Below are 72,089 nucleotides of genomic sequence, written 5' to 3'. Positions count from 1 at the left end.
ACAAAATATGTAAGCTCCAGTGATCCATCTATGAACTGGTGCAAGCATCTCGGAGTTGGAATATACGCTTTGATAAGTTGATCAAAGCATATAGTTTTATACAGACTTGCGGTGAAGCCTGTATTTACAAGAAAGTGAGTAGGAGCACCACAACATTTCTGATAAGTATATGTAAATGACATATTGTTGATCGGAAATAATGTAGAATTATTCTGCAAAGCATAAAGGAGTATTTGAAAGGAGTTTTTTTCGAAGAAGGACCTCGGTGAAGCTGCTTACATATTGAGCATCAAAATCTATAGAGATATATCAAGACGCTTGATAAGTTTTTTTTTCAATGAGTACATACCTTGACAAGATTTTGAAGTAGTTCAAAATAGAATAGTTAAAGAAAGAGTTCTTGCCTGTGTTACAAGGTGTGAAATTGAGTAAGACTCAAAGTCCGACCACGGCAGAAGATAAAAAGAGAATGAAAGTCATTCCCTATGCCTCAGCCATAGATTCTATAAAGTATGCCATGCTGTGTACCAGATCTATTGTATACCCTACACTGTGTTAAGCGAGGGAGTACAATAGTGATCTAGGAAGTAGATCACTGGACAGTGGTCAAAATTATCCTTTGTGAAATAAGGATATGTTTCTCGATTATGGACGTGACAAAAAGGTTCGTCGTAAAGAGTTACGTCGATGCAAGCTTTGACACCGATCTGGATGACTCTAAGTCTCGATCCAGATACATATTGAAAAGTGGGAGCAATTAGCTAGAGTAGCTCCTTGCAGAGCATTGTTGACATAGAATTTTGCAAAATACTTACGGATCTGAATGTGATAGACCCGTTGACTAAAATTATCTCACAAGCAAAACAAGATCACACCTTAGTACTCTTTGGGTGTTAATCACATAGCGATGTGAACTAGATTACTTACTCTAGTAAACCCTTTGGGTGTTGATCACATATCGATGTGAACTATGGGTGTTAATCACATGGTGATGTGAACTATTGCTGTTAAATCACAGGGCGATCTGAACTAGATTATTGACTCAGGTGCAAGTGGGAGACTGAAGGAAATATGCCCTAGAGGCAATAATAAAGTTATTATTTATTTCCTTATATCATGATAAATGTTTATTATTCATGCTAGAATAGTATTATCCGGAAACATAATACATGTGTGAATACATAGACAAACAGAGTGTCACTAGTATGCCTCTACTTTGACTAGCTCGTTAATCAAAGATGGTTATGTTTCCTAAACCATGGACAAAGAGTTGTTATTTGATTAACGGGATCACATCATTAGGTGTATGATCTGATTGACATGACCCATTCCATTAGCTTAGCACCCGATCGTTTAGTATGTTGCTATTGCTTTCTTCATGACTTATACATGTTCCTATGACTATGAGATTATGCAACTCCCGTTTGCCGAAGGAACACTTTGTGTGCTACCAAACGTCACAACGTAACTGGGTGATTATAAAGGTGCTCTACAGGTGTCTCCAAAGGTACATGTTGGGTTGGCATATTACGAGATTAGGATTTGTCACTCCGATTGTCGGAGAGGTATCTCTGGGCCCTCTCGGTAATGCACATCACATAAGCCTTGCAAGCATTGCAACTAATGAGTTAGTTGTGGGATGATGTATTACGGAACGAGTAAAGAGACTTGCCGGTAACGAGATTGAACTAGGTATTGAGATACCGACGATCGAATCTCAGGAAAGTAACATACCGATGACAAAGGGAACAACGTATGTTGTTATGCGGTCTGACCGATAAAGATCTTCGTAGAATCTGTAGGAACCAATATGAGCATCCAGGTTCCGCTATTGGTTATTGACCGGAGACGTGTCTCGGTCATGTCTACATTGTTCTCGAACCGTAGGGTCCGCACGCTTAACGTTACGATGACAGTTTCATTATGAGTTTTATGTATTTTGATGTACCGAAGGTTGTTCGGAGTCCCGGATGTGATCATGGACATGACGAGGAGTCTCGAAATGGTCGAGACATAAAGATCGATATATTGGAAGCCTATATTTGGATATCGGAATCGTTCCGGATGAAATCGGGATTTTACCGGAGTACCGAGGGTTTACTGGAACCCCCCCTCCCCCGGGGGTTATTGGGCCTACATGGGCCCTAAGGGAGAAGAGGAAAGGAGGCAAGAGGTGGCGCCGCGCCCCTCCCCTCCCTAGTCCGAATAGGACAAGGAGAGGGGGGCGGCGCCCCCCCCCCCTTCCTTTCCCTCTTCCTCCTCTTTCCCCCTTCTCCTTCTCCAACTAGGAAAGAAGGGAATCCTACTCCCGGTGGGAGTAGGACTCCCCCTTGGCGCGCCCTCCTTGGCCGGCCGCCCCCTCCCCTTGGCTCCTTTATATACGGGGGCAGGGGGCACCCTAAAACACACAAGTTGATCTTCGTGATCGTCCTTAGCCGTGTGCGGTGCCCCCCTCCACCATATTCCACCTCAGTCATATTGTAGCGGTGCTTAGGCGAAGCCCTGCGACGGTTGAACATCAAGATCGTCACCACGCTGTCGTGCTGACGGAACTCCTCCCCGAAGTTTTGCTGGATCGGAGCCCGGGGAGCGTCATCGAGCTGAACGTGTGCAAAGAACTCGGAGGTGCCGGAGTAACGGTGCTTGGATCGGTTGGACCGGGAAGACGTACGACTACTTTCTCTACGTTGCGTCAACGCTTCCGCTTCGGTCTACGAGGGTACGTAGACAACACTCTCCCTTCTCGTTGCTATGCATCACCATGATCTTGTGTGTGCGTAGGAAATTTTTTGAAATTACTACGTTCCCCAACACTTTAGTGTTCTTTCCCCATGTTGGTGTGGTGTTTATGTAATTCTTATGGTCTGGGGAAAAAACTCCTTGCGGTGTCTCGTTTAGCTTAGTTTTTGTCAAAAATTCTGCTTCTGTATCCAAGATTGACAAATTCTTTGTATAATAGTTGTACTAAATTTCATTGTTGCCTGCCTATTGTCACATGCAGAACTGTATAATATAGTGCTAGTGCATAGCTGCAGCGCAGTTTTTTTCCTCTCAAGATAGATATATAACAATGAAATTTAGCTGTAGGCTGTAGCTGTAGCTGTAGCTATGTGTCATGTGTCTAATTACTTCAATTTTGCCACCATAGGCAGTAAATACTTCATACTGAACACATGAGCATGGTGACAATCCTTATAAAAAAACCGCTTTCGTCATGAATTTCAATCTTTATTTTTACTAATATATTATCATCAGAAGTACTCGTCAAAATTACATATTTTTTGGACTGCACAATGTAAAAAAAAGGTGTATATTTGGACCGAGAAAGCATTACGCGTTTGGTTCGCGACTTCTACACTGTCTCCTGATTACACCGGCTGACGATTGTGTTACAGGCGTTTGTTTGGATTCGGTTAATTTCAGATACCATGTAATCGCAAATCATTCTTCACTAAACTGAAAACACCCGGTACAGCCCGGTATGGAATAATACCACCACTCTTCCAAATCGTTTTCTTCACCGCGGGGAACAGGCAGTAGCGCCGGCCGCCGGTGATCTCCCTCCACCATGAACAGCACCGCCGGCGACCCCCCTGCGCCATGAGCAGCAGCGCCGCCGTATCAATTCGCCGCCTCCTTGAGCAGCAACGCTGCCGATGTCCCTTCATCGCCACCGCCATGAGCAGCGCCGCTGATGTCCCTTTGCCGCCACCGTCGTGAGCTGCGCCGCCGATCTCCCTTCCCCGCCGTGAGCAGTAGCGCCGCTGTGAGCAGCCGGTGATCTCGTTTCGCATCGCAAGCCATCCCCGCAGCCGTCCCTCGAGCATCTTCTACCGGACCGGCCGGTGGCGGCGGTGCCACTGTTTCCTCTTCCCTTGTGAGAACCAAACGCATCACGTATTCGCTTATCTTTGATTAAATACAATGTATTCTCATTACAATACTGAATACGTTACCGCTGCTCGAACCAAACGCGTCGTAAGTAATATGATGGTTTATGATCCCTTGCTTGAGGCTTCTATGCCATGAATTTTATTGATTCAATTATTTGGTGACTAGCTAGCTCGGGCATTGTAAAAATTAAACCCCTACGAGGTGGAAACACATGAGTAAAATGATTATTCTGCTCTTGTCCTCCATGAGCCCTCATACGTCCGTCGTAATAAAGAATGTTTCAAATGATTGAGTAAGTTAGGTTGTTCAGCATTTGCTTGTGTAGGGGCCTAGGAGGTGTCTAAAGTTCTGAACCGTTGGTCTGTTGGTCTCTATTGAGAGAAGATGGAGAAAATACTGGAGAATGTGCTAATAGTACTTCCTCCGTTCCTAAATATAAGACCTTTTAAAGATTTCAATATGGACTACATATGGAGCAAAATGAGTGAATCTACACTCTAATATGTCTATATATATCCGTATGTAGTGTGTATTAAGATCTCTAAAGGGACTTATATTTAGAAACGGAGGGAGTAGAAGTTAAAAGTGTGCCACTACACCATGAATTACCTACTAATAACATATGTTTCTATTGCTGTTTTCTTCGCAGTAATGCCGAGATGATTCAACTTGGTGTTTTTATTCAATTTCCTTATGACGAAGCTAATGTTTAGCTTCAATGTCTTTCCTATGGGTGAATAGTACAAAATGGTTTGACTAATGACATTGATTGATCCACAGGTACCTAGAATGGTCTTCTGGTTGCTGAGATGCGGAAACTAGCTTCTGCGATGTGGGTTTTTCATTTTGTATCCTTCACGCGGGGATCAACCCTCTACGCTGCATGCACTAGTCAACTGGGAAGTGGAAAAACGTAGGATTAATCGTCCAGTGCCAACTTCCCTCTGTTATCTAACGTCTAGACACAATTAGCCGAGTGGCATGATGAAGGCACAGACTTCCTTTGGTTAATTGGTATTTGTGGTACATTTGTCTTATGCTTTCCGAGCAAGCTTGCCTGCCTGCCTGATGATCATTGCGTGTTGTATTTGGCCGGGAGATTTGACATTGTATTTTTGCTTATGTCCATTTTTGTGTGTCTATTGAATTTTATCTGATTTTGGCTAATGAATGTTGATTTACACCTGCCTGCCTGCCTGCCTGGTGCTATTTGTTACTGCATAACAAGCGTTTCAACCAGCAATGCTTTATCATGCATGTTTGGAATGTTGATGTATTGATACACTGACCGAAAACTATATAAAGGAAAGATAGCACTAGTAGAAAAAGGGTCAAACGTGAAGAACATTAGTGCCGGTTTGTAAAAAAACTGGCACTAATGTGATCAATAGTACCGGTTCGTGGCGGCGATCAATAGTACCGGTTCGTAATGAACCTTTAGTACCGGTTCGTGCCACGAACCGGTACTAGAGGGATGGTGGCAGGCTGGCGTCAGGCCAGGGCCCCACGAGCCCCTTTAGTGACGGTTTGTGACACAAACCGGCACTAAATGTCTAACCTATAGTACCGGTTTGTGTCACCAACCGGCACTAAAGAGTCTTAACCTATAGTGACGGTTTGTGACACAAACCGGCACTATATGGCAATTTTCAAACTCTACCCCCCTCCCCCTGTGTATCGCCATTTCAGTTTTGAAAAAATCAAAAGAAAATGATAAAAACTTCAAAAAATAAAATCCTTCGAGAGGTAGTTATATTACTACATCTACTAGTTAGGAAATTTTGAAAACTTAGATTTGGACATGTTTTGCAAAAAGTGTAGGGAAAATGTAAAACGGCTATAACTTTTGCATACGATGTCGGAAAAGCGTATAATATATCAAAAAATTCAGCACAAAAATCCGCATCCGATGAAGACTGCCTACGGCCTGTTTGCAATTTTTTAGAATCCTCAAATTCCAAAAGGAAAAAAAGGTATGGTCAAATTTCAGTTTTTTTAAAAAAATTGGTTAAATCTGGTCAAACTACTTATTCAAGAAGTATTAATGTTACTACATAATTATTCAGGAATATTAGTGTTACTAAATAATTATTTCAATTTTTTGAATTTTGGTCAAATCTGGTCAAACTATGGTCAAACTGTGGTCAAACTTATTCAAGAAATATTAGTGTTACTAAATAATTACTGTTTTTTAGAATAATAGTTTCAAACTCAAACGGTGAAATGTGTGACCTAATGCTCAAACTAAACTGCTGAGGGTTAATAGGATTGACAGCTTACATTTGTCAGGAAAACAACAAGTGCAGACTTGGAATGTAGGGGGAATAGAACTCCGAAGTTAAGCGTGCTCAGGCTGGGGGAGTGAGAGGATGGGTGACTGGCCGGGAAGTTAGGCGATTTGAAATGAGTTATCCACACTTGAGCAGTTAAGAGAGGTGATTAGAGACTGAATCATCAAATAATTCAGAAAAATTAAAAATCAAAAAAAAATTTCAAAATTTTCAAAAAAAACCTCAGTTAAGAGAGGTGATTAGAGATTAAATCATCAAATAATTCAGAAAAATTAAAAATCGAAAAAAAAAATCAAAAAAATTTCCAAAATTAAAAAAAAAAGTTAAAAAAACCTTTAGTACCGGTTGGTAACACCAACACCAACCCGTACTAAAGGTCCCCCATACCAGGGCGCCAGCTCACGCCACGTGGTGGCACTTTAGCGCCGGTTCGTGCCGAACCGGTACTAAGGGGGAGGCCTTTAGTGCCCACCCTTTAGTGCCGGTTCCATAACCGGCACTAAAGGCCCTTACGAACCGATTTTAAAGCTCTGTTTTCTACTAATGTAGGAAACTTGGACACAATTATGGCGAGTTTTACTCTACTCCATGGGGACCAACTAGCTAGGCCCTCCTCTTCCTTACAGAGTAGTTTTAAGCACTTCGATTTCCTCTCTAGATTACCCAGAGAGTAGTTATAAGCACTTTGATTAATGTTGTCATTATTCATGTCGATAAACTTTTTGTATGTGTTACAGTACAACAAAGATGCAAAGTCACCACTGCTTGGCACACACTGTAGATTGACATTGTTTGTTACTCTAGAACTTTTTCTCTGCCATGTTTATTATTCCCTTTATATTCGATGAGAAGCCAGACGGTACCTTAATACTGAGCAGGCATTCAAAGAAGATTTCCTTCTCTTCTTTGGTAAGAGCGTAGCTTGCATGACCCTGATGTATGCCGTCTTTTCCGTGCATACGTTGCTGGTCCTCCCGTGCCTCCGGTGTATCTTTTGTCTTCCCATACACGCCCAAGAAGCCAAGCAGGGTCACATAAAGATTCTTCGTCACGTGCATCACGTCGATTGCGGAGCCGACCTCGAGGTATTTCCAATAGGGTAGGTCCCAAAATATAGATTTCTTCTTCCACATGGGTGCGTGTCCGTCAGCGTCATTCGGAACAGGTTGTCCACCAGGACCCTTTCCAAAGACCACCTTCAAATCCTTGACCATATCATGTACATCAGCACCAGTACGGTGGCGAGGCTTCGTCCGGTGATCCGCCTCACCTTTGAAATGCTTGCCTTTCTTTCTTACGGGATGCCTGCTCGGAAGAAATCGACGATGTCCCAGGTACACATTCTTATTAGCCAAATATATACTGTCGGTATCATCCAAACAGTGCGTGCATGCGCGGTATCCCTTGTTTGTCTGTCCTGAAAGGTTACTGAGAGCAGGCCAATCATTGATGGTCACGAACAGCAACGCCTTTAGGTCAAATTCTTCCCCCATGTGCTCATCCCACGCACGTACACCTGTTCCATTCCATAGTTGTAAGAGTTCTTCAACTAATGGCCTTAGGTACACATCAATGTCGTTGCCGGGTTGCTTAGGGCCTTGGATGAGCACTGGCATCATAATGAACTTCCGCTTCATGCACAACCAAGGAGGAAGGTTATACAAACATAGAGTCACAGGCCAGGTGCTATGATTGCTGCTCTGCTCCCCAAAAGGATTAATGCCATCTGCGCTTAGACCAAACCATATGCTCCTTGCGTCATCTGCAAACTCCTTCCCGTACTTTCTTTCGATTTTTCTCCACTGCGACCCGTCAGCGGGTACTCTCAACTTTCCGTTTTTCTTACGGTCTTCTCTGTGCCATCGCATCGCCTTGGCATGCTCTTTGTTTTGGAACAAATGTTTCAACCGTGGTATTATAGGAGCATACCACATCACCTTGGCAGGAATCTTCTTCCTGGGGCGCCGCCCTCGACATCACCAGGGTCATCGCGGTAGATCTTATAGCGCAATGCACCACATGCCGGGCAAGCGTTCAAATCCTCGTACTCACCGCGGTAGAGGATGCAATCATTAGGGCATGCATGTATCTTCTGCACCTCTAACCCTAGAGGGCAGACAGCCTTCTTTGCTTCGTACGTACTCTCGGGCAACTCGTTGTCCTTTGGAAGCATATCCTTTATCATTACCAGCAACTTTCCAAATCCCTTGTCAGATACACCATTCTCTGCCTTCCATTGCAGCAATTCCAGTGTGGTGCCCAGCTTTTTCTTGTCACCTACGCAATTCGGGTACAACAATTTTTTGTGATCCTCTAACATGCGCTGCAACTTCTTCTTCTCCAAATCACTTGCGCAGTTTCTCTTTGCATCGGCAATGGCCCGACCTAGATCATCAACGGGCTCATCTGATGCCTCTTCTTCAGCTTCTTCCCGCATTGTCGGCTCAGCTTCTTTCCGCATTACCGGCTCAGCTTCTTCCCCCATTGTTGTATCATCGTATTCAGGGAACCCATGGCCAGGATAGCTGTCGTCGTCCTCTTCTTCTTCATTGTCTTGCATCATAACCCCTCTTTCTCCGTGCTTGGTCCAAACATTATAATGGGGCATGAAACCGGACTTAAACAGGTGGACGTGAATGGTTCTTGACATAGAGTAATTGTGACAATTCTTACAGCGAGCACATGGACAAGGCATAAAACCATCCGCCCGCTTGTTTGCCTCAGCCGCAAGCAGAAAAGTATGCACGCCCTCAACGAACTGGGGAGAGCATCGGTCATCGTACATCCATTGCCGGCTCATCTTCATTACACAACACCGAATAGACCAAATTAATACAAGTTCATACAATTAATACAAGTTCATACATAAAGTTCATACAACACTTAAATGCAACAAACAAATAACTCTCTAGCTAAAGCATTTAAATGCAACAACAAATACGATCAAGATCGCAACTAAGGTAACAATGGATCCAACAGCATAATGATACCAAGCCTCACTATCGATGGCATATTTTCTAATCTTTCTAATCTTCAAGCGCATTTTCTCCATCTTGATCTTGTGATCATCGACGACATCGGCAACATGCAACTCCAATTCCATCTTCTCCCCCTCAATTCTTTTCAATTTTTCTTTCAAGTACTCGTTTTCTCTTTCAACTAAATTTAACCTCTCGGCAATAGGGTCGGTTGGAATTTCCGGTTCACATACCTCCTAGAAAAAATTTCTATGTCAACTTGATGGGCATAATTTGTCATAAACACGAAATGCAATTAGTTTTAAAAGAGAATATACATACCACATCCGAATCATAACAAGGACTAGGGCCGACGGGGACGGATATCAAAACCATGGCACTATATGTATAACAAACAACGTACGGGTAAGATAATTATACGAGTAACTATATATCCAAATCACACAAACATCAATTTTTATATAAAATTTCATGAACAAGAGGCTCACCACAAGGTGGTGCCGGCGACGGGACGGTGCGGACGATCGACGGTGGCTACGATGGAGATTTAGAAGGCACTAAGTAAACCACACCTGCATATGCAAACTAAGTGTTATTTTTGACCTCAAATTGCATATAAATCAAATACTAGCACATATATATATATATATATATATATATATATCCTCCCAAATTACTAAACTCACAAATTAATCACTATATAAACCAATGCAAGAGCTAATCTAGCAATGAGAGATGAAAGGACAAAGTTGCTAACCTTTGTGATCATTTGAATGGATGAGGGCCTTCAAATCTTGACAAATTTTGGGCAAATTTTGTGATGAACTCGAGAGGAAGAAGGGAAGAACGGAGGAGAGGGAGAGGGGAAAGGGGAAAGAACAAAGTGCTGGTGGACGAAGGGTTTATATAGGACGACCTTTAGTACCGGTTCGTGGTACCGGTTCGTGGTACGAACCGGTACTAAAGGGGCTGGAGGGGCCCCAGTCTGACAACATTCTGCCACCACTCTCATTAGTACCGGTTCGTGGCACGAACCGGTGCTAAAAGTTCGCCACGAACCGGTACTAATGAAAGCGGCCCGGCTAGCCGTTGGAACCGGCACTAATGTATACATTAGTGCCGGCTCAAATACAAACCGGCACTAATGTGCTTCACGTTTGACCCTTTTTCTACTAGTGTCCAAAGCTGCTAATTACAGGTCTTGTGCAGTAAAGCGTAATACGGTACAAATTAACAACTAGCAGAGTGAGAACTGAAGAGTTACACTACCCTGCAGGTGTCGACCTTAGTTTAGGAATTAGGAGACAAAGATCCTGTCCATCCAAGCAAGATCCTCCATTCTAGTCTAGTAGTACTAAAAACGGAAGTCTTCATTATCTATCAGCAGTACCAAACTACTAAAATTGAGCTCTAAAAATTGAAGCAAAATATTAGAAAGCGAATGAGTGTTTTTTCTTCATGAATGAAAATCTTGCCACGTAAAGCCACACTGCATATGCTAAACACTCCACTCAAAGAAAGGAAAGGAAACCCTAAGATGGCGGAAAATATCACCATTGCAGTTGACGGCACTTGAACTCTGATTTATGGATGAATGATCTGCAACATATCGATGGAATCTTCTATAGTTTCAAGCTGAAAATACATATATATCAGGAAAAAAAATTGAAAGTTTTCCGGAACCACAAAGGTTACAACAAGTTTTTTTTGAGATAAAGGTTAAAACAAGTGGGAACTTAGAATTGAAAAAAAAATTAAAATTAAAAGGTAAAATCGTGTGTGCCCTGAGCGTGCCGGGCCTCTTTGTTGGTCCATAGGGATGTGTGTTCCTGGGCTTTCTTCTTCCAGTGGGCTTAATTAATTTGAGTCCCTCTCGTGTTGGCCGTGTAGAATTAGGTCATCCCCGGTGTCTATGTAAACGTTGTGACGGTTTGAAAAAAAAGCTTCGCGAGATTGCCTAAAAAAAAAAAAGTCATCCCCAGCGTGGCGGCTGCTTCACCATCCCATCTGGTCTGCCGCATGAGCTGTGAGGAGCCCGAGATGTTGCCGGCGGCGGTGGCGGCGGGGCCGCTGGACGACGACAACCTGCTCTCCGAGATCCTCCTCCGCCTCCCCCCGCTCCCGTCCTCCCTCCCCCGCGCCTCCTTCGTCTGCAAGCGATGGCGCAGCCTCGCCTCCGACCCAGCCTTCTCCCGCCGCTTCCGCCTCCACCACCGCCGCAACCCTCCACTCCTCGGCTGCTTCCACAAAGGTGCCGAAGGCATATCATTTGAGCCTGCTCTCGAGGCCCCCGATCGCGTTCCGCCCGGGCGCCTCTCCTTGCAGTCCGACCGCGGCGACCTCTGGTTCCTCGGGTGCCGCCATGGCCTCGTATTAATCTTCGACAAGACATGGCTGCAGTTCATGGTGTGGGATCCCGTCACAGGCCACAAGCACTACGTAGCCGACCCGCCGGGGTTGGATGTGACCAAGTACATGATCAACGGGGCGGTGTTCCGCTCATCTGCAGGGGACGTCCACTTCCAGGTTGTCTTGTTAGCGATACAAGACGGACAAGCGGTCGCCCGCGTTTACTCATCAGAGACCAGGTTGTGGGGCAATCTCATCACAGCACCCGTTACATCCGAATCCGGCGACTTATTTGTCACCTATGTTACTATGGAGCCCGCTGTGCTGGTTGGGCATGCTCTTTATTGGATACTTTCTGGAACTTCGTCGCATATCCTCGAGTTTGATTTGGAGAGGGAGAGCCTGGCCGTGATACGGATGCCAGTGTATTTTTCTAGTGTCATGTGGCCCAAACTCATGCAGGCAAATGATGGTAAGCTGGGTATACTCTATGTGTCAGGCTTCATTGCCCAGTTATGGAAGAGGAACACTGACTTGCATGGTGTTGCGTCATGGGGGATTGGAACAACTATTGAACTGGACAAGCTACTTTCTCTGGATCCAAGGGATGTTGTACTTATACAAGGGTTTGCTGAAGACTCTCATTTGGTGCTCCTGAAGACCACTACCAGCCTCTTCACGCTCAAGCTTGAGCAATTGCAGTTCAAAAAACTTTTCGACACCAAAATACTTCCTTGCTGCTATCCATTTGAAAGTGTCTATGCTGCAGGTAATATCATGCCTTTGCACTGCCGGTATTACAAAACCAAGTTACTTTTTGATAATTGGTTGACGGAATGCCTCTCACTTCCTTTCATGTTAAACTAACAATTTTAAGTAGTGTCATATCAATTATTCTTTTGCTGCTTGATATGATCTCTTCAATACATACCGGTTTTGTTCTGTAGTGTTCTGTCCCAATGGTTGTGTGGCGGTGTTTATGTAATTCTTATGATCTGGAAAAAAATTAGCCTGTGATATCCAGTTTAGCTGATACCACCAGTTTTGTTTCTGTGGCCAAGTTGAAAATTTTCTTTATGTAACAACTGACATATGCAGTACGGAACTGTATAACGCATTGATGCAGTACAGTTTTTCTCAAGGTGAGAGACATGAACAGTTATGTTTCTGTACCCAGGCGACTCTATGGCATCATTCTGCTGTATTGTAAATAAATATGATGCCAAGTTGTTCTTAATATTCACATATTTTTATTAACATTACCATTGGACACTGTGGTTCAAGTGATCAAGTCAGAGCTAGGAAAGTTTTTCACGAGTTTAGTGTAGCGGTGAAGTAATTTTTTAGAAGATGAGATACACAACAGTTGGAGACAACTTCATTAAAAACTAGCTTGAAGTAACTTAAATATCAAATAGATGTATCCTATATATGCATAGTTAGAAGCTTAAAGCGAGCTATTTCTTTTATTCAACATTGTTATCTCTGCTTATTGTGATAATAATCTTAAGTCCATAACAATGAGTTGGTTTAAAAATTATAAGACAATTCTTCATTTTGTCAATTTTTATGATGATCCTGCTGAAATGGCGAGTCCATTTTTTCCGTTAAATAAATAAGTTGAATTTCATTTTGCATCTTTAGGCTATACATTTGTTTATACCTTAATAGCCATGATCACTTGTTTTACTGAGATTAGATGCACTAAAAAACTTGAAGATGTGAATGTGATAACAATAGAAGTTGAAGCCGTGGCACTACAAATTGACTTTCTTCTACTCTTTCTGTTACTTTTCTTTGCTTATATTGCTATGTTTTTCCAATAATGCTGAGATGATTCAACTTTGGAGTTTTTCATAGGTATGATTTCCACAATGGTTAAGCTGATAGTTAATGTTTGAATCATAAAAAATGTCAGATTGTATAACTTCATCTTTTCCATGAACGGACAGTACAGACTAGTTTGATTCATGGTATTGATTGCTACACAGGTACCTAGAATTGTATCCTGGTTTGCTGAGATGCGGGAATGGCCCTTTTGCTGAAGGTTCTTTGGCTTCACCTGAAGATCAGCCATCTACACAGCGTGTGCACTGGTCATCTGGGAAGTAGACCTGTAAGAGGAGTTAATCATTTGGTTTGCCAACTCCCCTTTATTATCGAATTTCTGGACACAATTAGCCAACTGGGATGATGAAGATACATTGGCTTGCTTCGGTTAATTAGCACTTGCCTTGTGGTTCATTTGCCATTTGCTTTCCTGGAAACACGTTGAAGCAAGCTCGCCTGCTTAATGATCTTTGCTTACATTTTCTGTCTTCTTACTGTTTCTGTTTTATTGTGCTTCGTGCTCTCTTCCCCCTGCAATAAACACTTAAATGGTAATACAGTTGATTTACATGGTTGGAAGTAGTAATAATAAGTGCTGCTTCCCTTCATGATCAGAGCAAATTCAGTATATATAATACATTAAGTTTGATTTTACCGGGTGTCTTGAAAACGCAAGAAATGGTGTTCTAGATAGCTAGAATAGAAATAAGAAAAATGCAGTTCGTTCAGTCTTCCTATCCTATCAGTTGAGATTCAGATTTGCATTTGATGATTCAGGTGCCAGCCTTAGTTTAGCATTTAATTGAAACATATAGTATTTCCCATGCATGGAATGGAAGCTTCCATCGGTAATTATCAAATTTACTCGAGCTCATGCCAGTGTGCCATGACATTTGTCTGGACCTTTAATTTGTATGCTTGTCAACATGCCAACCATCTTGTAACGGGAACTCCAGAGCTTTGCGGTCCTATCAACGTGCGCCACCTTTAGCCCCTAGACATCCAGGCCATGGTCAGTGACCGTGACCGTGACCGGCAGTAACCCGAGCTTGAGCCCAGTGATCATGGCATTCAAGATTCAACTCTCCTCCCTCCCTGCCTTGTTAAATCACCCGAGGGCACCTCATAACCTCGTCTTCGGCGACAGGAACCGTGAGCCTTGCCCGATTCTCTGTGCCGGTATAGAGCGAATGAGAGGAGCTTGGCAAGCAGTGGCCACGAATTCAACTAAGCCGGCCATACCCGTCCGCAGGGAGAGAAGTGGTTGTCAATGATCGTGCCTCCCCGCCATCCGTGCACTCGTGCATGAGTTGTGGGAGGTCGCCGCGGGGGCGTCTCTAGTCACCAGTGTTGTGCGTCGCCGCCGGAGCTCCCCTGCTTCCCTCCCATGTTCTGTCCTGCGCAGGCGTGTGGTGGAGGACGAGCCACGTCCAAATGGTCAAGCCAGCCTAGTTGTGGATCTGGCCTAGTCCAGCGACCCAGGGACACCACCTGGCCCAGTTTGCTGGCGCTTCCGGTCCATTAATGAGAGACAACGGATAATTTTGCTCTGGCACACTGGATTCCTCTACCAGAGCGATCGTTTAATTTTATTTTAGTCAAAGCGGTGTGATCAACCATTTCAATTTTTCACTTAATGTCCCTTGACCCTCCGCCATGAGTGTTCAAGGCCATTGACAAAATTCATAGAGCATTCCTTTGGAAAGGCACTGATGTGTTAAAAGTCAGCCACTGCTTGGTGAGTTGGAAGCAAGTTTGTCTTCTGAAAGAGAGCGGGAGGAATCTCAAAAAAGAAAAAAGAGGGGAGGACTACACATTCTGCACCAGAAGATCATGGACTCTGCGCTTTCGTGGTGGTGGGCTTGGAAGCATTATTAGAGAAAAGCTTACTAGTGGCGCTGGTTTTTTACATACCAGTAGCGCGGGCACCCGCGCTACTGCTAGGACGCTACAGCTATTATTTAACAATAGCGCGTTTCTAAACAAGCGCTACAGCTAAAATACTCATTAGTAGCGCCGATTTCTCCACCAACGCTACTACTATCATCATGTAGTAGTAGCGCCTTATTTTCTCCCCACGCTACAACTAGGCAAATAGAAATAAAAAATAAAAAAAGCAATCAGGTGCAATATTTATGGAAATCAAGACAAGTCCAGTGCAAATAAACTAAGTTCACAGAACCATCTCACAAACATTAACGACAGTACCACATTTAATATAACCACACAATCTCACAAACTCATATAGTAGTCAACAATGCATGGATAGATCATAGTTGATAAGTCTACTAGGTAGTCATACTAGCATATATATGGTTCAACAGCCACACTCATGCATATGAAGTTCTAGATGATGTCGATAACGACCATCATCTTCAAGCCTGGACGGTGGGTGTTCCTGATAGTAATTAGGATTGCCTGCCCAACATGAAGATTCTTGCCGACGAGGAAGCTCTTCCACCCAACCGAGTTGAAGTGTGTGTGACCGTCCGTGTCCACGTCGTACGCACAAGTGGTGACGGAGCCCCTTGCGGTAAGGCGTATTCCAGCAGAGCCATCTTCATCAGGCTTGATACCACAACTCTCAGATAGGCTCTTTGGCAATTTCTGAATAAGAAAAACATATCAATTAATAAGTAGCTTCACACATTCTACACTAAGTATAACAATAAAGCATATAATATTCACTAAGCACATAAGATTCACTAAGCATATAAGATTCACTAAGCATATATATCATCGGACTCTACACTAAGTATAACAATAAAGCATAAAAGATTCACTAAGCATATAAGATTGACTAAGCACATATATCATCGGACTCTACACTAAGTATAACAATAAAGCATATAAGATTCACTAAGCATATATATCATCGGACTTTACACTAAGTATAACAATAAAGCATATAAGATTCACTAAGCATATAAGATTCACTAAGCATATATATCATCGGACTCTACACTAAGTATAACAATAAAGCATAAAAGATTCACTAAGCATATAAGATTGACTAAGCATATATATCATCGGACTCTACACTAAGTATAACAATAAAGCATATAAGATTCACTAAGCATATATATCATCGGACTCTACACTAAGTATAACAATAAAGCATATAAGATTCACTAAGCATATATATCATCGGACTCTACACTAAGTATAACAATAAAGCATAAAAGATTCACTAAGCATATAAGATTGACTAAGCATATATATCATCGGACTCTACACTAAGTATAACAATAAAGCATATAAGATTCACTAAGCATATATATCATCGGACTCTACACTAAGTATAACAATAAAGCATATAAGATTCACTAAGCATATAAGATTCACTAAGCATATATATCATCGGACTCTACACTAAGTATAATAATAAAGCATATAAGATTCACTAAGCATATATATCATCGGACTCTAAACTAAGTATAAAAATAAAGCATATGATCAAATTACTCTAAAAACTATAGTAAATGCAACATACCATGATATGCCGATCAACTATGGTACTTGTTAGGCGGGTCACGAATGGCACCCCGACGAAGTCAGCACGTGGCGGAATGATGTCCCATAGGTTGCACACCTCCTCCTCGCTCAACTTCATTCTTTGAGCTACGATGGCATCACCGAGTGGGTCGTCATCATCCTCATCATCCTCATAATCTCCTGCTTTGTTGACATAAATCACGGCCAACTTGGGTCTTTCAGCTCTGAAGGAGAAGCTGATCAACTCACCACCGGTGATATGCATGTGGTCGATGAAACGGACCCATCCATCTCCTCCCACCCGCGTCATCTTTCGTCCTTTCTCGATCTTCATAGTGTAGGGGGGCCCAGGAGCCTCAAAGGTCACAGAGTCTCCAGTCAGATTGTTGAATTCTGACCTCACATTGCATGGGATGATCTGTGTACAAAAAGCAAAATGATATATACACGATGCATTAATGCCAATAACACTAAAAAAATAGTAGTTACTAGTTTCATATAATTTATTACCGCCGCATGAAGAAAACTAGACTCGAAGTAGATGCCAAACAGCGTGCCAGTTGCAAGGCTACTGGCGCACCTTGACTTGCACCGTCGACATGGTGGTGGTGGTGGTGGCGCCATTTCCCTAAAGCAATATGATTAAAGGATTAACGATCCAAAAAGTAAACATAAAGTTTTCATAGCTAGAGTTCACATGGCAAGCAAAATAACAACTAAAAAGTAAACATAAAGTTCAGTCCAGGGGAACACTTTATCTATTCCCACATCCAAAAGTTGGACCAGGTTAGAATCTTCCAGAACACAATAAGTAAACATCCATTCCACCTTTGGCATCAGATGCACAATAATTAAAACTATAAAAGGCAAACACCCCCCTTTTCGATCAGATACAACTCTCTGTCTATCTGTGTTTTCTTTTTCTGAAATTTTCCAAAAATGGGCTCACTAACAGCACCATAAGAACTTAGCAATTTGAGAGTCACCACATACAGATACTCTCTTCAACCTAAAAGAGAGTATCGAATCAAGCATTGATTTTTCCATGAAACCACATAACAGTGAGGGCTTCTTGGTCATATCTTTATGTGCATCAACAAAGAAGCTAGTGGCAGTAGCCAAGAATTGAAACCCTCAACCGTTGCTGTCATATCAGAGCTAAAAAAATGCTCACGATTCTACGGTCGAGCACTATGGTTGTTCGAGCGAAGGAATGACAAGTAGTTACAAGTACTACATCAATGATCCTAAATGTCGGAAACAATAGTCACGACATGGATGCCCCCCTCTAAACCCTAGAACACTAGGCACCACCGCCGCCACCACTCCTCCAGGGGCAGCAGCCAAGAACTGAAACCCAAGTTTCAATTATATGTGCTAAAAGCATCTACTTCTCTAGCTACTTTTCTCTACTCTCTCCTAAGTTTTGGTGAGCAACAAAAAGCCTCTACTTCTCTCACCTAACCCCTCTATGTACTCTCTGCCCAATCACGTGAAGAGCATGTCGCATCGAAGCGCGGAGCCATCGTGCAATCCCTAAATCCCAAAACATGGCGAGCCGCGGCGGCAAATCGATTGGAGCCTAGCTTGTGTGGCGCGCGCAGGGAGAGGAGGGGATCAAGGGGCACTTACGGGGCTGGAGCGTCGGAGTAGGCGAGAGGCGACCACGCGTGGTGGCGGCGCACGACACCGTCGACGGGGGTGAGGCGGCCGGGGTCGAGCCCTAACCGCGGCGGCGTCGTCGGGCGGAGGGGGTCGATTGTGAGAGTGTGAGGGGGTGCGGGGGCGCTCGGGCCGGTTTTCTTTTGCTCTAGTAGTAGCGCTGTTTAGAGGCTGGCGCTACTGCTAAGCCCACCAGCTGTAGCGCCCGTTCAAAACAAATGCCACAGCTAAGTGGGCTACTGCTTTTGCCCTGCGGCCTGTGTAACAGTAGCGCGGCCCAAGCAAACAAAGGCTGCTGTTATATATTAGTAGTAGCGTGTTTTCTGCCCAGCGCTACTGCTAAATACTAGTAGTGTGGGGTCATAAACAGGCGCTACTGGTAAACTTCTATCTATAAGCATTTTCCTAGTAGTGAAGGCACGTACATCAAATCATCGTGCGTGGGGTATCTTGCTAAACCCTTTGGAAAATCTTGAAAGGCGTTTACTCAACGCTGCTGCTCGTGTTGAGTTTGGTAATGGGAATAGATGTTTATTTTGGACCGATAGATGGACAATGGCATCACCGTAAAAGATATCACGCCAGAAGTTTTCAGTTCCGTGCCTCCTGTCAGGGAGAGAAGAACAATAGCAGAAGCAATGATTAGTGCAGTCTGGATTAAGAACATAAAGGGGGAAATAAATAATCACATTTTTCATCAGGTTTTAACCATATGGGAGGTGATTTCTCAAGTTCAAATCATACAAGGAGCTAAAGACAAATAGAGCTGGTCGTGGAATCCTAAAAGTACCTACTAGGCGAAATTTGTTTATAAAATGCACTTCATTGCATCGGTTATGTGTAGTATTGTTGCATCGGATATGTGTAGTATTGTCTGCACCATTTGGAAGGTTTGGGCTTCTCTAAAAGGCAAACTCTTTCTTTGGCTGGTCATAAGTAGGTGTGTCTGGACAACGGACCGTCTCGCTAAGCATGATTTGCCTCATAATGCTACATGTTGTTTCTGCAACATTGCACATGAATCAGCTCGTCATCTCTTCATGGGTTGCAGTGTAGTGACAATCATTTTTGTAATAACTTCAAATAAATATGTGATAATAATTAATTTAATTGGGTCATTGTATTGTGATTATTTGTTGAACTATCAAGATAAACAAAATATGTACAAAACATTCCGTTTCTAGTTTCTAAGATAACTGGGCAACATGGCATAGGAAGCAGCAAACGGATAGACATTAAACCAACGGCGGTAGTGTTAAAATGCTGGGTAACCTGACTTGGATAAGGTCAATCCAATCCCACTGCTTTTCCTTAGTCGATAGCGTCAACAGGTGTCTCGCTCTCCCACATCAACTGCACGCTATAAATAGCCTTTCGGCCACATAGCGCATCTCGCCCCACCATAAAATTATCCACCCTAGTTTTTTTAGGGGATTATCCACCCTAGTTGATAGCGCCCGGAGGACGGCAACCGATGGGAGAAGAATAGGAGAGATTTGGAAACAAGGAGGTTGGAGCTCAAAATTGGCCGAGGAGGAACCGCTTCAAGGCAAGACTGTGCATATCAGTCTTCTCTCTTAACTGAACTCTTAATATATGTTAATAAATTAATTGATCAATAGCATATTTTTTTCACACATGAAGATGAGTTATGAGTTAGTATTATGACTGCGAAAACCATCGGTGAATGTTTGATGGATTGATCAAACGAGTTATAATCTAACCCCTTGAAGGAAAAGAAGGAGTACTTCGTGCACATGTACTCCTTCTTTTTCAACAAGTTCCATGAAGATTGGTGTCTAGCCTTAGCAAAATGAGCCCCAGTTTAGTCTTTCGTTGTAAACTTTATCGTGACACTCGCACCGTATTGAGTCGCTTTATTAAGGGCTTACAAACCCCTTGTATTTGTTCAGTATTAGAAAAACAAATACAGTATCAAGAAACTAAATACAATACTATATTGTAACCCTAGCATTCAAATCACTGACTTCACAAACTAAATACAGTAGCAGTATACTAACCCTAACATCCAAATCAAGTAGCTTCACAAACTAAACTCAGTATCACTATAGTAACCCTAGCATTCAAATTCATTATCCGACAAACTAAATTGAGTAGCAGAAACTAAATACCCTAACCTTAGCTTTCAAATCCACTAACCCTCTAGCATTCAAACCCTAACCCTAGCATTCAAATCAGTCAAATATACTAACCCTATAATGGGAGGAGAAAGGGAAGAAAGAGAAGAGATTTACCTTGCTGCTTCTAGACGCCAAATATAGCCGTTGTCGCCGCCGCACAAACCTTGTGCATTCTGCACGACGACGGTTTTGCCTTTGTCCGTGGTGTTTTTGAGCAATTACCGCATATCTACACCATCTAAAAATATACACAACGTTCCCATTTAGCTCAACATTCGTCTGCCTTCGTACAAAACACTGGCGATTGGCCAAGGTGTATTGAAGAGGAGATTAGCGGCGAGAAAGCGCCGGGAGGTTCAAAGCTGGTGATCAATAGCGGATCTTACGTCTGACCACATAAAAAATTCAAATAAATCTACATTTAATCAAGAAATGCATTGACTGACACGCAATGCAATCTGACTAGTGGCTGTGGCGCCTCTTGAGGCGTTGCTGTGCGCACTAACCAAGCTGATGTAGTTATTAACGTGACAGTGTAGATAAGCGGAAGTGGTTAAAAATATAACACCATCACCATCAATTATCAAGCAAGAACTCTGCTTCAATTAGTAACCGGCCTGTCTTAGAAACAATTTTCTGCAACAACACATGCATATAACCAATTAAAAATGACAGAGGAGATGCAATGAAATGTAAGCTATATGAATTCCTTCATAGGAATGTGTTGTTACTTATATGAATAGGAGAAGATCCAGAGCACAGCTGACACGAAATATGATACGATCTCTCTCCTGGTGCCCTCCGAACCATCCTCAACTGCACAAGCAAGACATAAGATATTAAGCAATTTTACAAACACTTAATCTTTATAAATTCAATGAGTACTCTCTAGCATATACTTTGAAAAGAAGAGGTCTTGCTCATCATTTCACAAAACCTGCATATTAGTGTAGCAAGCAAAGGCATGCAGAATACTGGACATGTTTTGGTTCATGCACAGAAGCAGAGAAATAGCAAGATCTAGAAAAACAGCGCAAGAGTAATCTTGACAACGCCATCTCAGAGAAAGACCAGATGAGGTGAAGAAAAAAATGATGTATCTGGAGCAATTGTTTTCCTCTAGTTACCATTTGATTCAGTATTTTGTCCAATCTCAAAATCTAAGGTATGCCCGTATCCAATTATTAATAAGTTAACTTGCAACTCTTGGCACAAAACATGAGCAGCTTGATAATAGAAGAGCCCTCAATTGTCCGCTTTTGATGAAGGGAAATCAATTAGTTTTAAAATACATGGGAAAAGTTGATGTTAATAACTAATGTTTGTGCTGAAATAAAGTAGTCCACAATATGGGAAGCAAAAAAAATGGCATGAAGGAACACTTGCCGCTTTCACACCCAGTAAAAGTAGTAATGATGTAGAAACCAATGGAATTCTTTTCTTCTTGTACTCAGTATTGATCTCACTTGATTCAGTTTCGGAAAACGATTTGCCGGAAGTGGCGTAAGTATCTGGTAACAAATTGAAAGATCAATAAATATGCACCAGTTGACCATATAACTTTCCAAAAGAAGAACAAGATGATTTGTTCCTGTAGTGACTGTTGCAGAAGAATATAGCCGAACAAAAGAACTCATATCAGAAGTTAAATAGACACCCATGTCAGGTTCATAAACTATGATGCTAGCTTTTGGTCATTTTCTTGTTTCACGAGCACAATTATTCGGTTGTTGTATCATATTATTGAGAGGACAAGGAAAATCATGCTCGCCAATTCTTTTCATCTGAACAACCATGAATATTGTTTGAAACCTGAAAGCACAAGGTAAAGAATTGACTGAAAGAAACTTGGAGAACAAAAACCTAATTAGAGGACATGCTACCTTATTTGCTGATTTAATCTCAGATGAGTTGGTTTCTTTATCAATACTGTAATTGTTGTTTTCACAAGATGCAACAGAAGCACCATGTACTCTTGAAAGAAGATTTTGATTTGATCCATTCATGGTTGATACAGTAATAGATTAGTATCAAGAATATAGCTATCAGTTGTTGCAAAGGATGACTCTCATACAGTGTCAAAATTCATGTCACGCAGCTGACTGTCACCCCCTGGAAGAAGTGAATTCAGGTTAGTCAAGAATCGTCCGAACCAAAATCAGACAACGCAAAACTGAAACAGAACCGCCAGTTCAAGGTCAGCGGGAGCGGGGGTGTGGCGGCGGCCATGCCCGAGTCCCCGGCGTCCGTGAAGCGGAGGAGGAAAATATGAGCGAATGTCGGGGATGCACACACCATGGATGACCTCCTTGCCTCCATGGTCCACCGCCTCGAGGCAATCCGCCTCATCGGCCGATCTGGTTGGCGGGTGGAGCAAAAAGGAGCTCGGCGGCCATGGCGCGGGCGCGATCAAGCAAACTTTTGGAAGAGGGGGACAGAGGCTCGACATTGAATAGATATATTATACCTGAAAGTGAACATTTGTATCAAAATGTTAGGGAAGAGGTCATCCTACAGAATTAGCTCCTGCTACAGAATTAGCTTGTGTGTGTCAAAATGTTAGGGAAGAGGTCACACAATTAGCTCCTGTGTATCAAATCTTCGGTAAGTATGTCTTGTATTGTATAACAGTATAAGTCAACATGCTACAAAATTTAAACAACAATTGTAACAGGATGCAAAATCAAAGGAGGTGTACAAGGAGGGAAAGGTAGCAATGATATATCTCTAACTAACTTTGAACTTACCTATCAACATAAGACATTTTCTTAATAATGGGCAGATTCTGCAAGCAAACCATTTTTCGCAAGAAAGGGGGTAAAATCAAGCATTTTACACAACTATAAATGATTTTCAGCCAAGAAGATGAAAGGAGGACAAAAATACCCATGAATACAAGATATAATTATTGAAGTTATTCTCTGCGACCATGATATAATCTATAGAAGTTAAAAGTATCTAGTTGACAGGAAACCTGTCTTTGATAAGACTGATGGTGAAGATGTAACCTTAGAAACAGCATTAGTGTCCAAAACAATTCAGATAGATATGTACTCAATTTGTCATTATGCCTTTTACATGGTTAGTTGAATTCCTTGTGGTATATAATGCGACTAATTACTCTCACAATAAAAACAGGAGATATCAAGTCCAAGGAAGCACATGAAGTCAAGTACAAGCATGGAATCACTTCCTATTGTTCTTAATTAAAACCAAAGTTCTAAAAATATAGCACTGCAGAGGACCTTCAAGTTACATTTCTCATGAGCAGCTTCCAGCATTGACACCCAAATAAGAGCATTAATAATCTTTTCATCGCCAGCATTGACACCCTAATAAGAACAAATGCCACAGATATCCTGCAAAGTAAATTCCTATTATTGGTACTGAATTGCCAAATAAATTTCAATCAAAAGAATGCATGACGCATCAAATATTAAGCAGTAAATCAGCTCAAGTGAAAAGGGCATGGAATCCTGGCCTCAAGATTAAGTTTCGGTATAAATTGCAGGTACCACAAACTCAAGCTAATACAACGATATGCGAGAATCATGTGGAGATGATGAGAGACGAAATAAAAGGGAACTCACAGGAAGTGCAGATCAGGGTGAGAGGGAGAGAACCTGTAGGTCTAGCCGACGCCGTCGGAATCAGCAAAACCAGAGAGGAGGACGACCTCATGTGGACGAAATTTCAACAACAAAAAACTCTGCAAGTCTGAAGTGTCACAATTATACTTTTTGTTAGTTGTCTTAATCTGTACATTACATGACCAATGTATAATAGTACCCTACCTTTTTCTAAATGGCTCTTCTGATTTTTTGAGAGTGCAGACCAATGAGATTATCTTAACTAAATTATCTCGCAATTCCATTAGAGACTACAACAGTGGCAAGAAAGCATCATGGTTCAAGTTATGCAACTACCAACCTGTGTTTTATTGAAACAGAAGAAACTTAGCTTAAGTACATTATCTTACAACTTCCTTAGAGACTACAGAAGCAACAAAAAGCATCATGGTTTAGGCTTTGCAACTACCAAAATGTGATCTCACGCAAAGAAAAAAGACAGTAATTGTTCAGCTTAGCATCATGTTTCAGCTTACACAACTACCAGAATGTCAGCCTAAGTCATTGTCTAATGGTTTCAGAAAAAGGATCACGAGAAAGGTCACCCATTAATGTGATTCAGATTCAGCCTACCACAAGGTCAAAGAAGTTAATCTTCATCCACGTTGGCATCATCCGTTGCGCCGTTTTGCTCCTGCGGTACTGTTTTTTATCTAGTTTCCTCCATTATGCTCCAGGCTTCATTTTTTGCTTTTGAAATTGCAGAAAGAGTTGAGTGCAATAGAATAAATCTGAATGTTCTTTTATCACAATTGTGTCCTAATACAAAAGCTACTCGCCACAGGCGAAGGAATCCGAAATTAATGTAATACCACATTCATAAGGATATAGAGCCAATAGAATTGCATTGTTGTTCACTATTTATTTATTCTCCCATTTTATAACAATTGTGTGTAAATACAATAGCTATTCTCTACAACCAAAGGAATTTCAAAATTCACACAACCCCTCGTTCATAAGGATATAAAGAGACAATAAAATTCCATTGTTAGCAACTTCTATCTATTTATGCTCCCAGATTCTCACTAATAATCTATGGACTTTGCCACTTCACCTTCATTTGCATTGTCACATAGAGTTACTTATCCATGCAGCATCTAAACTCAAAGAATGTATCTTTGATGGACACAACTGAGCAAGAGTAACAGACTAACAGAATGGAGACAAGTAGACAACAACACTGACCTTACAATGCAGTTCTCAGGGGCTCAACAAACTCTGGGAACTCAATCTCATAGAGCGCCTCGAAGACATCTTCAGCGTTGATCATGTGCACCTTTCCTTCCTTGCACTCATCATTTTCCATGCAAATAAGATCAAACTCATGTTACTATTATTATCCCAAGAAGAAGCCTAATATTATGCTCTCTGGCACTCTCCCCATGATCAAATAGCAAAGCCATTAGCTAAAGACGTTCACGATGAAGATCCTAAACCAGCAGTGCTAACTGCTAACTGATGCCAATAAATTAACTTCCACTATTTTCTTCCCCCAAGAAACCCCCAAAAATTTAACATAAGCATCAAATTCGTCACCCAAAATACATAAGAACAACATTTCAGACTTCAGTCTACATGCTACAGCACCCAGCGGCAATCAAATTTAAACATCCATAGTGCATATTAGGCACTGATCCTGATAAATATATCTTGCTAGCCTGTTATTGTAAAAAAAACATACATTTAAGTTATATCTGCCCATGAATACATGTAAGGAACCACGCTCAACCAAAATTGAACCAAGCCTTTTCCATTTCATTTTGAATCTCAATCAACACAAGGCTTTCCCTTTTTGAAACTCAATCTAACCACGATAGATTGACAACATGAGGAACTGAGGAAGAGGAATTGAGGACTTACCATATTGGAGGCTTGGAGATGGACAAGATAAGCAGTGAGTTGACACGACCGCCAGCCGCTGCAGAAGATCGGAGTGTCGGAAGCTGCAGCCTCTAAATCAGAGAATGAAGATGGGGGAGGTCCACCGTGCTAGGAGGCCGGCAGCCAGGACCTCGGAGGGGGAGGCTCGCCATGCTTGGATGGAGAGGCGATAGTGGTAGCAGAAGCGCGGGATGTCGATGCCGCGACCTCGCAGACCTGGAGAACGGAGAAGCCATTGGGGATCCGCACGGTATGGCCGTCGACGAACACCTCGAGCGCGTCCTCCGGGTTGGGTGGCAGATCGACGCGCACCCCGCCGACGGGCTCCCACAGCGGCGGCGGCGGCTCCGAGTCGGCGGGCGGCACGGCCGCGCTGGCCTCCGGTGAGCTCACGGTGGCGCTCGAGCTGGGAACCTGGGAGGAGGTGAGGAGAGGTGGCAGCCTCTCCCTTGCTGGCAAGCGCGCGGGACACCCGCCTTGCTGTCGGGGAGGAGCAGCGCCGCCCTTCCTATCAGATTAGCCACAAAAGTGAAGACCCTGAGGAGAAGCAGGCCTTTCTCCGGTCGGCAGCGCCAGAGGGGCGATGGGGCGGCGGCTGCCGCAACCTAGTTGAGAGGAGGAAAAACGAAAGAGACAGAGAGACAAAAGAGGAAGAAGCGTGTATGGGGAGGAAAGCCTACCAGCGAAACAAAAGCAAACGACGTGGCTATCGTGAGCTATCGCCTTTGATGCACAGCTGAATGGTTTTAATGGTGCGAGAGCACCTCTAGCTGGAAGACTCTTGTAAGTTCTTTTATCTCTATCACATCTGCACATCCCGATTCTCATACCTTCCACACTAATTTCTTTTAGTAGGAGGGTGTGAAGTTATTTATTTCTTGTTGACGGGCATATATGTTAGTGTAAATAAAATAAAACATATAAAAAAAGAGTAAGGTTCCCTGATCCACCGCTTATTTCGTCATTCAGGTGTAGTGATTGACCTCAGCTTACGAATAAAACGCCTCCATCTCGCCAGTGTTTTGTACTCGATTTCATGTCTCTCGCTATCTCGCACATCATTTATGGGCCGGCCCCTCAATGCTACGCTGCTCGTCCAAGTTACGCTAGTGGCCTTCTACGTATCTCCGTTGCAATGTATGTGCCTTTTTTCTAATAAAAATCTTACATCAAATCAAATGTTTTTCATGATAATTTATATTGGCACGAGGTTGTCAAATTTTAGTTTGAAACACGGCAATTTCCTAGGAAAAAAAATAAACATAGGCGGATCTGCTGTGCTCGCCAACTAGACTTAGGGTATGTACAATGGTGCTATCTTAGGAGTGCCACGCAGGATAAATGATGAAGTGAAGGAGAGAGAACTCATAAGAGAAGGCTTGTCTTCTCTTATTTAAGATAAGACAAGAAATGATCTCTTAACACAATATGTCTCACCATATTTTTAGGAATTGCTAGTTATTGAAGATAAGGCTAAGAGATAACCCATTGTAGACATTTTTTTTTGTCATCTCTAAATTACATGCAAAACTTAAGGTAAAACTATCTTATCAATTATCGTACATTCCCTTACCATCTTTAACACGTATAATTTGTCATGAGAAATACTTCGTTTGGCATGCCCAAAAATCTAACGTCCGTTGGATAAACGCATGAAACAACTCGCCACAGGAAGAGGAACACGGTTGTTTGGGCCCTGGACGATCTGGCCCTCCTGGTGACGCAAGGGATGACGCAAATCGGACGAAGAAGACGTGGCCGAAAGGGACACGCAGAGGTGAGCATCAGGAAAAGTTCGTGCTAGACGTGAGGTCCTCCGTCGTTCCCCAGCCGACAAGGCTATGTAGACAGCTACGTGATCCAATCCAAGCCGTCCATCACCCGAACCGACTCCGTCATCGACAATCCCATCAACCATCCCACCTTTTATATACGCCTTTCCCTTCTATCGCCCCGTTGTCTCCTACGTGATCCAGTCCAAGCCTCGTCTTTGTTTCGTCGCGACACAATCGTGAGGTGCCCCCTAATCTTGTTCCTCCTCTTCCTTTTCGATTTACAAGTTAGAATCCAGGTTATTTCCGATTGGAGTAGGTATAATTTTGTGATTTCGTAGGTATACTATATGTTTCGCGTGGCCTGTTCTCTTTGATTCAGGATGTCTGAAGAGGGCGTTCCTGTGACCGACGATTTGCCTCATCAGTACATGTCTATCCCTTAAGCCAAGTCCGTCTGAGATTTTCTGGCGATTCGCCTGTGATGGCCGAATCAGTCGTTGATGGGTCAGATTTTCTGGCGGTTCGCCTGTACATGTCTATCCCTTAAGCCAAGTTGTGTAGGTATAATTTTGCTTGTTAGCAAGGCTAGATCTAGATCCATGCATGTCTGTCTCCTTTGTTTATTTCACAAATTCCCTAATTCCTTTTCATGCATGAGCCAATATATTCTCTAGATAAGTTAGCCGATTTTCTGTACGCTGTTCAGATATCGACAGGTGGTGTGTTCTCTTTGATTCAGGATGTTGTGCCATCCGAAGAGGTGGTTCCTGTGGTGACTCTCCAGTAGATGTCTATCCCTTGATCCAAGTTCGTCTGAGGTTTTCTGGCGGTCCGCTTGTGACGCCTGAATCAGTTGATGCGTCAGATCCGTCAGTTTATGTTGTATCCGGCACGCCGACGGTTCATGTTCATCGTCTGGGCGAAGAAGGCGCCCGAGGTGCTTGCTGCTGTTCACAAGGCGCCCGAGGTCATCCGATTTATGGTTCATGTTCGTGGTTCCTTTAGCTAACCACATGATGCTTTGCCCGTCTCCAAACATCACAGAAAGGTAATTGTGTTGGTAAGCTGATTGGTGCGCATGTGTGTACGTGCGTGCCTATTGTATTATTACCTGTTGTATTACATTGGTAGCATAGGACGGCCTTTGCCATGTCGGGTGCGCTCGCTTGGCAGGCCACGAGACAATAAAAGGAATATTTTGCTGGTATCCGCGGGGTGGAGATCGCACGGGAACTATCAATTTCTTCTATTTTGCCCGGGTTCTCCACCCTGCCATGGTGTCTCTGTCCTCCTTTCATGTGTTGTTGATTCTGCGATATCCTCATGGTACACCACGATCCTACATAGTAACAAATATATCGATAGGCCTGGGTGCCGCGATAATTACGTACTGAAGATCAATGATAACTGATTTCTGAAGATCAGGGACAGCTACAAAACCAAGGTACATCTAGCTGCTTCTATCAGGCAAGCACTTCGTTATATCAATTTAAATTTGCATGTGAACGTCACCCCGACGCAAAACATAACCATACTGAACAACCGCATTTTGGTTTGATACAAGATCGGTTCATACCTGTAAATCTTGTGCTCTTGCACCGCGCCAGCACGATATATAGTACTGAAATACCCATGAGATATCATTAGCATTCTTTTTCACTGCAATGTCTTTTGCTAGAAAAAAAGCGTTGTTAACTTTTTGCAGCACAAGCTTTTCCAGAATTTTTGGTTACTTTGCATATTTTCGTCGATGGTCGTCCAGTTCTCTGGTGCTTGCTGCTGCCCACAAGGCCCGGGAGGGAACTGGTCATCCGATTTATACTTCATGTTTGCTGATCAAATCCAGATGACGTTCATGGTTCCTTTTGTTGACAAGATGATGCTTGCCTGCCCCCAAACATCACATAAAGGTAATTGTGTCGGTAAGCTGATTGATGCGCATGTGTGTACGTGCGTGTTGTATTTGCATTACTTGCTGTACTACATTGGTAGGGTAGGGCGGCCTTTGCCATGTCGGGTGCGCTCGCTGGCAGGCCGAGACAATAAAAAGTATATTTTATTGGTTTGCGGGGTGGAGATCGCACGGGAACTATCAATTTGTTATATTTTGCCCGGGTTCTCCATCCTGCCATGGTGTCTCTGTCCTTCACATGTGTTGTTGATTCCCCAAGATCTTCTTAAATTGCACCACAATCCTACATAGCAAATGTATCAATGGGCCTGGGTGCGGCGATAACTACCTACTGAAGAGCAATGATAACTACAAACGAAGGTACATCTAACTGCTTCTATCAGGCAAGCACTTCGCTATATCAATTTAAATTTGCATATGCACGTCATCCCAACTCAAAGCGTACATGGTGGTTTACCCTTCGTCAATGAGCAACCTCTTGTTCAATGTTACAATGTCTTCTTTTAGAAAAAAGCCGCTGTTAACTTTTTTCAGCGCAGGCTTTTCCGAGAAGTTTTGGTTACTCTGCATATTTTCTATTGTACAATGTTATGAGCTTTGTACCTTTGGTCGTAATTCAACTATTTCCTGTTAATTCTCATCCTGTGTGTGCATAGGTGAGTTCATTTGTTCTACCACCTGGTGTACATATTTATTATCAGTTCTATAAATACCATTGAAGGGCTTGTTTTCTCCTTTGTATACTTGTCAGTCTTCCAAATTTGATGCCTTGTTAATGGCCGTGAGGACTCGAGCTTGTCCATATGTTCTTCATCATACTTCGGTGATCAGCTGGATTCCAGTTGAGGTTTACTGGATGTATAGCCTGTCATATCAGAAAAATTAATGATTATGAATGCCTTTTTTTATCAGCAATGTCTATTCGGGAGCAGCTGGTTTCACATTCCATGCTTGTACGTCTGGTTATGTGTAATCTTACATTTGCATGCAATTCCTAGCCATGCACATATGGCATCAATTTGAGCTCACTGGTTCCTGATTTGATTGCATTGTCTCCGTATTTACAGAATCTAGCATCATAAATGTTCTTTGTAGCTTAAATTATATGATTTTTTTTCTTTCAAAACCATCTTAATAAATTATGATTCGCGATTCTATAAAAAAATGCACAATAATATCTCTAAATTTGGAAGTTGGGATATCATTCCTTGCTAGTGTTTTCATTTTTATGCTTTAATTTGTGATCAGCAAATTAAACTTTAGCAAGCAGGTTGTGGTATTAGTATTTTGTCAACTTACGATGTCTACAGATGGTTTGGTCCTATTATTTTGGTTAATATGAAATAAATAAATCATGGATCTTAAGCTCTGAACTGGAAAGGGCATTCTAGCAAATAAATTGCTGGGAATGATGGTTCGACTCCATCAAGATCCTTTTTTTTTGGAGTACATTTTCAGTTCAGTACTCCCAAGTTGATAATATACTCCAGTAAGGATTGATGAAAATTTAACAAACAACATCTCAGAATGTTCTAACTTAATTTTTATTCTTTATGGCCTGGTTGAGTTGGGACAAGATGAGACCGGCAAAGTACAAATGTGGGATTGGATTTTGCGACATGAGGGCCTTCAACCAAGCTTTGCTAGTTTCTTGAACTTTCAGATATGAAACTTTGGGGGGGGCTCTATGAGGACCAAAAGCAAGCTTTCTAGTTGTCCTAGGGTGGGCCTTGGTTCAATCTTGTACCAATGTGGGCCTTGGTTCAATCATGATCTCTTACAAGAAGAAAATAATATCCAAATTTGATTTTTCACAGAAATGAACCCTAGTTGCCTGATCTTCACGAATTGAAGGTGAATTCGAGGAGGAACACAAAAACAGTGACGAAGGACGAATAGAAGTTAAGGTAGGGCAGGCTTTGGTCACTCACCGCTGGCAACGCCGCAGGCACTGGTGCGCCGCCTTGCATCCTGCCTGCACCGGACAAACTAAGGTAGGGCGACCACCATTGACGAAGAACACGGGGAAAACATGGAGAAATCAAAGGGAGAACAGTCTATTGGACAAGTACTCCTCAAATCACAAGCAATACTTGAGGTGCATCAAAATCTAAGAACAAGAGAAATAAAGATACAAGGGTAGTTCTTGAGAGGTTGTTCATCCAAATCTTTTGGAGAGATGGGGCTTGATGATGCATCTTTCTCTGAAGAGGTCTTGATAACCATAGATGATTATTCTCCTAAGAGGTCTTGAATTCACTCATGTATCTACGCCTAAGGGCATCTCCAACAGGTTGTATGTTAGTCTTATTGGTAAAGTGTCCATGTCATCAACCAACAAGCTATCATACAGCTACTTCAATAGGTTGTATCTAAGTTATGCAATAGATGGTGAGAAAATAAATGTGATTGCTCTCTATTTCATCTTGGAGCTTTGTGCAAAAATTGTTGGTTAATCTATGTACAACTTTGCTCTCTCTCCACATTTATTACATGCCACATCATCACTATGTCCTAGGTAGCAAATTTACCAACACTTATCTTACAATTGTTGGAGATGCCCTAAGATGAATCCTACTAGGGGAGATAGATGAGCTAAGCTCTCTTTTTTCTTTCTATTTTAGCTAACCCTAAAAATAAGAAGAGGCGTCTATTTATAGTGTTAGGGGTGAAAGGGAGGTACATGGGTCGAAACCCTAGTTGTTGAGTGCGGGACATATGGTAGGTATAGGAACTCTGGCATTTACTGCTGACTTTGCTTCTGGTGCCTGACACCGGATTTTGGGTACACATCAGATGTACGATTGGAGGCGCACACATCAGACGTCTCGTCCATTCCAAATGTCCTGGCATGTCCAATCTTCGGGCACTTCTGGTAGCTCATCTTCGCGTGGCACCGGATGTTTGGTGGTTCTCTACTTGATGCTTCTTCTGTCGCCGCTTCCAAGCTTCCTTCACCGATGGTGTAGATGTTCTCTTATGCTTGCATTCCTCGTCATCCATGAAGCTTCACTCAAACCTATATGTGCATGATAGAGGATCAAGTAGTATATCATCCTTGAAGGGGACAGAAAGACGCGCGTAAAAGAGGAAATTCACCTTTATATGTTTGAAGTAGAGGTTGCACGTGTCTCTTACAAAGGGGCTCTCGACATGGTGATTTTCATAGGACGCTCCGTGTCTTGGATGGTTAGGTACATGATATGGATTGTCTTTCTCAATGCGGTAAAATAAAACGACATCATGTCTACTTTTCTTTATTATTCCAAATTTTTTAATGGACAAGAGCCAACTAGTTTGATTTTCTATATCTCTAACCCACAAGCTTTCTTAATCTTATACATTTCCCTTCCTTTTTCTTATAGTTGTACATACAATTATATATGTATTATATGATCAACTTTCTATGGGGTGACATAGACATCCAAATAAGCAGTAGAACTGAGCGACCATTAGATTGCACACGGGGTCGTTCGATCTTTGTTTACATCAGCCACATGCTACCACATGCGCGAGTGAGAGGAGAAAAATCCCCTCCCTGTCCTCGAGCACTAGATGGCTACATGTTTGTGGCTCCTCGTCCCGCACCCTCCTCCAATGAGTCTCCAGTAGCAGCCCACGGTCGCCTTCCGAGGAGTAGCTCGCGACTACAGCCTGCCGTAGCTCATGGGCACTTGCCATGGTTACACCTCCTGCGGGATGGTTGCAGCTTCGCCGATGGAGGTTGCAACTTTTCCACTGCTTGGTCGCAGCTCCGCTGACGAGGGTTGCAACTTCTCCCGTGGACGATGACATCACCGTGCCATGCTGGTTCCAACATGTCGTGTCACTGATCATAGCATGCCAATATGTTGGTTGCAACAAACTATTGCAGTACACGGTCCCAACATTTTCTCGGATTGCAGCTTGTCGTAGCCGCCGTCATAGCGTTGCAACAACAACGGTGTTGGTTCCATCATGTGAACATCGCGGTTATAGCTCACGACCAAGCCAAATCCAGCAGCACCCATCATTGGATGCAGCTTTGGTGGAGCTAGTTACAACATCTTGCATTGGTCGCAACATCTCGGTCACCACCCTTGAAGCTCCCAGCGTGGTCGGTTTCAGCGCTCGTAGAACATTGCCCGCCGTTTGCAACATCACTCTGGTCACCGAGCACCATTGGAAGGTGCCACACTTGCGACTAACTAAAGTCCAATTTCCTTTGCTAAAAGAGGATGAAATGGATCAACCGATTCAATTTAGCAACTCGTAACTTCAAGCACAACCATCCATCTCAACCCAAAATCTCAGATTGTTTGTGATCCAAATCCAAACTCTCCTTCGGTTTTGGATATATAGACAATGTCTGCTCTCAAACCAACCAAGACAACAACAAGTTCCTATCAAGCCATACAAATGCACCACCATGCCATCGGTTGTCGCGTCACCACCCACCTGCAGCAACATCGACGGCTAGAGGGTCTTTAGCTACACATCGTGCCCAGGTAGGGGGAGGACATGGTGACCGCGGCATGACTCGGTGGCAAAAAGCACTCCCAGCTCCTTGCTACCCAACTCCGGCCCCTCTCCATTGCCGATTTGGCAGTTGTAGAAAAGAAACAGGAGGAGTGGGTTTCTCTTCCTGATCACCCACATCGACTGTGGCACGCTAGGAGGAGGAGGGAGTCGGAAGACAGTGGCACGCAGGGCGGGGAAGGAGGAGTAGGATGTTGCGGCTGGGCCCAACGTCCGTCGCCTTTGACTTGGTCGCTGGGTAGGGAAGAATCGCTCTCAGGAAGAAAAGGAATGGGTATGGGATGAGATAGACCTGGGGAAGAGGGGCGAGAAAAATTTGGAGAAGGTCGCCCACGTGCGTGGGCCCCACAGGTCACTTGGCGTTCGTGTGAGCGACCTGCAAAGCACGAGTCTGGTCGGCCAGAAAAAACATTTTCCTTTTTATTTTGAACGAAACTATTCTTTAATACAATAAAAGAAACATTTCAGAATGAAACAAATGAATTTTTTTTCTTGACCATCGATAACCCTTTCCTGTTTATTAGTTTTGTCTAATGATTAATTCAGAGGATTTATCAGAGCCTTTGGATCCCCACAGGACTGTCATGAGCCCGCAAGCATGACGTTTGTTGGATTCCTCGGACAATTTATGTGGATACTTGCCTCGGGCAAAATACTATTCCGACAGGCAACTTTTGGATACTATATTTTCAGGAAATGCGTCGTTTGTATGAAAAGGCATAGAGCGTCCCCTAGACATTCATAAAAAAAATATATCATACAGAGAGCATATATCTATCTCATTCTTTCTCTCAAAAATAAATAAATAAATAATTGCCTGTACTTTTTTTCGGCGTTTCATTGCCTGTGTAGGGTTTTTTATGACATAGTGTAGGTTGTTTTAGGGGTGTGTAGTTTTTTTTTATTTGAGAAGATGTAGGTTTTTTCTTTTGAGCGGGGTTGCCGTCTACTCGTGTACTTTTTTTTTCAGCGTTTCATTGCCTGTGTAGGTTTTTTCTTTTTTAGGAGTAGGCTTTCTACTCGTCGTGGGCTTTCCTTCCAGTGGGCTTTCGATCTCACACTCACCCACCAGTCGCGCGAGCCCCTGTGTGTATGAGGGAGGAGGGCAGAGATGTCGCCGGCGGCGCCGCTGGACGACGAAAACCTACTCGCCGAGATCCTCCTCCGCCTCCCCCCGCTGCCGTCTACCCTCCCCCGCGCCTCCATCGTCTGCAAGCGCTGGCTCTCCTCCTTGTCTCCGACATCCGCTTTTTCCGCCGCTTCCGCCGCCGCCACCGATGCAGCCCTCCCCTCCTCGGTTTCTTCGTCCCAGACCGGGGAGGCGTCTCCTACACACCTACCATGGATTCCCCCGACCGTGTCCCAGCCGGGCGCTTCTCCTTGGAGCTCGACCACAGCTGCTACTCCAAGCTCCTCGGCTGCCGCCATGGCCTCGTGCTCATCTCCCCCGATCTATGGAAGCAAGTCCTGCTGTGGTACCCCGTCACCGGCGACCAGCACCACATTTCTTTTCCCCCAGGTTTGGACGGGATTGCAAACTCGATCCACGGGGCGGCGCATCATGCTGCCGGCGAGGTCCACCACTTTCAGGTGATCTTGGTAGGGGTTGTCGAAGTCGACAAACAACATATGGGAGTGCTTGCATGTGTTTACTCCTCAGATACCGGCGTATGGGATAATCTCATCTCGGCAGTGATTCGATTCGATGCGTATACCAGCAATATATTTTTGCCGTGTGTTTTACGGGCATGTCGGCTCTGCTGGTTGAGAATTCCCTTTACTGGCGTCTTGGTGGGTGTGTGGATGCAGTTCTCGAGTTTGATTTGGAGAGGCAGAGTCTAGCCGAGATACAACTGCCAGTGGGTATGTCCGAAGAGGAGCTTCTCCAGTTGGCGGTTATGCGGGCTGAGGGTGGTGGACTGGGTTTACTCTACATATCAGGCTTCACCGCCCAATTATGGAAGAGGAAGACCGACTGTGATGGTGCTGCATCATTGGGGATGGAAAGAACTATTGAACTGGACAAGCTACTTTCCCTGAATCCGGAGAAGGGAGAGAGTTCGCCCTTTGATAGAAGGGCTTGCCGAGTACAATAATGTGGTGTTCCTGACTACAGGTGATGGTGTCATCATGCTGCAGCTTGAGTCATTGCAATTCAAGAAATTTTACTAGATTAGCGATGGTTTTTATCATTATCCATTCGAAAGTGTCTATTCTGCAGGTAATAGCATGCCTTTACGTATACTTAATTGTGCTAGCTGTAGTGTTCTGCTGGATGCTTGTGTGGTGGTGTTTTATGTAATGGTTATGACCTGGAAAAATATTTGTTAGCGTTACCTAGTTTAGGAAGGCATGATGCTGTTTTGATTATTCTGACATTATTATTTTTTAGCGTCATTACACTGTGTGGTATATGGAAACTAGCTTGAACTGATTAAAACATCAAAGACATAGCCCAATAAGTACATTTGGAAGCTTAAAAAGCCTACTTGTGTAATTGAATATTGTTACCGCTGCTAATCTTGCCAACAAGCCTACAGAAACTGAAAGCACATAAATGTGCAGTAGATAATGTTTGGTTGTTCCATGGGGAAAAAATCCAGGAATTTTCTGAAGGGTTTGGTGCCATACTTGTAACCCGTCTGAAGGGAATAAAGTTTCCAAGAGGTTGGAACCACTGGAGATTTTCCGTTGGGATTGCATGCAAAGTAGACAATAGGAAAAGGTCCTATAGTTTCCAACTTTCCATTCCTGTGAGCTTCGCAGGATTCTTTTTAGTAGAATCCTTCAATATTCCTTTAAACCGAAGAGGCCCTTAGTTGTTTTTCTGAATTTACACATGTGAGTTTAACTAAATATCTTCAGTAAAGCCATCTCATATCTATTTCACTATTTGGCTTCCCTTGTGAGTGTCATTGGTAGCTTCAGTGTTTGACTTCTTATGCTTGTAGGAACTAGCATTGGTAGTGGACATGATGGAGCTAAACGTTTGCACAATACATAAGATGATTGTCTGGGCAGATATGCTATTAAGACTTTTGGTTGAGCAGGTAAGCATATCTTCTGCATGTAAGTTGACGTATCTGAAATGTTTGATTGGAAAAATATATTGCTTTATTTTTACTAGCATTTCTCGATTACCAAATAGATTACTTTTGGTAGTGTGGGCTCTTCTCCCTCTAGCATCTTAGCTAACTTTGCCGCCTACTAACCGGGAAGTGAGATTGAGATCGCAGGAGATAAATAGGGACCGGAATAGTGACGAAGGTAGATCACAGAACGGGATTTTTCACTCATTCATTTCTTGCCGGTTTTACTGTTGCAGCTTGCTCTTATAGACCAGACACACATGACACTAACAGCTGGGCCCCACTTCAACACACACTGCGCCATCAGTATTTGCTTCCCTATCTCGATGGCGTCCTAACGCCCTTTCTCTCTATTGTCTTCTCTGTTTTGGCTGTCTCACCACCTTCAGTTGTTACATTTGGTAGTGCTGCTTCAGTACATTGAGATCTTCTCAAGTTGCCAGTTCTTGAGGACTACCAGTCCACTGGCAATTCCAAGTGATATACCACTGAACCAATTCGCTGCCAAAGTATTTGAATGCCAGCCTCTGACAGGGTCTGTTCACCACTGAAGATTAATCATAACATAAGGCTATAGTTTGAGCAATACCTTCTTGCCCACCTGAAAGGTTTTTGTCTGATCGATGTTTGTCAGTGCATTTTCGTTCTGTTCTGCGCAGCTGTCAGATGCTGCTTCAGCCGGTCCAGTCCAGCTGCACTTGACATTCTGCGCCCCGTCACAATTTTTATTTTTAGTAACAAATTATCTGAAGGTGTGGTCGAAGTGTTGTGTTTTAGGCCTTTTCTGGTGCTAGTGATCAGCCTGCTATAGTTTTTCTTCTCTTTGTGCCCCCTCTCCTTCTGTTCTCCCTAGCTAGCCATGTATAATTGTATATATGTCCTCCGTTCCGAAAAAAGTATATAAATCCTGTCTCTTGCAAATAATCTCTTTTTAATTAAATTTATTGCCGGAGCTTCCCCTACAGTTTCTGCTAATTTTTTTGTTTTTATGCTATGAAGTGTAAAAATGATGGCGCGTATTTTGTATATTAGGAAGTACTGTATTAATTAATAAAATGATGTATGATCCCTTGCTTGGATTTTACATGATAAATTATAATAAATCTAACAAGGGACATGGATGTTCAACCCGGTTCACAGACAAGATTGGTTGATCTTTCGGGCACTCCTCACCAGATAAGCAGAGCTGAGCAGTTGATAAGTGATGTTCTTGCAGAGGTACTGTGATATCCTTTTTATGGTCAGGACTTCTAATTTAGTTGTGCATCCATTTATTCAACCATACTTGTCATGTGACCTGCAGGCTGATTGCTGGCTCATTTGGCACTATCTCTAATTGGAAGTACAATGCACCTCAACCTAGTGCTGACTGCTGAGCAATCCCGGATGCAAATTGCTAACAACAAGGTAAACTGTCTGCTTTCTAGAACTGGGTTTGTTTGTCAGACTTTGAAAATCATACCACGCCCCAATATAGCAATGAGGGTTTCTTGTAAGCTTCCCAGCTGATATTATTTCACGGACTTTTTCTTTGGTGGTGAAAAACCTAGCACATTAATTCCATGTCTTAACTATTTTTTGGTGAGACTATAAAATCCATGCAGGCCAAATCTGGAGCTTGTATATAGGTTTGAGAAATTTCTTATTGCAAAGTCTAACATAAATTTGTTGGCTGAACCTGGCCTAACTTACTATTGAATTTCGTTAATAACTCAGCACTGCGTGATGTGTTTTGTTGTTGCATTTTTTCATTTTTTATGATTTACCAAGTAAATTAAAATCCAAGTTCTAATGTTGCTCATGCTCAACTAGAAGTAGAACTCATGCTCCTTTCATCTTCATAATTATCCGTTTTATTATTCTCCTTTTTCTCGTTAGTTAGTATTATATTTTGTATCATCTTCATCATTACCATTGGTAATAACAATATTAATATTTGATTTGTCCTCAAAAATCCTTCTGCAGGTCATTCCTTTGCATTTGCCTCCTGGTGATACTTCAACTGAAAGAACACTGTATATTGACGGTACTGCAGAGCGAATTGAAATAGCAAAGCAGCTTGAGTGAGGTTACCAGTGAGGTCAGCTTTCTTTCTCTTTTCACGCTGCCTCCTAATTGCTGCAGCTATTTTGTTATTTATCAGTGTTATTTATCAATTTTTTATATGTTGCTGTATTTTTTGTCTCGATTTATATTTCTCTACTTGACCTTCCTTTTCCATTGCTTCCTTTTGAAATTCTTCTCTTTAGTTATGATATACCCTATATTCTTGTCAAATGTACATGTCCAAAACGTTATCTCAACGGGTTGCCTTGTAAAACAAGGTGGTCAATTGGTCATGGAGCAGCAGCAGTATGGCTTTGACATGATTGTATACTTTATATAATTATATTTGTAATTTGTGCAGTCTCTTTGTTATTAGCTGCTATGCTCTGTGTAGTCTCTCTGATGAAGATACTAGAAATATTTGAACAATCACAGTTAAATACTGGCAAATCCGTACTTCCATAGGGAGGTTTATATACCCTATCACAACATCTTCACTACATCATACCGGTGCTTGTGGTGTTATCCATATATCCCAGGCTATATTGTCTGTTGATCATTATCCTGACATAAGGCCAAATTAGTGTCAGTAACTAGTTCTGAGGGCTGCACACATCAATCCTGGAGGCAGATTTGTTACTACCTAATGTTAATATACTTGATGCTTTTTTCGGGAAAACGCAAAGGGACCTTGCGTTTCTTTTCATTGAAAAGGTAGGGTGTCAGTTACAGTCTTCCTAGGACGAATAGACGGTGAACAGGTACAGAGCTCAGTGCACATCCCATGAAGGGGGGAGGACTACTCTAAGGCCTGGAGCTCCGGCCTTAGCCCAGGAGCCGGCTTCCTCCTTGATCCGGTTGACGAGCGTGTCGAGGGAGGGCGTCGCATTGTCGAAGACGCAACTGTTTCTATGTTACCATAGTAGCCATGGAACTAGGAGCGCTATGGATTGCAGGGCCTTGCGTTGTGCTTGCGGCGTGTCGTCCTTGGCGTGTTGCCACCAGTCCATGAGGGTGGGCTCCTGGTTGGGGATCGGCGCTGGTATGCGAAGCCAGGCGAGGGTCTTGTGCCATGCCTGCCTGGAAAAGGGGCAGTCAAGCATGAGGTGCCTGATCGTTTCCGGCGCCTGATCGCACAGGAGGCAGCGTGGATGGTGCTGCAGACCGTGGCGAGCCAGACGGTCGGCCGTCCAGCAGCGATCCAGGTTAGCAAGCCAATGGAAAAACTTGACCCGAGATGGAGCCCAAGCCTTCCAAATCAGCTTCCAGGAGTAGGATTGGGATGAGCCTTGGAAGGTTGCCAAGTAGCAAGACTGCGCTGAATAGATGCCGCTGGTTGTCCACTTCCAAATCAGCTGGTCAGGGGCGTCGGTGAGTGTGGCCTGCTGCATGAGTTGCCAAAGCTGCAAATACTGGCCAATCTTGTGTAGGCCGAGGACACCCTGTATATCTCGGGCCCAAGCATTGCCGTTGAGTCCTTTGGCCACCGTTCTAGTCTTGCGCCGCCGCTTGGGGATGCAATTGTAGAGCATGGGCATGAGCTCGCCGGCCGAGCGGCCGTTGAGCCATCGATCCTCCCAGAACAGGGCTTTCATGCCGTTCCCAATGACCATGCAGGTGGAGGCAAAGAACAAGGTGCGCTCGTGGCAGGAGAATTGAAGATCCAGCCCCTGCCAGGCGCCACCGTCTTCTGTGCGTGAGAGCCATAGCCACCGTAGTTTCAGTGCAAGCCCGGTACATTCGAGGTCGTGAACCCCGAGGCCACCAAGCGCAAGGGGGCGGGAGACAAGGCGCCAATTGACATGGCAGTGCCCGCCGTTGGCGTCGGCACGCCCGGCCCATAGCAATCCTCGTTGAATCTTCTCGAGCTGCCGCAAGGTTTTCTTCGGAGGAGCAAAAGCAAGCAGCTGGTGCACCGGAATGGCACTGAGAACAGACTTGACGAGAGCAAGCCTGTCGGCTTTGTTCATGAGCCAGGCTTTCCAGGTGGGTAAGCGTCCGGCGACCTTGTCGATGAGGGGCTGCAGCTGGCCAGTGGAAGGATGGCGCGTCGTCAGGGGGATGCCGAGGTAAGTGACTGGGAGCGCGGCGGTCGAACAACCCAAGCCGGTGATCATGTCGGGGGCGCCCTGTTCCCCATGCAGGACCGTGGCCGAGCTCTTGGCGTAGTTCACTTTGAGGCCGGACGCTTTGCCAAACAGGTCGAGTATTTCCTTGACAGCAGCAATGTCACTCGTCGTGGCATGGCAGAAGAGCATGACGTCGTCGGCGTACAAGGATATAGCTAGTATTGGTATCTGCAGATGAAGCGGCTGAAGAATGCCTGTGTCATGCGCGCGTCGAATCAGTCGGTCGAGTGTGTCGACCGCGAGCACGAACAGTTGCGGGGATAGAGTCGCCCTGCCGCAACCCTTCCTTGTGCCATATCGGTGGGCCTGGCACGCCGTTCAGCAGGACCCGGGTGCTCGCAGAGGACAGGAGGATGGCAATCCATTGGAGGAAGCGATGGCCGAACCCAAATTGGCGTAGGACCTCAAAGAGGAACGGCCAGGAGATGGAGTCGAAGGCGCGCGTGAGGTCGAGCTTGAGCATCACCCTTGGGGCCCCAAGCTGGCTCAAAAGCTTCAGCGATTGCCGGACAAGCACGAAGTTGTCGTGTAGGCTCTGTCCGAGGATGAATGCAGTTTGATTGCGGCTGACAAGGCGGTCAAGTCTACACCGAGGATGAATGCATTTTGATTGCGGCTGACAAGGCGGTCAAGTTTTGGGGCCAGCCGGAGCGAGAGGGCCTTGGCGAAAACCTTGGCCACGATGTGAATGAGGCATATCGGGCGGTAATCGCGCAACTCCTGGGCATCGGCGTGCTTCGGCAGCAACGTGAGAAGAGCTTGGTTGAGCTTGCAGAAGTCGCGGCCACGCATCTGAAAGAGCTGCTGGAATACATCCACAAAATCCTGCTTCACAATGCTCCAGCACGCACGGAGAAATTCAGCGTTGAAGCCATCGGGCCCTGGCGCCTTGTGCGCGGGCAGGCGTTTCACTGCCTCCCAGATCTCCTCCGGACAGAAGGCCACGTCAAGGTCGGAGAGGTCGCTCCCCTTGATGAGCTGCGATAGGTCCAGCGAGTGGTCGCGCTCGACCGCCGTACCAAGCAGGGCGTCGAAGTGCCGGAAGGCAGCCTTGGCCATCTCGTCATGGTTGGTGGGCAGCGCGCCGTCTGCGGAGAGGCGGAAGATGCGGTTCTTCTGACGTCGAAACAAGCGTTGCCGGTGGAAGGTCGTGTTGGCGCCTCCATCTTTGAGTGTGGCGATGCGGGCTCACTGTCTTGCGATCGTCCGTTCCAAGGATGCGAGTCCTAGGTACGAGACCTTCAGCTGTTTGCTTAGCTAGTCCTCCGGAGGCGAGAGGATACGGTCTTCTTGGGCCTTGTCAAAGCGTGCAATGAGTTCTCTGGCAATGGCCAGCTTGGTCTTGACGTTGCCAACAACTTTGGCGCTCCAACTCGTCAAGCTTCGTGCCGTGGCCTGGAGGCGCAACATCAGGCGACGGAAGGGATCAGGCTCGTGAACAGAATCCCACGCCGCGACTACTGTCTCATGGAATCCGTCCAAGCCCAACCAATGTTCCTCGAAGTGGAATCTGTGGTGCAGCACTGGTACAGGGGCGCAGTCCAGCAGCAAGGGGGAGTGGTCAGACACGACAGATGCCAGGCACATCAGGTGGCACTCGCCGTGTCCGTCCTCCTAGTCTGATGCGCAGGGCACGCGATCAAGATGTACCAGGGTCGGGGGTGACTGCTCATTCGACCACGTGTAGCGGCGCCCGTTGAGATAAACCTCCTTGAGAGCTAGGTTGTTGACGAGGCAGCGGAATTTACCCATCATTTGAGGTTGTCCGTGTTCTTGTCCTCGGGGCGGAGGATGAGGTTGAAGTCGCGGCATAGCATCCACGGACCGTGGCAGTCCGCTCTGATCTCGCGGAGCTCCTCCAAGAAGGCGACCTTGGCGACGTCATCCTGTGGCCCGTAGACGACCGTGATCCACCACAGCGTGTCACCGGCCGTAGCAACGCGGGCCGAGATCGCGTTGTTGGGGAACAGGGGGTCCGAGATGGAAACAACCCTGCTCTTCCAAGCGAGAAGGATGCCGCCACGCGTGCCCTGCGCCGGGAGGTAGGTGTAGTCGTCGAACTCCGAGCCAAGCGTGTCAAGGACAATGGACGAGCAGAGCAACTCAATCTTCGTTTCTTGCAAGCATACAATGGAGGCGCCGGTGGTGCCGAGCAGCGTGCGAATGGCATGGCGCCGCGCTCGTGCGTTGAGACCGCGCACATTCCAAACAACGATCTTGAGACCGTGATCCATAAAGAGGGGATCGACCGGGGGGGGTGGCGTCTAGGAGGAGCTAAGTCGCACACACCGGCTCGATGTGCGCTGGAACAGGCGACTGCCGCATCAGGCAAGCTGGGATTTCACGATCTACCAGCGCTGCTATGGCAGATAGCACGGACAGCGGGATGGGAGCAGCAAATAGATCGTCGTATGCCTTCATCTCCGCGGCTGAGATCTTCTGGTTTGTCCCAACGATGCCGAGTGTGCGGAGAACCTGAACTTGTGCGCGTCTTGCAGCTGTGGGAGGGGCTGCGGTCATGGACGCGGTGGAGGCTGAGCGACCATGTCGGGGGGTGAAGTCGAGGGGACGGCGGGATCTCTTCCCAGGCGTCGGCAGGGTGGCGTTGAGCTCCTTGGTGGCCGCGGCATGGTGTTGCATGGGCGCCTGTGGGTCCCGCTGGTCCCTCAGTTCTGGGGCGGGCGACAGGGATCTGTCTATGTGTGTGCCCTCCGATTCGCGGGCGGCGGCAGCGGCGTGGGGCTTAGGCACAGCGCGGTCCATCCCAACGCGCGGGGCCGGGACGCGGCCAGGTCAGCGTCCTTGGGAGGCCCCACCTCGGGATCCGGCGTGGGAGAGGCGCCACTTTGGCCCGACAAGATGGGCGTCATTGGCTGCGCTGCCTGCTGCAAATCAGGGACTTCGCTAAGCACGGCCAGATCCTGACAGGCTGAGGGGGCAGGCGAGGCAGTTGGTGGCCCCGCGAGATCGTCCTCGGGTGCTGGGGAGGCCGCCGGATTCAAAATTCCGGTCGTGTCTGACTCGACTAGGGCCACTGGCGTGTTGCCAGCTGTCCTAGACTGGCCAGACCGCCCGTCCGCAGGGGCACCATTAGCGCTGGGAGCCTGGCCCATAGGCAAAGCGAGCTTATCTCTCCTTTTACCCTTTCCTTTTCTGTCACGATGACGACGTCGGTGGGCTCCATGCAGCCCGGGCCGCGGAAGCATGCCTTTCCGAGGCTGGAGGGCCGTATGCTTCGCCGCGCCTGGCAGGGCAGGCCAGCTCGCCGCCATGGCCACGCCGTCTGCGGGGGAGGAAAGGCCGCTGGTGCGCCAGCCGAGGAGTCAACCGCCATCCCATCAGCGCGGCCGGAGGGTTGCGGCTCCGAGCGTCTGCGCTTGCGGCCTCGGCGGCGCGCGCGTCCAGGGCCATGGCCAGGCCCGTTGTCGTGGTCGTTGCCGTTGTCGTGGTCGTTGCCGTTGCCCCGGTCGTGGTCCCTTCGGCGCGCTAAGGGGGGGGCAGCACGGATCATCTCGGCGCGGACGATGGCGATGGAGATAGGGAAGGTGAGCGTTCTGATGGAAGGTGCATCAGAGCTAGAGCAGGCGGGAATCTGCTCGACGATCTCCAGGACGGCATCGCGGCGGATGCCCGCGGGGTCATGCTTGTGGCCGGAGAGGCGGAACGTGGCGAGGTCGTCGCGGGAACGAGTGTGGGGGTGGAGGCGCTCGATCCAGCAACTCCTCCGCAGAATGTGCTCGGCGGTGGAGAGGTGCCAGGCCTAGGAAGGAATGCCGCGGAGTACTAGCTCGAAGCGGTATTCGAACTCGCCCGAGCCGGCATGAGCAAGCTTGCTCCACAGGCGCATCGAGAGGGAGAAGCGGGGGGAGCGGATGAAGTGCTCTCTGGCGAGGCGATCCATGGCGGCCTGCGAGCCGAAGAGGATCAGGAAATCCTCCGGATGATGTGCGTGCACGGTGAAGTCCCCGTCGACATGCCCGAAGGAGTCGTAGAGCGACGTGGCGACCTCGTCGGCGGAGACGAGCGGTCGGTTGCCGGTGACGGAGGCCACCAGTGCGCGGGCTAGGACCCGCTCCGCTTCCTCCATCTCCACGGTGTGCGAGACGATAACGCGCTCCGGCTCGAGCGGGCGGGCCGCAGGCGGTAGCACGGCCGGCGCTGCTTGGGAGGGCGTGGGCAGGAGAGGGCCTTGAGGACGGGGAGGAGCCATGGCCGCCGGCCTGGGTTGGCTCGGTGGGGTGCGGGGGCGGTGTTCCTCCTCTTGGATGTGGGCGTCGCAGGAGCGGGAATCATGGCCGGAGGTCAGACGGCGGCGACATTTGATGTCGTTGGTGCAGTCTCGCACGCGGTGGCCAGGGTCCAAGCACCGGAAGCAGAGCCCAGCCACCTCTTCAGGTGAGGGACTGCGCGGGCGGCGCGGAGGAGAGCTGGGCGCGGCGACCTGGCGCGGGCGGCGGCGGCGAAACCGGCGTCGTGGCTGCTGGAACCCGTCCGCGTCAACCGCCCTGGCGTTGGAGACGCGGTGCACCTCAGAGCGGGGGTTGAGGCGGTCTCGCAGGCAGCCTGGACGGCGCCGCTGCAGGGGCGGGGGCATGGGGCGCCGGCGTCGGAGATGCGTGAGGGGCCGCAGGATGGCGCGCAACCTCGCAGTAGGAGCGCGCGGAGGACTCGCTCCCCGAGTCGAGCCAGCGGTCACCTGAGGACACGCGCTCGTCGGAGAGAGTCACTCCGCGGTCGGCGGGGTCGGCGCTGGAAGACGCCATGGCGAGTCCGGAGACAGAGGGGGGGCGGGGGTGGAGGGGGAGCGGGGAGGGAGGGCCACCGGCGGGAAGCGGCGGCGGAGGGGCTGAAGGGCAGGAGGAGAGTGGAGGAGGTGGGCTACCGGCGGGGATTCGACGGCGGCAGGGTTGCAGCGAGGCTACGCGGTGCTAGGCGGAGGGGGTGGAGCAGAGCGGGAGCGAGAGCGAGAGCGAGCCATCTCTGATGGATGAAAGATAAAATTATGAACTACTCCCTCTGTTTCCGCATAGAAGTCCCATGTGTACCATTGGAGTATACCATTAGAATATAATACATACATCCAGGAACATGCCTGGTCTTTCTATATCGAAACAGAAGGAACTAGTTTGTATTTGGATTATATGATTGGATTTCATATACCTGGTCTTGTCCTGTCAAATTTACGTTTGCTATTTCTGTACATCTTTGGGGATAGTAGGTGCAAAGTCTGCACACTTCAATGATGGATCGTGCACTGTAGTAGCTGGTATTTAGGCTATTGATATTTTTGCTCACTCAGGGGATAATTCTTGATGCTTAATTTTCAGCCCATTCTATCTGTTGCTAACACCACCCTCTGGGAGCAACATGTAACAAATAAGAATGTTACTGTTTATTGACCGGGCAAGAAAGTTTGTATGTGCTATGTATAGTTTGGAAAGATTATGCAGGATATCTCTCATGAATCTATCTTTGGTTTTTTTGTATATATTTTCCCCTTTGTTGACTTTTCAGGTTACCATGACCAAAGCTTCCTTAAAACTTTGCTTAAATATTTCCTTTGACATTCTTCTGTTCACCTATAATATATTTTTGGAGACTTGCTGAAAGAACCGCTGTTGTGTATGTTGTGTCATTTAGCAATATATAAGTAGATGTTGCACATAATTATGGATCACTCTGTCACTATCCATTATTGCTGATTTGTCAACATCTACAAACTGCAAGGCAATCTTTTATTGCATATTCAATATATGCGTGTGTTTATCTAGCTGCCCAATCTTCATTAGCTCCCATAGTTTTGCACATGGTAGACGCTAGATGGGCATCACCAATGTTGCTTGAGAATCTTGCTCGGTGAGTTGATCCCTCCATTTTTCTTGGTGGTTCTGGAATTTCTGTATATTACATTGCTTTGTTTTTGGATATGTTTTGTCTGGTTTGCACTTGTTCTGCATGGTACATTGTATGTTGTGTTCTATACATATTCTGATGTGCAAACTATATTTTTGCAGAATCATGCCAGAAATCCAACAGGGTTACCACCCTCCCCGTCCTCGGGCAAACTGGGGTGTGTCTGATGCACCAGCAACACAACAGCCTGTTTACATGCAGCCTGGAGCTTATCCTGGTGCACCACCATAGTATGGCCAGCAACCTTATGGCAGAGCAGCCCCCTGGCACTATAACCAACAGCAGCAACCCCAACAACAACAGTATGCCACTGGAACTGCTGCACCTGCCGATGCTAGCAGCTACAATTATAGCCAGTCTGCTACTCATGCTTCACAAGGGTATGGTGATTCTACGTACTCTCAGCAGAGTGGCAGGCAGCAAGCTTATGATTACTCTGGTTATCAGACCCAAGGGCTGTCTTACTTGCAGCAGCCTGGATATGATCAGCAGGACTATGGGGCATCGATCAGCTGCGAACTCAACTCAGGGTGGTGGTACTGCACCGAGCTATGGTGGTCCAGGTCAGCAAGCTTCAATTCCAGCCACTGGAGGCCAACTGGGTTATCCTAATCAACCACCTATACTACTGCTGCTGCATCAAGCTACATGACGCAAGGTTCTGCCCCTCAAACTGGATACGTTGCTCCACAGACACAGCCTGGCTATGATATGCAACCACCACCACAGTCCACGTATGGCCAGAATGCTTATGGACAGCCACCACCACCGCCTTCATCTGCTCCGTATGGACAGGCACCACCTACTCAGGCTGGTTATGGGCAGTATGGATACAGTCAGCCAGGCTATGGTGCACCGCCGCCTTCCCCTGGTGCACCCACTGCTAGCCAGCCAGGCTATGGCCAATAGCAGTCATACTGTGATCGTTATGCTGCTGGTAGCTATGGGCTACCTACAGCGTATTGTATTGAAGTTACAACACCTGTTGCATCCCAGGGTCAATCCACCACCGGGCCTGCTCCTGCTAATAATGCCCCCCCCCCCCCCCCCCCCCCCCCCCAAAAAAAAACCCCTCTCCGAATTAATCTACCTGGTCCTGCTACAGCTGCAATCTGGTTTCCTTGGCTCTGCCACTTGGAAGTAATATCCTCTAGTTTATCCATATTATCTAGTTTGTTATTGGTGATTGTGAACTTTATATATTGCTTGATTATCCTGGTTGTGCTGCTCATGTGTGGCTTGTGTGGTCGCCCCAATGTAGGTTTAAATCGGTGTGTAAGTGAAGCCGTTTGCAATGGTACTACTTCTGAAAATTTTGGAGCCCTTTGCATATATTATTTATTGATCTTGTGTTAATTTTATTTTTCCAATGAGCGGAAATCATTATCTTTAAGATTCAAGGACGTTCGAGGAGTTTCCAGAACCATTGAAGACTTTGCTGAGCAAGGCAAGCAACCTACTTTGATCATGTTGAACCCATATTTGCATTTACACTTAGAATTCTTTTTCATGCATAAAGTATTGTTTACTAGTATTGCTATGTTAAGTAAATTTGCTAGGGTTTAGCTATGCCCCCTATGTGCTTGATGTTGACACCCCTTTGACATTCTTATGCTAAGTAGAGGGTTTAGCTATGCTCTATGTGCTTGATATTGACACCCTCCTTTGACATTCTTAATACCCCTCCTTTATAACCATGTAGTGGTCACAAATAAATGTGCGTCATATGTGCAAGTTTAATAGTAATACTTAACCATGGTAGTCGCATGAATCATAGGACTTGGGAAAAATCTTTGTTACTCATAAATGTTCTACAAAAACCCAAGGGTGTCACTAATGCCCATGGGATGATTCTGAAAATAAGGTTTTACAAAATGGAGATGAAGTTGAGATTTAGTTAGGTGATTGTGATTTTGACGAGATAGTCAAAGACATTCGATGGATTATGAAAATTTATGTCTAGCAAATGAGAATGGTGGTTATTATATTGGCGGATAAATGAATCTTCAATAAACTTGAAGCAATTTGGATTTAGTTAGGCGATTATGATCTTGAACTAAATTTTTTTGATGCATTTATTTAGTTCATTGTGATCTTGAGGAGATAGTCAAAGATGTTCGATGGATTATTAATCTTTGCCAATTTGGATTTAATTAGGTGATTGTGATATTGAACCGTATTTCATGATGGATTACGAGATTTTAGGTGGATTTAGTTATGTGATTTAATCTTAAGAAGATAGTCTAAAATGTTGGTTGATTATGAGAGTTTAGGTATGGTAGATGGCCATGGTGATTTATTGGTGGATAAATAGATCTTCAATTTTTTTGGGAACATTTCGGGTTTGGCTAGGTGATTGTGATCTTAAACCAAATTTCATGATAGCTTATGAGGTTTTGGTTGGATTTAGTTAGGTGATTGTGATCTTAAACCAAATTTCACGGTAGATTATGAGGTTTTGGTTGGATTTAGTTAGGTGATTGTGATCTTGACGAGCTAGTAAAAGATGTTTGGTGGATTATGTGAATTTAGGCCTAGTAGGTGAGCATGGTGGTAATTTTATCGGTTAAGTTAATTTTTAATAAACTTGAGAAAAATTGGATTTAGTTAGGCGATTGTGATCTTGAACCAAATTTCATGATGGATTACGAGATTTTAGATGAATTTAGTCAGTTGATTGTGATCTCGAGGAGATACTCAATGATATTAGATCAATTAATTAACCTTGAACAATTTGAATTTAGTTAGGCTATTGTGATATTGAACCGAATTTCATGATGATTTATGTGATTTTAGGTGGATTTAGTTAAGTTATTATGATCTTAAGAAGATGGTCAAAGATGTTTGGTGGATTTTAAGATTTTAGGTCTAGTACGTGAGCATGGCATGGTGACTATTATACTGGTGGATAAACAAACCTTTAATTCAGGTTGAAACAATTTGAATTTAGTTAGATGATTGTGATCTTTTAAGCAAGTTCATTGTGGATTTTGATGTTTGGGTTAGATTTAGTTAGGTGATTGTGTCCCGACGAGATAGTCAAAGATGTTCGATGGATTATGTGAGAATTTATGCCTAGTAAGTAAGTACGGTGGTTATTATATTAGTGGACAAATGGATTTTAAGTAAACTTGGAGTAATTTGGATTTAGTTAGGCGATTGTGATCTTGAACCAAATTTCATGGTGAATTACAAGATTGTAAATGGACTTAACTAGTTGCTTGAGATCTTGAGGAGATAGTCCAAGATGTTTGGTGAATTAACTAATCTTTTTTAACACAGGATAGACGCAGTCGCTCATATAAACGCGCATACACGCACACCCTATCCCTATGAGCACCTTGAGAGCTGACATATCATCTTGATATTTTACGAAGTTACCGTGGACGCCTCGTAGTCGACGGGAACAATTTCGATTAAGTTCAGTGATTGTGATATTGAACCAAATTTGTCGATGATTTATTTGATTTTAGGTGGATTCAGTTAGGTGATTTTTTCTTGAGAAGATAGTCAAAATATTCGGTGGATTATGAGATTTTAAGTATGGTAAATGAACATGGTGATTATTACATTGGTAGATAAACATATATTTAATTTAGTTTGGATTAGTTTGGATTTAGGTAGGTGATTGTGATCTTTTAATCAAATTTTACGGTGGATTATGAGGTTTTGGTTGGATTTAATTAGGTGATCGGGATCTTGACGAGCTAGTAAAAGATGTATTTGGTAGATTATGAGAACTTGGGTCTGGTAGCTAAGCATGTTGGTTATTATATTAGTGGATAAATGGATTTTTAGTAAATTTGGAAAAATGGATTTAAATAGGAAATTATGATCCTGAACCAAATTTTATGATGGATTATCCGATTTTTGATGAATTAGTTAGTTGATTGTGATGTTGAGGAGATAGTCAAAGATGTTCGATGTATTAATTAGTTTTGACCAATTTGGATATGGTTAGGTGATTGTGATATTGAACTAAATTTCTCTGTGATTTATGATATTTTAGTTGGATTTAGTTAGGTGATTGTGTCTTGAGAAGATAATCGAAGATGTTTGGTGGACTGAGATTTTAGATCTAATAAATGAGCATGGTGATTATTATTGGTGGATAAACATATATTTAATTTAGTTTGGAACAATTTGGATTTAGTTAGGTGATTGTGATATTTTAACCTAATTTAAAGTGGATTATAAGGTTTGGGTTGGATTTAGTTAGGTGATTGTGATTTTGACGAGCTAGTAAAAGATGTTCAATGGACTAAGTGGATTTAGGTCTAGTAGGTGAGCATGTTGATTAATATATTGGTGGATAGAGATGAGGGCCGCACAAGTGACTCAAGGTGATGATGCCACTACTGAAAATAACTGATAAACAAGGCAACAGAGGAGAGACTGGAGTAGTGGCAGCAGATGGACTTTGATCCAGCATCCCACGTGCCTGTTCACTCTTCGTTCCTGGCTGTTCCGGCTTGGTGTCCTTGTCCTGTTTGCGGATTTTGTGTCACGCACTTGATTAAGCATCCCACGTTCTTCTAATGTGCGCCCTTAGCCTTGACGATAAGTAGCGCCGTGTTCTCGGGCACGTCCCGTGGGTAAAATTCAGGTATGCGTCGATTGTCTAAGCTCTTGCTTGCCATTGGTGGTGCTTGAGCGTGCGGTTATGGTGTCGTCCAGCAAGGGAACACGGGATGTGGGATCAAGACAGCACACATGGCAACCCGCCACCGGGCAACGGACGCCCGTCCGGACTTACAGGGAGCGAAGGTGGACACAAAGGTGGATGTTGAGCTCCATAGCAATCTCAACAGTGTGCTCATCAGTAAGAGAGCATGAGCAAGAAGATCCTATATACTCCTCTTAGGAAATAAAGAAGCCATTAGAGGTAGAAGAAGAAACCTCAATCTCAAGGAAGTAGTTACTTCTTTAATAAACATGGTGCAATTTGGATTTTGTTAGGCGATTTTTATCTTGAACCAATTTCATGGTGAAGTACGAGATTTTTCAATGGATTTAGTCGATTGTGATCCTGAGGAAATAGTTAAAGAGTTAAAGATGTCCGGTGTATTAATTAATCTCGAACAATACGGATTTAGTTGGGTGATTGTGTCATTGAACCAAAGTTCTATGTGATTTATGAGATTTTAGTTGGATTTAGTTAGGTGATTGTGTCTTGAGATGATAATCAAAGGTGTTTGTGGATTATGAGATTTTAGGTCTAGTAGATGAGCATGGTGATTATTATATTGGTGGATAAACAGATATTTAATTTATTTTGGAACAATTTGAATTTAGTCAGGTGATTGTGATCTTTTAACCTAATTTTACAGTGGATTATAAGGTTTGGTTGGATTTAGTTAGGTGATTGTGATTTTGACGAGCTAGTAGAAGATGTTCGATGAATTATGTCAATTTAGGTCTAGTAGGTGAGCATGTTGATTATTATATTGGTGCATAAATGTGTCTTTAATAAATTTTGAATAATTTGCATTTAGTTAGGCTATTGTGATATTGAACTGAATTGCATGATAGTTTAGTGAATTTAAGTGGATTTAGTTAAGTTATTATGATCTTGAGAAGATGGTCAAATATGTTCGGTGGATTTTAAGATTTTAGGTCTAGTACATGAGCATGGTGACTATTACACTGGTGGATAAACAGACCTTTAATTTAGTTTGGAACAATTTGAATTTAGTTAGATGATTGTGATCTTTTAAGCAAATTTGCTGTGGATTTTGATATTTGGGGTTAGATTTAGTTAGTTGATTGTGTCCTGACGAGATATTCAAAGATGTTCAATGGATTATGTGAGTATTTATGCTTAGTAAGTAAGGATGGTGGTTATTATATTAGTGGATAAATGGATTTTTAGTGAACTTGGAGTAATTTAGATTTAGTTAGGGGATTGGGATCTTGAACCAAATTTCATGGTGAATTTCGAGATTTTAAATGGATTTAATTAGTTGCTTGAGATCTTAGAGATAGTCCAAGATGTTCGATGGATTAACTAATCTTTTCTTGAACACAATACAGACGCAAGCGCTCATATAAACGCGCTACACTCACCCATATGAATGCATACACGCACACTCTACCCCTATGAGCACCTTTGAGAGACTGAGTGGACATATCATCTTGATATTTTACGAAGTTACCGTAGACGTCTTGTAGTCGATGCACACAATTTGGATTTAGTTCGGTGATTGAGATATTGAACCAAATTTCTCGGTGATTTATTTGATTGTAGTTGGATTCAGTTAGGTGATTGTATCTTGAGAAGATAGTCAAAATATTCAGTAGATTATGAGATTTTAGGTATGGTAAATGAACATGGTGATTAATATATTGGTAGATAAACATATATTTAATTTAGTTTGGATTAGTTTGGAATTAGGTAGGTGATTGTGATCTTTTAATCAAATTTTACGGGGGATTATGAGGTTTTGGTTGGATTTAGTTAGGTGATTGGGATCTTGATGAGCTAATAAAAGATGTTTGGTAGATTATGTGAATTTAGGTCTGGTAGGTGAGCATGTTGATTATTATATTGGTGGATAAATGGATTTTAAGTGAGCTTGAAAAAATTGGATTTAGTTAGGCGATTGTGATCTTGAATCAAATTTTATGGTGGATTATCAGATTTTTGATGGATTAGTTAGTTGATTGTGATGTTGAGGAGATGGTCTAAGATGTTCGATATATTAATTAATCTTGACCAATTTGGATATGGTTAGGTGATTGTGATATTGAACTATTTTTTTTTTTTGTGATTTATGAGATTTTAGTTGGATTTAGTTAGGTGATTGTGTCTTGAGAAGATAATCGAAGATGTTTGGTGGATTATTAGATTTTAGATCTAATAAATGAGCATGGTGATTATTGTATTGGTGGATAAACATATTTAATTTAGTTTGGAACAATTTGGATTTAGATCGGTGATTGTCATATTTTAACCTAATTTAAAGTGGATTATAAGGTTTGGATTAGATTTAGTTAGGTGATTGTGATATTTTAACCTAATTTAAAGTGGATTATAAGGTTTGGGTTGGATTTAGTTAGGTGATTGTGATTTTGACGAGCTAGTAAAAGTTGTTCGATGGACTAAGTGAATTTAGGTCTAGTAGGTGAGCATGTTGATTAATATATTGGTGGATAGAGATGAGGGCCACACAAGTGACTCAAGGTGATGATGCGACTACTAAAAATAACTGGTAAACAAGGCAACAGAGGAGAGACTGGGGTAGTGGCAGCAAATGTACTTTGATCCAGCATCCCACGTGCCTGTTCACTCTTCGTTCCCCACTGTTCCGGCTTGGTGTCCTTGTCCTGTTTGCGGATTTTGTGTCACGCACTTGATTAAGCATCCCACGTTCTCCTAATGTGCGTCCTTGGCCTTGACGATAGGCAACGCCGTGTTCTCGGGCACGTCCCGTGGGTAAAATCCAGGTATGCGTCGATTGTCTAAGCTCTTGCTCGCTATTGGTGGTGCTTGAGCGTGTGGTTATGGTGTCGCCCAGATCTCAAGGAAATAGTGACTTCTTTAATAAACATGGTGCAATTTGGATTTAGTTAGGCGATTGTTATCTTGAAGAAATTTCATGGTGAATTACGAGATTTTTCAATGGATTTAGTTGATTGTGATCCTGAGGAAATAGTTAAAGATATTCGGTGTATTAATTAATCTTGAACAATATGAATTTTGTTGGGTGATTGTGTCATTGAACCAAAGTTCTATGTGATTTATGAGATTTTAGTTGGATTTAGTTAGGTGATCGTGTCTTGAGATGATAATCAAAGGTGTCGGTGGATTATGAGATTTTAGGTATAGTAGATGAGCATATTATTATATTGGTGGATAAATAGATATTTAATTTATTTTGGAACAATTTTAATTTAGTCAGGTGATTGTGATCTTTTAACCTAATTTTACGGTGGATTATAACTTTCTGGTTGGATTTAGTTAGATGATTGTGATTTTGACGAACTAGTAAAAGATGTTTGGTGAATTATGTGAATTTAGGTCTAGTAGGTGAGCATGTTGATTATTATATTGGTGCATAAATGAATCGTTAACAAATTTAGAACAATTTGGATTTTGTTAGGTGATTGTGACCTTGAACCAAATTTTATGGTGGATTAAGAGATTTTTGATGGATTAGTTGATTGTGATCTTGAGAAGATAGTCAAAGATGTTTGGCGGATTAATTAATCTTGAACACTTTGGATTTAGTTAGGTGGTTGTGATACTCAACCGAATTTCACGCTGGATTATGAGATTTTAGCTGGATTTAGTTAGATGATTGTGTCTTAAGAATATAGTGAAAGATGTTTGCTGGACTATGAGATTTTAGGTTTAGTAGAAGAGAATGGTGATTATTATATTGGTGGATAAATATATCTTTAATTTAGTTTGGGACAATTTTGATTTAGTTAGGTGATTGCTATTTTTCAACAAATTTTACTGTAGATTTTGAGGTTTTGTTGATTTAGTTAGGTGACTGTGATCTCGACGAGTTAGGCAAAGATGTTTGGTGAATTATGTTAATTTAGGTCTAGTAATTAAGTGAGCATGGTGGTTATTAGATCGGTGGATAAATGGGCCTTTAGTAAACATGGAGCAATTTGGATGTAGTTAGGCGATTGTGATCTTGAACAAATTTCATGGTGGATTATGAGATTTTTGATAGATTTAGTTAGTAGATTGTGATCTTGGGAAGCTGTCAAAGAAGTTCGGTGGATTAATTAATCTTGAATAATTAGAATTTAGTTAGATGATTGCGATATTGAACCAAATTTCTCTGTGATTTATGAGATTTTAGTTGGATTTAGTTAGGTGATTGTGTTTTGAGATGATAATCAAAGATGTTTTGTGGATTATGAGATTTTAGGTTTAGTAGATGAGCATGATGATTACTATATTGATGGATGAACAGATATTTAATTTAGTTTGCAACAATTTGGATTTAGTTAGGTGATTGTGATCTTTTGACCAAATTTTACGATGGATTGTGAGGTTTTGGTTGGATTTTAGTTAGGTGATTGCAATCTTGACGAGCTAGTAAAAGATGTTCGGTAGATTATGCGAATTTAGATCTAGTAAGTGAGCTTGTTGGTTATTATATTGGTGGATAAATATTTTTTTAATAAACTTGATTTTTTTTGGATTTAGTTAGGCGATTGTGATCTTGAACCAAATTTTATGTTGGATTATGAGATTTTTAATGGATTAGTTAGTTGATTGTGATCTTGAGGAGATAGTCAAAGATGTCCGGTGTATTAAATAATCTTGAACAATTTGGATTTGGTTAGGTGGATGTGATATTGAACCAAATTTCTCTGTGATTTATGAGATTTTAGTTGGATTTAGTTAGGTGATTATGTCTTGAGAAGATAGTCAAAGATGTTTGGTGGACTATGAGATTTTAGGTCTAATAGATGAGCATGGTATTATTATATTGGTGCATAAATGGATCTTTAATCAACCAAGGTTCCTTATCTTGCTGTTTTTTAAAGTCAAACAACTGATAACGAAGTTTATCAACATGTAATAAAGGGTATACATGTTTTCTCATACTCATGTAGTCCGTTCATTCCTAAACTATATGTTCTTTTGTTAAAACCTTGAAATATTAAGATGTTAGGGTAAATAAATTCCTTCAGAATTAATAATAGAAAAGTTTTGCTATGCAATAAGATACAGTTGTATGCAAAAAATAATCTTGTCTTATATAGTTATATATATCAAAACTATGGATTTTCTATGCACTTCCTGCAATCATTAATGTTCATCGTCTTTGTTGGGATTTTGTTTGGCACCTGCGGCAACGCGCTGCCGGGCACGAAGGACGCTGCCAGGTCCGCGTCGACATCGTGCTGGCCTCTGCATGATGAACTACACGGTAAAGTTCAGCTGAAGTTCCTCTGTTTTCTTCTACTACAAGAGTTCTGACGATTTGTACTACTTGGCTGCTAACTTATGCCGTTTGCATCACCATACGGATAGTGGTAAGAATGCAGCAGCAAATCCAATAGTACATAATCATGAAAGTATTTCAATGCAGCAGCAAATCCAATAGTAGGTAGTCATGACAGTATTTCACCACCGCTAATCTTGCTGTCTTTTATGGTTGCAGGTTTGTTCTTCTGGCATTATTCATGGTTCCCATCATAGCCATACTGAATGATGGCAAGTGGCATCTCTGAATTTATCATATGAATTATGACTTTATGAGCTCGCCTGGCTACTGACCTGCTGTGTGGGAAGGGCATCCTTTTACCAGAACTAAGGATTTTAATATGCTCCATTTCCTTCAGGTCTTTTATTGCTACATCCTTGATTTATCTGAGTCCATTGGGGTTGCTCATGAATTACAGAATTTAGGCTTACAGTAGGATGAACTTCCCTGAGAATCCATAATAGAAAAGTTTTGGTTAAGACCAATTTCCAACGCCAGAGAGAAAATTTACTTCACTGGTTAATAGGAATCCATCTCACGTTTTCTTATGTTGTGCCTTTCTCAAAGTAAAAAAAAAAGCATAAGTCGGAGAGAGAAATTACTTTACTAGTTAAGACAACTAATTTGCATACAATGGCACAATGCACAAGCAGTGTCAGTGTTAGCGTGTACTTATTTCAGAGATGGTTGGAGTGAGCAGCCACCATCTAATCGAATCACAATTAATAGACTAGTAGGTAAAGATATTGGAGGGCTACTTTCAGATCAATTCATGACTATACGTATGGTATGAGCTATTCCTATTGCCGCGAACTTGCTGAACACGTCAATACTGGTGAACAAAAAGCACAAGTGTGTGTGCAGTGCGAGCTAAGAAAGCCGGTTAATCATTCAGTGTTATGCATGGTATTCAGTCATGATTGTCAAGTGTCAAGTTCAGTTTTAAAAGCTGAACCCTCAAGTGTTAAGTTTAGGTAACAGGGGCTGTGGAGTAACTGTAGCTCGTTCAAATCCTGAATGTCAAGTTCAGAATATGACACTCAATTATCATGACAAAATTTACTACTTTGGAATGTGTGGGTGCGCTGGTTTTCGACTAGTTGATCTAATCATCTTGAATTGACATGTTTTCTGAATATACTCGCAAGTCGCAACCATGGCCTTACAGTGCTACACGCCTCTGCTGAAGCCCCAACTGGCCCAAGTCTCGGTTAACCCTTCAATTAACACGATACAGATTCCAGGTTTGTTTTGCCTCGCACGAATATGCTCGTTCCATGACATCTCGCTGGATATACACTGGATAACATGTGTTGATGTGTGGATGCACTGGCTAGCGATTAGTTATTCTAATACTCTTCTGATAATTATCTTCTCTTAATATACACGAAATAATGGCCGAGTCAGTGCTCCGCCCCTCTGCTAAAGCCCTAACTGGCCCAAGTCTCGGCCAACCCTTCTCTAAATCGATGCAGATTGCAGGTTTGCCTCGCACCAATATGCTCCTTGCATAAGCTAGTTATCTCTGGCCATATTTCATTTTTATCCTACTTGCATCCTGCCTGATGACTTTTCTTTTGTGCCACCAATTTTAGTGTATGTTCGAGGAGTAGCAGATTTTACGGATCTTTTTTTTTTGTCGTTGCTTCATCAAATGGAAATTTAAGTAACGGGAGATTCGTCAAATGGAAATTTAAACCAGTTTATGATTTGGTAAGGAATCCATATATATTAGTGTGTGTTGTTATGTTGAGCTCTAAATAACGGGGAGCACACAAAATTACATTCAATCCAAATAGGGCTGGTGTTTGCATCTGTATGTTGTATTCAAATAAACTGTTTCTTTTTGGGTGTTCATTTTCGTGTTAATAATGGTGATTGTTATTCATTTGGAACCATCATGTAAACCTAGCTGGACTTGGTTAAACTATAATTTTCCATGTTTCAAAATACTATACGGTTTAGTACTTTGTTCTGAGAGTCTTTCTTCTCAAAATGGATTTTTTTCCCCAGTATTCTCCTAAATCTTTTTGGTGTCTTGATGTGATCTGATCATCAGAATGCATGAACTGTATTGAATTCTTGTAAGGGAGCATTAGAATGTTGCTTGTCCTGATCTAATTATCTGCAATCCACAGGTTATGCAACTGCACTTGCAATGGTAGCAGGAACGACCTTTGCTTGGGCGACCTTCTCTGTTATGATATTGTTGTCTAAGTTAAAGAACCTAAATCTGCTCCATGGTTTTGTTATGTTGGATGTGCCCCAAGAAACTTCTTTCTTTTGATTTTTGTTGTCAATATATTCTGTGGATGCTCCTCATACTCATTATGAAGTTTGGCAAATATCAATTCTCTGGATGTTCTTCATAACTATGGCGAAAGTTCAAATGTTAGCATAGCCAATAAGTTGTGTGTTCGGCAATGACACAATGCACAGGTCAAGTGTTAGTTTTCTGAAACTATTGTACTGTGAACTGTTGCTAACTTCCTCACTTTTAGTTGTAGTTTGGCCAACGTACCTGGTGTCGGAAAAGAGCTTAGCAGGACTATTGACCGTCTTGAGAAGTGTCTCGGCCTCAGACATGACACTTGAGAATTCAGATTTTTTGTAGCGCAGAACCCATTAGCTCCTATCTTTGTGCTAGCTAAACTTGAACTTAAGTTGTAGTGGTGTAGTCAAATTATTTTGTGTACTGAATTTTTGTTCTTCTTTTCTTTCAACAGTGATCACGTTTAAATGAGTGGAGACATTGTGCCACGTCGCACCAGACAAGAGGTGTACACTGCGGACGCGTCCGCAAGTTTTGACTGCTTGCTATGGCTGGCGGGCACATGCGGACGTCCGCATCTTCATGTTTAGCTGATTTGCCTAATGCTAAGTACAATATGCTAGCTAGCTTTGTATATATCCTTTGTTGCGCTAGCTATACACGTTTGGATTTCATTGTGAATTTTGTTCCCAACACAAAAGTTCAACCTCATGTACACATACAGGCTCATGAGGGGAAGTCCTATACGACGCTCTTTGCGTCAAAATGTTGGGGCTTCGCACAGAGCGTCTCAGTTTGCGGGCTTTGTGGGCCGGGTTTTTTTGACAGTACCGAGTGGCTCCAAAATATTGTGCACGCTCATGGGGAATCGAACCCACTATTCCGTACTAGAGAGAAGGCGATACAACCAACTGAGCTAGTGAGCATTGGTGATTATTTCACAACACCAACTATTAAGAACCAAAGTCCAGCACAGATTCGAAGAATTTCTGAAATTATAGAAGCAATTTTTTCTAAGCAGCTACAATCACAAATGCTAAAAAATATTTTCTGAAAATCGTGAACAATTTTATGAAATGGGAACATATTTTGTAATTCCAAAACAAAATTTATAAAAGCGAACATTTTCTGAAACTCCAAAAAAATGGAAACATCAACATTTTAAGAAACTTATAAACAATTTCTGAAAATGGGAACAATTTAAGTTCCAAATAATTTTTAAATAAACTTCTGAATAGTCTTTAAAATCAAAAACAAAATTTGAAAACATAAACATTTTTATACATTTGCGAAAAATTTATGGAACACCTGCAAAGATGGAAACAAGAATATTTTTTAAACAATATGTGAATATTTTTGAAAGCACGAACATTTTTCAAAATTCCGAACAATTTTTGAAAAGTTGTAAACATTTTTAAGAAAAATATACCAAACAATTTTTAAAAACAAATTGTGAATATTTTTGAAAGCACGAACATTTGTCGACATTCTGAACAATTTACTAAAAGGTTGTAAACATTTTAAAGAATAACATAGCAAACAAATTTTTATAAATGAACATGTTTTGAAAATCACGAACAATTTTTGAAACATGAACATTTTTTGAACTCTTGAACATTTTTGAAACAAGGACAATTTTTGAAAATTGAGAACAAGTTTTGTAACATTAACATTTTGTAAAATTGTGAACAATTGTTTATAATGTGAACATTTTTTGAAATTATGAACATTTTTATGAAAGGTACAATCATTTTTTGAAAATCTTGGAAAATTTTCAGATTTATGAACAAAACAAAAAACATAACGATTTTAAAAATAAGTAAAAATAAAATTGAAGAAATAAAAATAAAATGAAAGGAAAGAAAACAAAAAACGAAATAGAAACAAAACAAAAGGAAAGAAAAGGGAAAAGGAGAGAAAAGAAGAAAAAACAGGAAAATAGAAAAAAAGGAAAAAAATACAGAACAAGAAAAAAAACGATTCAGGAACCTTCTAGAAGTTTCCCAAAACCAGAAAAAAAACCAGCTGAGAACCTTTAGAAGGTTCCCAAAACCGGGGACGATGAAGCCCTTAAACGGGCTGGCCCAGTTGAACAAATCGCTCGATCTCTTCTGCGCCAAGCCTCCACACCTTGACGCATCATGCGTCAAATAGGAAATTCCGCTCATGAGGACGTACACATTCAGATTATGTAGACAGTCGGGCCAAAGTGGTATTACAAAAGGAGCATGTTCAATCAAAAATTCATTTTGGCAAAAATATACCACATCGGGTCATCACCATGAAAAACCTTAACAACGTATAAGAACCAAAGGCCCTAGTGAGGGCCAACTCATAGTGTACAACATTTTTTTTGCCTGAATTCTTAATCGCGCAGCTGTGCCGGATGGACGTTGCGAGTGCACACGCGAGCTGTCCGATATATGCCCACCTGCTACACGACAAAACTGCTAAGAAAAAGGCCTCCTTCCTCCTCGCTATGTACCTGGCGTTGTCAGGTGGTGGATGGTCACTAAAGATTACCTGCATGCATGTGCTGATGTCTATTTCGTCTCAATTTTTTTAAAAGCTATAACCTTTGAACCGAGTGTCAAAATGAAAATCCGTTTTCACCATTTGGTTTCTTGCGACGAGATTTTCAAAACTAGATCCCATATGTATATGTTTCGATGAATTTTTTTAAAGCAACTTTGGTCTAATCAAGGCAATTTAAGTACTAAACAGAAGCAACTTCCTTGCATCATGTGTACTAGTGAATTTACCTATTAAGTATATCATAGACTACATAAAAACCATGTGGGGCAAATTTTCATCGTATGTAGGCAACTGAGCATCATTCGTAGGCAACTTTAAAATTACATGGAGGCAACCTTCAATACTAAAGAAGCAACTTGCGTTTAACATATATTATGCATATTTTGCATTCAACCTTCAGCGTGTGTGTGTTGGCTAGCCAGTTCGCGAGTGTTGGCTAGTTGAGAAAGTGGGGATAGATGAGAAGTTGCATATGGGGTGATGAGAATTTCATAGAGGACGGATCAGACAATTGCCCACAAAATTACACAAGTTGTTCATAATTTTGGCACTAGTTGCCAGCAAAAACAATTTGAATCTCTGGATATAATAATGGAAAACACACATGAGTTGCTTGTTGAATACACTGGAGTTGCACAAAACACCCTAAAAGTTGCTAACTTTTTTGTGTGATACTCGAGTGCATAACGATCTTAAAGTTATTGTTCTTGTTTGCCTCCAATAGCCCCGTCAATGGTGAACTTAGACTTTTCCACATGTGGTTGCTTTTTTCTAAATACCAACTCAGAGTACACATGAGTTGTTTGGTGAGTGCACTGTAGTTGTATAAATACACCCCAAAAGTTGCTAACTTTTTTTGTGTACCGCTCGAGCGCATAACAATCTCAAAGTTTTCTACCACAACCAGCAAGTATTCTATCATAACTAGCTTCATCTCCATATTGATAGTGCAATAGGAAACTTACTTTCTGAGGTAGCTTGTCCTAAGTTGCCTATCATGATTAGTGAGTAGTCTAACCTTATCCTATGTTGTATAGAATACCTGTTCGATATGGTAAACAACTTAGTTTCATATATAGGCAACTTAGCAACATTGACAGGCAACTGAAATAGTAATGGCAGTCAACTGAGCATCTCTGATAGGCAACTTCATAGTGTTTCTAAGAAACTTAGAAAAAAAGCAATGATAAGCAATGTCATAATATTGTAGTGAACTAATTACAAAGTTAGACAACAAAGAAGCAATGGTAGGTAACTAATTACCAATAGAAGGTAACTAGACATCAATGGTAGGTCAGTTTCATAGTATTGTAGGCAACTGGACATCAATGATAGCCAACTAAACATCCAGGGTAGGCAACTGAGCAACTATGGTAGCCAAGTTGTGATAATGTTAGCAAAATTCATTGATACACGTAGTGCAATGAAGTTGCTTATATGTAGCACTAAAGGTGCCTCATATTTTGTGTGATTTTCTCATTTTTTTACACTAACCAACCTAATAGGTAGTCATACTAGGAAAAAAATGAAGTTGCCTTCCTATAGCACTAAAGTTGCCTCCATCGGACCCAAAGTTGCCTCGAAAAAAAGTTCGACGAAACCTATCGATATGAGATCTAGTTTTGAAGAACTCGTCGCGAGAAACCCGGATGTGAAAACGAAACTGAATTTGGACGCTTTAATCAAAAGTTACAGTTTTTTAATTTTTTTGAACACCCAAATAAATGAACGTGCGGACAAGAGCGCGTCGGCTGCTCCTTCCATATTTGGAAGAGCGCTCGTTCCCACCAGCGGGCGCTCGGGCGCCCGCTAGCCACGTCCTTTTTTTTGAGGCATAATTATACGATTCACCGACACTCATATGCACCACTTTGGGGAACTTGTGAAATTTAATACTCCCTCCGTCTCAACATTCTTGTCTTAGATTGGTCTAACTACGGATGTATCAACTCACGTTTTACGGATGTATCAAGTCACGTTTTAGTATTAGATTCATCCGTATTTAGACAAATCTAAGACAAGAATTTTGGGACGGAGTGAGTATAAGGGTGAAGTATATGAAGGAAATATGCCCTAGAGGCAATAATAAAGTTATTATTTATTTTCTTATATCATGATAAATGTTTATTATTCATGCTAGAATTGTATTAACCGGAAACATAATACATGTGTGAATACATAAACAAACAGAGTGTCACTAGTATGCCTCTACTTGACTAGCTCGTTGATCAAAGATGGTTATGTTTCCTAACCATAGACATGAGTTGTCATTTGATTAACGGGATCACATCATTAGGAGAATGATGTGATTGACTTGACCCATTCCGTTAGCATAGCACTTGATCGTTTAGTTTGTTGCTATTGCTTTCTTCATGACTTATACATGTTCCTATGACTATGAGATTATGCAACTCCCGTTTACCAGAGGAACACTTTGTGTGCTACCAAACGTCACAACGTAACTGGATGATTATAAAGGTGCTCTACAGGTGTCTCTGAAGGTACTTGTTGGGTTGGCGTATTTTGAGATTAGGATTTGTCACTCCGATTGTCGGAGAGATATCTCTGGGCCCTCTTGGTAATGCACATCACTTAAGCCTTGCAAGCATTGCAACTAATGAGTTAGTTGCGGGATGATGTATTACGGAACGAGTAAAGAGACTTGCCGGTAACGAGATTGAACTAGGTATTGGAATACCGACGATCGAATCTCGGGCAAGTAACATACCGATGACAAAGGGAACAACGGATGTTGTTATGCGGTTTGACCGATAAAGATCTTCGTAAAATATGTAGGAGCCAATATGAGCATCCAGGTTCTGCTATTGGTTATTGACCGGAGACGTGTCTCGGTCATGTCTACATAGTTCTCGAACCCGTAGGGTCCGCACGCTTAAAGTTCGATGACGGTTATATTATGAGTTTATGTGTTTTGATGTACCGAAGGAGTTCGGAGTCCCGGATGAGATCGGGGACATGACGAGGAGTCTCGAAATGGTCGAGACGTAAAAATCGATATATTGGACGACTATATTCGGACTTCGGAAAGGTTCCGAGTGATTCGGGTATTTTTCGGAGTACCGGAGAGTTACGTGAATTCGCCGGGGAGTATATGGGCCTTATTGGGCCATACGGGAATAGAGGAGAGAGGCCAAAAGGAAGGAGGCCTGCGCCCCCCCTCTGGTCCGAATTGGACAAGGGGTGCAGCCCCCTTTTCCTTCTCCCTCTCCTCCTCTTTCCTTCTCTCCTACTCCAACAAGGAAAGGAGGAGTCCTACTCCCGGTAGGAGTAGGACTCCCATCTTGGCGCGCCCTTCTCCTAGGCCGGCCGCCTCCCCCCTTGCTCCTTTATATACAGGGGCAGGGGGGCACCTCTAGACACACAAGTTGATCTTCGTGATCGTTCCTTAGCCGTGTGCGGTGCCCCCCTCCACCATATTCCACCTCGATCATATCGTAGCGGTGCTTAGGCGAATCCCAGCGTCGGTAGCAACATCATCACCGTCACCACGCCATCGTGCTGACGGAACTCTCCCATGAAGCTCTGCTCGATCGGAGTTCGCGGGACGTCATCGAGCTGAACGTGTGCTGAACTCGGAGGTGCCGTGCGTTCGGTACTTGGATCGGTCGGATCGTGAAGACGTACGACTACATCAACCGCGTTGTGTTAACGCTTCCTCTTTCGGTCTACGAGGATACGTAGAAAACATTCTCCCCTCTCGTTGCTATGCATCACCATGATCTTGAGTGTGCATAGGAAATTTTTTGAAATTACTACGTTCCCCATCAGTGGCATCCGAGCCAGGTTTTATGCGTTGATGTTATATGCACGAGTAGAACACAAGTGAGTTGTGGGCGATATAAGTCATACTGCTTACCAGCAAGTCATACTTTGGTTCGGCGGTATGGTTGGATAAAGCGGCCCGGACCGACATTACGCGTACGCTTACGCGAGACTGGTTCTACCGACGTGCTTTGCACACAGGTGGCTGGCGGGTGTCAGTTTCTCCAACTTTAGTTGAATCGAGTGTGGCTACGCCTGGTCCTTGCGAAGGTTAAAACAACACCAACTTGACAAACTATCGTTGTGGTTTTGATGCGTAGGTAAGAACGGTTCTTGCTAAGCCCGTAGCAGCCACGTAAAACTTGCAACAACAACGTAGAGGACATCTAGCTTGTTTTTGCAGGGCATGTTATGATGTGATATGGTCAAGACATGATGCTAAATTTTATTGTATGAGATGATCATGTTTTGTAACCGAGTTATCGGCAACTGGCTGGAGCCATATGGTTGTCGCTTTATTGTATGCAATGCAATCGCGCTGTAATGCTTTACTTTATCACTAAGCGGTAGCGATAGTCATGAAAGCATAAGATTGGCGAGACGACAACGATGCTACGATGGAGATCAAGGTGTCGCGCCGGTGACGATGGTGATCATGATGGTACTTTGGAGATGGAGATCACAAGTACAAGATGATGATGGCCATATCATATCACTTATATTGATTGCATGTGATGTTTATCTTTTATGCATCTTATCTTGCTTTGATTGACGGTAGCATTATAAGATGATCTCTCACTAAATTTCAAGATAAAAGTGTTCTCCCTGAGTATGCACCGTTGCCAAAGTTCGTCGTGCCCAGACACCACGTGATGATCAGGTGTGATAAGCTCTACGTCCATCTACAACGGGTGCAAGCCAGTTTGCACACGCAGAATACTCAGGTTAAACTTGACGAGCCTAGCATATGCAGATATGGCCTCGGAACACTGAGACTGAAAGGTCGAGCGTGAATCATATAGTAGATATGATCAACATAGTGATGTTCACCATTGAAAACTACTCCATTTCACGTGATGATCGGTTATGGTTTAGTTGATTTGGATCACGTGATCACTTAGAAGATTAGAGGGATGTCTTTCTAAGTGGGAGTTCTTAAGTAATATGATTAATTGAACTTAAATTTATCATGAACTTAGTCTTGGTAGTATTAGCATATCTATGTTGTAGATCGATAGCTCGCGTTTAGCTCCCCTGTTTTTATTTTTGATATGTTCCTAGAGAAAACTAAGTTGAAAGATGTTAGTAGCAATGACGCGGATTGGATCCGTGATCTGAGGTTTATCCTCATTGCTGCACAGAAGAATTATGTCCTTAATGCACCGCTAGGTGACAGACCTATTGCAGGAGCAGATGCAGACGTCATGAATGTTTGGCTAGCTCAATATGATGACTACTTGATAGTTTAGTGCACCGTTCTTAACAGCTTAGAATCGGGACTTCAAAGACGTTTTGAACGTCATGGATCATATGGATGTTCCAGCAGTTGAAGTTAATATTTCAAGCAAATACCTGAGTTGAGAGATATGAAGTCTCCAACAAGTTCTATAGCTAAAAGATGGAGGAGAATAGCTCAAGCAGTGAGCATGTGTTCAGATTGTCTGGGTACTACAATCGCTTGAATCAAGTGGGAGTTAATCTTCCAGATAAAATAGTGATTGACAGAATTCTCTAGTCACCATCACCAAGTTAGTAGAACTTCATGATGAACTATAGTATGCAAGGGATGATGAAAACGATTCCCGAGCTTTTCATGATGATGAAATCGATGAAGGTAGAAATCAAGAAAGAGCATCAAGTGTTGATGATTAACAAGACCACTAGTTTCAAGAAAAGGGCAAAGGGAAAGAAAGGGAACTTCAAGAAGAACGACAAGCAAGTTGCTGCTCAAGTGAAGAAGCCCAAGTATGGTCCTAAGCCTGAGACTAAGTGTTTCTACTGCAAAGGGACTGGTCACTGGAAGCGGAACTGCCCCAAGTATTTGGCGGATAAGAAGGATGGCAAAGTGAACAAAGGTATATTTGATATACAGATTATTGATGTGTATTTTACTAGTGTTCGTAGCAACCCCTTGGTATTTGATACTGGTTCAGTTGCTAAGAGTAGTAACTCGAAACGGGAGTTGCAGAATGAACAGAGACTAGTTAAGGGTGAAGTGACGATGTGTGTTGGAAGTGGTTCCAAGATTGATATGATCATCATCGCACACTCCCTATACTTTCGGGATTAGTGTTGAACCTAAATATGTGTTATTTGGTGTTTGCATTGAGCATGAATATGATATGATCATGTTTATTGCAATACGGTTATTCATTTAAGTAAGAGAATAAATTGTTGTTCTATTTACATGAATAAAACCTTCTATGGTCATACACCCAATGAAAATGGTTTGTTGGATCTCGATTGTGGTGATAGACATTCTCATAATATTGAAGCCAAAAGATGCAAAGTTAATAATGATAGTGCAACTTATTTGTGGCACTGCCGTTTAGGTCATATTGGTGTAAAGCGCATAAAGAAAATCCATGCTAATGGGCTTTTGGAATCACTCGATTATGAATCAGTTGATGTTTGCGAACCATGCCTCATGGGCAAGATGACTAAGACTCCGTTCTCCGGAACAATGGAGCGAGCAACAGATTTGTTGGAAATCATACATACTGATGTATGTGGTCCGATGAATATTGAGGCTCGCGGCAGGTATCATTATTTTCTGATCTTCACAGATGATTTGAGCAGATATGAGTATATCTACTTGATGAAACACAAGTCTGAAATATTTGAAAAGTTCAAAGAATTTCAGAGTGAAGTGGAGAATCATTGTAACAAAAATAAAAGTTTCTACAATATGATCGCAGAAGTAAAATATTTGAGTTATGAGTTTGGCCTTCAGTTAAAACAATGTGAAATAGTTTCACTACTCACGCCACCTGGAACACCACAGTGTAATGGTGTGTCCGAACGTCGTAACCATGCTTTATTAGATATGGTGCGATCTATGATGTCTCTTACCTATTACCACTATCGTTTTGGGGTTATGCATTAGAGACAGTTACATTCACGTTAAATAGGGCACCATCTAAATCCGTTGAGACGACACCGTATGAACTGTGGTTTGGCGAGAAACCTAAGTTGTCGTTTCTTAAAGTTTGGGACTGCGATGCTTATATGAAAAGGTTTCAACATGATAAGCTCGAACCCAAATCGGAGAAGTAAATCTTCATAGGATACCCAAAAGAAAATGTTGCGTACACCTTCTATCATAGATCCGAAGGCAAGATATTCATTGCTGAGAATGGATCCTTTCTAGAGGAGGAGTTTCTCTCGAAAGAAGTGAGTAGGAGGAAAGTAGAACTTGATGAGGTAACTGTACCCGCTCCCTTATTGGAAAGTAGTTCATCACAGAAATCTGTTCCTGTGACTACTACACTAATTAGTGAGGAAGCTAATGATGATCATGTAACTTCAAATCAAGTTACTACCGAACCTCGTAGGTAAACCAGCGTGAGATCCACACCAGAGTGGTACGGTAATCCTGTTCTAGAGGTCATGTTACTTGACCATGACGAACCTACGAACTATGAGGAAGCGATGATGAGTCCAGATTCCGTGAAATGGTTTGAGGCCATAAAATCTGAGATGAGATCCATGTATGAGAGCAAAGTATGGACTTTGATTGACTTGCCCAAAGATCGGCGAGCCATTGAGATTAAATGGATCTTCAAGAGGAAGACAGACGCTGATAGTAGTGTTACTATTTACAAAGCTAGAATTGTCGCAAAAAGGTTTTCGACAAATTCAAGGTGTTGACCACGATGAGAATTTCTCACTCGTATCTATGCTTAAGTCTGTCCGAATCATGTTAGTTATTGCCGCATTTTATGAAATCTGGCAAATGGATAAACAAAACTGCATTCCTTAATAGGATTTATTAAAGAAGAGTTGTATATGATGCAACCAGAAGGTTTTGTCGATCCTAAAGGTACTAACAAAATATGCAAGCTCCAGCGATCCATCTATGGACTGGTGCAAGCATCTCGGAGTTGAAATATACGCTTTGATAAGTTGATCAAAGTATATAGTTTTATACAGACTTGCGGTGAAGTCTGTATTCACAAGAAAGTGATGGGAGCACTACAACATTTCTGATAAGTATATGTATAACATATTGTTGATCGGAGATGATGTAGAATTATTCTGCAAAGCATAAAGGAATGTTTGAAAGGAGTTTTTTCAAAGAAAGACCTCGGTGAAGCTGCTTACATATGGAGCATCAAGATCTATAGAGATAGATCAAGACGCTTGATAAGTTTTTCAATGAGTACATACCTTGACAAGATTTTGAAGTAGTTCAAAATGGAACAGTCAAAGAAGGAGTTCTTGGCTATGTTACAAGGTGTGAAGTTGAGTAAGACTCAAAACCCAACCACGGCAGAAGATAGAGAGAGAATGAAAGTCATTCCCTATGCCTCAGCCATAGGTTCTATAAAGTATGCCATGCTGTGAACCAGACCTATTGTATACCCTGCCCTGAGTTTGGCAAAGGAGTACAATAGTGATCTAGGAGTAGATCACTGGACATTGGTCAAAATTATCCTTAGTGAAATAAGGATATGTTTCTCGATTATGGACGTGACAAAAGGTTCGTCGTAAAGGGTTACGTCGATGCAAATTTTGACACTGATCCAATGACTCTAAATCTCAATCTGGATAATATTGAAAGTGGGAGCAATTAGCTAGAGTAGCTCTATGCAGAGCATTGTTGACATAGAAAATTTGCAAAATACTTGCGGATCTGAATGTGGCAGACCCGTTGACTAAACTTCTCTCACAAGCGAAACATGATCACACCTCAGTACTCTTTGGGTGTTAATCACATAGCGATGTGAACTAGATTATTGACTCTAGTAAACCCTTTGGGTGTTGGTCACAATGTCGATGTGAACTATGGGTGTTAATCACATGGTGATGTGAACTATTGGTATTAAATCACATGGCGATGTGAACTAGATTATTGACTCTAGTGCAAGTGGGAGACTAAAGGAAATATGCCCTAGAGGCAATAATAAAGTTATTATTTATTTCCTTATATCATGATAAATGTTTATTATTCATGCTAGAATTGTATTAACCGGAAACATAATACATGTGTGAATACATAAACAAACAGAGTGTCACTAGTATGCCTCTACTAGACTAGCTCGTTGATCAAAGATGGTTATGTTTCCTAACCATAGACATGAGTTGTCATTTGATTAACGGGATCACATCATTAGGAGAATGATGTGATTGACTTGACCCATTCCGTTAGCATAGCACTTGATCGTTTAGTTTGTTGCTATTGCTTTCTTCATGACTTATACATGTTCCTATGACTATGAGATTATGCAACTCCCGTTTACCAGAGGAACACTTTGTGTGCTACCAAACGTCACAACGTAACTGGGTGATTATAAAGGTGCTCTACAGGTGTCTCTGAAGGTACTTGTTGGGTTGGCGTATTTTGAGATTAGGATTTGTCACTCTGATTGTCGGAGAGGTATCTCTGGGCCCTCTTGGTAATGCACATCACTTAAGCCTTGCAAGCATTGCAACTAATGAGTTAGTTGCGGGATGATGTATTATGGAACGAGTAAAGAGACTTGCCGGTAACGAGATTGAACTAGGTATTGGAATACCGACGATCGAATCTCGGGCAAGTAACATACCGATGACAAAGGGAACAACGGATGTTGTTATGCGGTTTGACCGATAAAGATCTTCGTAAAATATGTAGGAGCCAATATGAGCATCCAGGTTCCGCTATTGGTTATTGACCGGAGACGTGTCTCGGTCATGTCTACATAGTTCTCGAACCCGTAGGGTCCGCACGCTTAAAGTTCGATGACGGTTATATTATGAGTTTATGTGTTTTGATGTACCGAAGGAGTTCGGAGTCCCGGATGAGATCG

The 72,089-nt window shown here is 43.0% G+C and overlaps 2 protein-coding genes, 1 long non-coding RNA gene and 1 pseudogene across 4 annotated transcripts; 3 read left to right on the top strand and 1 right to left on the bottom strand.

The window, feature by feature from the left end:
• Positions 1–11,182: 11,182 nt before the first annotated feature.
• LOC147963728 (uncharacterized) lies at positions 11,183–13,624 on the top strand. The gene is made up of 3 exons (XM_087529676.1): positions 11,183–12,293; positions 13,438–13,503; positions 13,560–13,624. The coding sequence occupies exons 1-3, from the start codon at positions 11,183–11,185 to the stop codon at positions 13,622–13,624; spliced, it is 1,242 nt and encodes a 413-aa protein (XP_087385802.1).
• A 2,064-nt stretch (positions 13,625–15,688) lies between these two features.
• Positions 15,689–17,465, bottom strand: LOC147963727 (uncharacterized). The gene is made up of 3 exons (XM_087531299.1): positions 17,348–17,465; positions 16,836–17,255; positions 15,689–15,949 (listed from the first exon to the last, which is right to left on the bottom strand). Exons 1-3 carry the CDS (start codon positions 17,459–17,461, stop codon positions 15,689–15,691), a joined length of 795 nt encoding a protein of 264 aa, XP_087387425.1. The 5' UTR covers positions 17,462–17,465.
• A 10,512-nt stretch (positions 17,466–27,977) lies between these two features.
• LOC125532014 (uncharacterized) lies at positions 27,978–30,865 on the top strand. The gene is made up of 2 exons (XR_007293679.2): positions 27,978–28,166; positions 28,264–30,865. It is a non-coding gene; the product is annotated as an uncharacterized LOC125532014 (long non-coding RNA).
• A 4,601-nt stretch (positions 30,866–35,466) lies between these two features.
• LOC147963726 (uncharacterized) lies at positions 35,467–59,938 on the top strand (annotated as a pseudogene). The gene is made up of 7 exons (XR_015609385.1): positions 35,467–36,576; positions 37,307–37,405; positions 38,585–38,662; positions 38,748–38,851; positions 39,410–39,524; positions 47,634–57,431; positions 57,666–59,938. The product of XR_015609385.1 is annotated as an uncharacterized LOC147963726 (transcript).
• Positions 59,939–72,089: the final 12,151 nt, after the last annotated feature.

The sequence above is a fragment of the Triticum urartu genome, chromosome 6A, assembly GCF_056163025.1.
Source record: "Triticum urartu cultivar PI428250 chromosome 6A, HENAU_Tu73, whole genome shotgun sequence".
NCBI classification, from domain to species: Eukaryota; Viridiplantae; Streptophyta; class Magnoliopsida; order Poales; family Poaceae; genus Triticum; species Triticum urartu.
Note: the sequence above shows the minus strand (reverse complement) of the source record. Positions and strands in the feature narration are given on the sequence as shown.

What these genes read in the sequence shown, in the direction of transcription:
- LOC147963728 (XM_087529676.1), top strand. Translation starts at nt 11,183, where the DNA reads ATGAGCTGTGAGGAGCCCGAGATGTTGCCGGCGGCGGTGGCGGCGGGG. An exon ending in TGCTGCAGGTAATATCATGC is followed by an intron (nt 12,294 to 13,437) that starts CTTTGCACTGCC and finishes GTCAGATTGTAT; the next exon opens with AACTTCATCTTTTCCATGAA. An exon ending in TGGTATTGATTGCTACACAG is followed by an intron (nt 13,504 to 13,559) that starts GTACCTAGAATT and finishes CTTTTGCTGAAG; the next exon opens with GTTCTTTGGCTTCACCTGAA.
- LOC147963727 (XM_087531299.1), bottom strand. Translation starts at nt 17,461, where the DNA reads ATGGCGCCACCACCACCACCACCATGTCGACGGTGCAAGTCAAGGTGC. An exon ending in CTAGTTTTCTTCATGCGGCG is followed by an intron (nt 17,256 to 17,347) that starts GTAATAAATTAT and finishes TTTTGTACACAG; the next exon opens with ATCATCCCATGCAATGTGAG. An exon ending in TAGTTGATCGGCATATCATG is followed by an intron (nt 15,950 to 16,835) that starts GTATGTTGCATT and finishes TTTCTTATTCAG; the next exon opens with AAATTGCCAAAGAGCCTATC.